The sequence below is a fragment of the Phyllostomus hastatus genome, unplaced genomic scaffold (genome assembly GCF_019186645.2).
Source record: "Phyllostomus hastatus isolate PE091 unplaced genomic scaffold, TTU_PhHast_1.1 phas_contig_36, whole genome shotgun sequence".
Classification (NCBI taxonomy): domain Eukaryota; kingdom Metazoa; phylum Chordata; class Mammalia; order Chiroptera; family Phyllostomidae; genus Phyllostomus; species Phyllostomus hastatus.
The window spans coordinates 5,202,718-5,272,351 of NW_025333862.1; the positions used below are offsets into that span (position 1 = coordinate 5,202,718).

Here is a 69,634-nt window from a genome sequence, read left to right on the forward strand (position 1 = left end):
ACTCAGCCACAATCTCCACTGGCTTTTACAGCCAGCAGTTATGGGGATTTCTCCTCCTGGCACTGGGACCCTGGGCTGGGGGACCCGGTATGGGGCTGGGACCCCTTGATCCTCAGGGGGGCATCTCTGAAGCTGACATATCCCTCTAGATTTTTATCTGCCACATGTGGGTTTGGGACCAGCCCATCTACTTCTCCACTCCTCCTACCAGTCTGTGTGGCTTCTTCTTTAAATCCTTAGTTTAAGACTTCCCTTCTAATAGATTTCAGGTGGTTCTGTAGTTTGGCGGTGGGAGGGTGCGAGTACCACATTTACCTACACCACCATCTTGATTGGAAGTCTGAATTTTATTTCTTCTTATGCATGCTACCTTGCTGTCCAGTCTGCAGCTTCCTGAAGGCTAAGATCTCAAAGTGTTGTACCAGAGAAACAGCAATTACCTTTGTCTTCCACAGAGCTCAGCATAAAAAGGGCTGGATTCCTGACTTGAATGAATAAAGGCGCACGGCCAACTCCACAGCTGACTCTATGCTTTTTGAGTGTAAAAACCTTCCTTTCTGTTTTCCAGGTGTCCACCCAGAGTCTGGCCCAGAGCTCCAGCCCTCAGTAGAACCTCCAGGATATCAGACAGAAATACTCCAGCTGCAGCCAGTTGTTTGCTGCAGCATCGTGAGCTGTAGTTGCGCGGATACCTCACCAGCTCCCCAGATGCAGGGAGTGGGAGGGAAGGTCCAGATGCTCCACTCCAGAAAGAGAACAGGTGTGCTGGGGAGCAGAGAGCTGGAGCTGGCTGGGCCTGGGTTTGTGTTGGAGCCCGTGAACGCCAGGAGCGGGTAAGGCATGGGGAGGGAGACTGCCTGAAGCTGCAGCCAGCAGCAACTTGTCTGCACTTTGTCCTCATTCTTTCATCCCAGCCCTCAGAGCCCAAGTTTCTCAAAGGACCAAGCCAGCGGGCTGGAAATGCTCTGCTGGGGGTTGAGAGGGACAGACTTCAAGGGGGGGCATTCCAAGCATTCTTTACTGCACTAGGGGTCAGATGGTGGGGACAGAGCTGGGCGCAGCTGCGCAACGCTGAGTAAAAGGGATTTCTTGGGAGAGAGAGAATAAAGGAGGTGGGGGCGTCTTCAAGCAGCAGGGGACAGAACTGTATGGGGGAGGGGTGGAAGAAGATGGAGAGCAGGTTGGGGGTGGGTCTGCACAATCTGCCAAGCCCAGCTTTCCGCTTAGTGCCAAAGGCAGGAGAGCAAACGGGGACATTCAGCCCAGGGCTCTCTCACCTGTGTGTTTACAGGGCCGATTTGCTGATGGGTGTATACTGGGGGAGCTTCTGGAACACAGGGCTGGGTACTTGTTTTGTTTTTATTAAGCAGGCTCTCCATTTCCCAGCAGGAGTGTGTGTTAAGAGAATGTTCAAAGATCTGTGCCCGACCTCCTCAAACAGAACAACGGAAGCCATTTTCAATCACCAGACTGGTTTTTAATGGAGTGGGTTTTTTTTCTGGCCACAGAGAAGGGAAGAGGGACCATCAGGTAGGCAGAACCAGGGCATGGATGAGGGGGCCACGTGTCCCTGGACAGGGCCAAGGAACACGTGGATTTATAAAAGGGCCCCCCTTCCCCATGAATCATTGCAAAAATATTACTTTGTACACAAAATTAGATGTATAGTGAACTTTCCAGAACATAATATTCACATTATTGAGGACAGCAAGATTCACTTTTGAAAGAACACATGGCTAAAAATATAAATAGGGCACTCCAGGGTCCTGGAAACCCAGAGAAATAGACACATTCATTCTCAGTAGCAGGAGCAGCCTGGAGTCTGGAGAAGTTCACAGAGCCTTTGAGGTTCAAGGTGGGGTCCAGAGTAATCTGGGTCCCTTGAGATGATGAAGTCCAATAGCAGCCTGAGCCTTTTCAAGTCTTTCAGATTTATAGCAGCAAGTCCAGGAGGCATGGGTGAGGTTTGAGGGACAGGAAAGTGGGGGTGGGGAACCTTTGAGGAAACAGAGGCGGGGGTTTCTTACTGCTGGGAGAAGTAAGGAAGGGCACACTCTAGGAAACCATTCCTAGGATGTTCCAGGCACTTGAGGAGTTTCCACATTCCAGTTTCAGTGCCCGGAGGGGATGGGAATGTGTGTTTGAAGAGTTCCTACCCTTCCCTTGGCAAGAAGGCACCATGCACAGAACTCACTCATTGCAGTAAAGGGGACGGGTACCGGTAAGAGTGCTCTTTCCAGATTTTGGTGGTCCCACTATGTGCACATAAAACAGAGAACCTGAACTTGGCCACAAACCTTCTCTACTCCTCTACTCTTCCCCTCTTCTGCCTTCTTGGTTCAACAGGGCTGAAGATGTTGAACCCTCAATGCATCTCACTTGCCCATTTTTCCTATATCTGGCCCTCCCCAGGGCTAAATCGCAAACCATCTCAGCCTTCTGGGCTGGGATGCTGGTCCTAGGAGGCAGGGGAAAGGCGGCTCCCCTCAGGGTGTTGCCAGGTGCATCTTAGAGCCTGTCCAGGCGGGGCAATGCCCTCCCCCCCTCAGCTGAGCTTTGAGCAGACCCCCAGCGCCTGTCGATAGGTCTCTGTCACCTCCTGGCAGTCCGTCAGGGAAAAGCAGCTCTCCCCCAGGGAGTCTTGCCTCCAGCGCCTCAGGCCCCTGCTCCCAGGGCCCTCCGAGGGGGGCTTCTCAAGCCCGGTGAGGTTGTCCACAGACACACAGCCCCGCAGCAGGGGCTCGGGGAGCCATTCAGGCAGGTCCAGCTGGTCAAAGGACTCAGAGGACAGGATGCTGTCCTCACTCACAGCCCCTGAGGGGCGGCTGGCCCGGGCTGGAGGGCAAGGCGAGGCCAGCTCATTCAAGGAGCCAAAGGCAGTGGGGTCTGTGAGCTCCAGGGCTGTGCGGGAGAACTTGCCGTTGTGCTTGAGGATGCCCTTGCGGTGGAGCAGCAGCCCTGAGGCCTGGGGGGGCTTTTGCTCTACAGTGTCCCCGCTCATAAACACCTCCCCTGCATCCAAGAGCTCCCCAGACTCGCTGGGTTCAGGAGAGGAGTAGTAGCCAGATTCCCGCTGCCGAGACTTCTTGAGGATGCCCTTCTTGGGGAGCGGCAGGGCAGCCTGCCCTCGGCTCCCAGGGGCCGGGCTGAGCTCAGAGTCCTCCCCTGACCACTCAGAGGAGGCGGAAACCTTCTTCTTCAGAATGCCTTTTGGCAGCTTGAGGTTGCCCTTGCTAGGATGAGAGGAGGTGTCCTCAGCAGGGTCCTCCTGCAGAGACTGGGCCATGTCATTCTCTTTGCGGGACTTCTTGAGCGAACGCTGGCGCTCCAGGCTGGGGGCCATGCTCCCACCTCCAGGTGCATGCTGCTTGAAGAAGCTGCATACCTTGGCCCCGTTCTCCAGGAGGGGGCGGGAGGACCGCCGGAGCCAGTCAGCCATGGAGGCCCGGCCAGAGTCACTGCCAGGGTGTCCTCCCTCGTGCAGGGCCTCCTGCTGCCCCACACGGGTGGCATAGCCCCAGTTGACCCACCAGTGACTGGCCACATCGTCCAGGGTAGCCCGGCGGGTGGGGTTCACCATTAACAGCCACCGGATCAGGCCACAGGCGTCTGGAAGACAAAGACAAGGGTCTTTGGATTGGCATCCATGTGAGCGGGCCCCCACAGTCCCCTCTTACTGGCTACCCCTATCTGTGCTAGGTCATCACTCCCGCCCAGGGCTCCGCACAAGCCCCAGATGGGCCAGCTCCCAGCCTCCAGCTGCCCTGGGTGGATTCTGGCAATTCCCTCTCCTGTGCCCTGTCCCTGGGACTCTGAGCCCTTCACTAGCCTTATTGTATGTGCATGTGCATCCTTGTTCTCCTCAGAAATGCAACCCTCCGAGGGTGTGGACTGTGCTCAAGGGTAAACCAAGGTTCTTACACCCTTCCTCTTGCCTCCATTGTAGGTGAAAGGACAAAAAGATCTCTAAGGATGAGGGAAAAGCAGTAGAAAGTGAGACAACTGTAGCATAGGATCTAAGTTAGACCTTAGGAAGCACTTCCCAAATATAATAAAGCATGCCCAGAAGCAAAGGAAGAGATGACCCCTCCTTTCCGGAGGTCACAGACACTGGGGGCAGAGAGATGACGGCAGAAATTGGGTGGAGGGTACTCTCATCTTCAATGGGTCATCCTCTTCACTCTACTGCCGCTGTTTAACCCCTGCCTCAGGAATTAGCTCGGGACCCCCGGGGCCTGGACGGGAACACCCGGACCTCTCACTCACCGGAGGGTTTAGGCGGCTCCCGGTAGGCCCCGTTGCTGATCTGCCTCACCAGCGTCTTGTGGTCCTGCCCGTCGAAGGGCATGGCGCCGTGCACCAGGATGTACAGGAGAACACCCAGGGACCAGCTATCCACCTGAGGGAGAGGGGTGGGGGTCAGTGAGGGTGCTGGAGGGCCTCTGGCCTCACTTCCGCACCTGAGGGGAAACGGGTGCATACTGGAGAACTCAGAGGCAGGGGCATCTAAGGGCCACGTCCCTCTGGAATCCAGGGGCAAAGCAGTGACACTGCAGAAGTGACTGAGGCTCAGGGGAGAGGTGCTGTCAATCTCCTCTCCTGGGCAGGGGCAGCCACAAACACAAGAGCAGTGGAGAGGGCATCCCTTCGGAGACAGGAGTGGGTGGCAGGCTGGGTGCTGGGAAAGGCGATGGGAACTGGGAAGGTGAGGGGCACAGGGCTAGACCAGGGGCCAGGAGGTTTACGTTCTCACTCCAGTTTTGCCACTCCTGACTGGAGACCTGGAAAGTGACTGCTTTGGGAGGTGAGGGGGCGCGGACTGAATTTTGTGCTCTGAGAAAAGGAACAACTAGAAAGCCGGCCCGCCTATCTCACAGGAGCTGATGCCACAGGAAACAGCAGAGGCAGGCCGGCGGTGGACACTCACCTCTGGGCCCGTGTAGGGCTTCCCATTGACGATCTCGGGCGAGGCGTACAGGGGGCTCCCACAGAACGTCTGCAGGAGCTTGCCGTGGTGGTAGAGGTTGGACAGGCCAAAGTCAGCAATCTGCAGGGGTGTGTAAACACGGTAGGGTCATGCCAAGGCCTGGGTGGTTCTGCCGCTTTCAGCCTGCTGCCACAAGATGCTGGGGAAACCCAGGCCCCGCAGGAGGAAAGGGTGCCTGTGACCCCCACTCACACTGGGCATTGTCAACACAGCTCAGGCCCCAGGAGAAAGAGCCCTGCAGAAACTCTCAGTGAGCCCTGAGCCAGAGGTGCAGGGGCCCCGGGCCCTCACTATCCTCCGGGCTCCTCTGTCCTGCTGCACTCCAACCCGGGCACGCACTCCCCTGTCTGTGCACATCCTCCTGGCCCAGCAAGCTCACCTCCCCCGGGAAGCCCTCCATTGCCCTGAGATCTCCATCTCCCATGGAGCCCTAGTTTCCAGTGGCCTGCTGCAGTCCTTGCTTATTGGTTCTGTCTCCTCATATTGTCACATCCCTATGTTCCTGTGCTGACCTCCTCCTGTCCCCATCCCTCCTGCAGCTCCCAGAATAGGTGTGAACCATGAATGGGACTCCATGGGGAGGTGGACCAGATGGAGGGGGACAGTCAACACCTCATGCCAGTGTCACTACTCTCAGAAGCATGCCATCCTGTCTCCGACTAACCACGGAGGTTAGGCTGGGCTGCCCTTCCTGGCAAAGGGCTTGTCTATGCCCACTCCTGGGCAGGAGCATGGGGTCAGCCCAGCAGGGCTGAGAAGCAGTGGTGAGGGCAGAACGAGATCATGGACGAGTTATAGCCCAGGAGAAGGCATCTTCTCCCAGGCTCCCTGAGCCCTCTGATACTGAGGCCTTGAGAGGCGCCCGGTCCATCTTCTTGTTCCCCAGAGAGACCCTTTCCCCAGCTGCCCTCGGGGACAGGCCGAGGCCGGTGCCCTGCTGCTCCTGACCTCTGCACCCCTGGCAGAGGGTCATGTGTGCCGAGGGTGGGGAGGGCCTTTCTGTGGAACTCTGGCTCCTTCGTTTATGGTTTTATTGGCCTCTTATCAAGCAGATAGTTGAAGCCCATAATGAAGCAGGTGATTGGTGCAGATGGGAGAGTTCGTGTCTGTCCGGGTTGTTTGTGTTTATTGGCTCTGCCTCCCCTCCCCCACACCACAGCATCAAAGAAAGCCCCACCTGCTCCGGGAATGGGCTGGAAAAGGGAAACGAACTCAGCACCAGGGCACCGCAAAGCACGGGTGAGGGGCTACCGGGGCAGGGACTATGTCCTGGGTTCAGGAGGGTTCTGAAGGGGGTCAGAGTGCAGGGCCAGTCCAGCTATCCCCCCCTTCTGACCCTGAGCCGTGAGTGTACCTATCCGTGTGCCCTTCTCATGCATAAACCGAACTGCATGGGAGGCATGGGAGGCCAGACGCTGCAGGAAGACAGGGCTGGAATGCTTGTCTTTGGGGAAAGGTGCCAAAGGGCCGCCTGACTGCAGCAGAGGAAAGTCTGCGTGAGCGTGTGCACACAGGCAGGAGGAACTCAGGCCGTGGCCCTGTCCCTGCCAGAGCCAAGGTTGAGTGCAAAAGAACCTAGATCTAGACTCCTGGACTCCCGGCAGTGTTGTGATGTCAAGAGCATTGGGAGGGGAGTCAGGAGACCTTGTTTCTAGCCCGTGTTCAGCCCCTCGCTAGCCATAGAACCTTGTGCAAGTCACCCCTTATTTTGAGGCCTCGATTTTCCATCTATAAAATGGAGTGGGAACCAACATATAAGTCGGATCTTTGCTGGAATCCTTCCAGAACCCCCTAGGGGCTTAGGGGTACTTGGCTAGGGGTGCAAAAAGGCTCAGGAGGAGCGGGAGAGCTGCTAGAAACCAGAAGGAGGGCCCACCTTGATATTTCCATTGGCATCTAGGAGGATGTTCTCCAGTTTGAGATCCCGGTGAACGACCCCGTTCTGAAAGAGGGAGGGAGGAGCGTCAGGGAGAGGTCACCAGGGAGGGAAGGGCATGAGGACCTGGTCTGCAGAGAAAGGCAAACACAAGGGGGGCTGGATGGGGGCACAAGTACTCCGGGAGTGCCCATCTTTATTGGTACAAAGCACAACAAATCACAGGCCCTTCCATCCCCCGCTGAGGGACTCAGGGCCAGAGGCACGGCATTCCTAGGCTGGGAGTTCAGAACCGAGTGTTGCCTCTGTCTCCCTGTGCGTGTGTTCCTTGTGTGGGCACGTCCCGGACTCTCTTTGGCCCAAACCGCACCAGGGCCCAAGGACCACCCCTCAGAACAGGGCTGGGCAGGCGGGGCTCGCCTACCTGATGGCAGTATTGCACGGCGGAGACGATCTGCCGGAAGAAGTGCCGGGCATCCCGCTCGCTGAGCCGCTGCCGCTCACTGATGTAGTCGTACAGGTCGCCACGGCCGGCGTACTCCATGACGATCACGATCTTGCTGCTGTTCTCGAACACTGGGGCAGAACATGGTAGGGAGCGGGTGGAACATCAGCCCCTCCAGAGTACACTGTGCCCCTGGGGGCCGTGCCTCTCCCTGGCTCTGGACCAGACACCTCCCTCCAGGGATGTTTGCTGATGGGGCAGGAGAAGGGTCTTTGAAGCTCTCAACATCGTCCAACAGCAGCAAGTTAAGGCCAAGGTACCTGGCCCACCCTAGAAGTTCTGGCTTTTGAGGATTCTCAAAACGACCCTGCCGTTTCTCAGGAGGGTGGAGACATCCCTGGATGAGAAGGAAAAGCCTGTGTGGTTCAGGGTTTAGTGCCTTTTTGCTTTGTGACCTAGGGTAGATCTCTTCCAGGTCTGTCACTGAGGTCCGTCTCTTCTAGGCCTCAGCACTTACTAGCTGGGTGACCTTGGCAAGTTATTCAACCAGTGTGCCTCAGTTTTCTCGTTTGAAGAACGAGGAGGGATGATAATGCCAGCCTCTTAGAGCTGGGGTGAGAACTAAGTACAAGTCAGTGAAAACTCGGGCGCTGGCTGAGCAAGCTGGCAAGGAGCTGACATAAGCAGGCACTCAATAAATGGTACCCACTGTCACATTCATCACCGGCGTCCTCATATACATAATAATATACAATAATGCCCATAAAATGCCTGCCTGGAGGATCAGAAGAGGGATGAAGCACATGCGAGGGCTTTGCACACGGTCAAGTACAATGGAGAGCTGAGATACTCATCTCTCAACACCTTTGACTTCCCGCCCAGAGCACTGCCAGGGCCTTGCCCACAGGAGTGATCAACAAATATTTCGTAACTGAATGACTGGCCGGGCCCCTGTCAGCAGCCTGCCCCACCTGGCTCATTGGCCTGTGTAGGAGGAGCCCGCGTGCCCCCTGCAGCCTTGTTCCGGCTCCAGCCCTCTGGAAAGGTAGGGAGTGACTGGGTCACCAAACTGGCCCTTCAGCTGAGTGTATGTCAGAACATGTATGTCCCTGACATTGCATCTCTGTGTCAAACAGGTCCTAGGAGTCTGGCTTGCTCAGCCAGCCCCAGAGCTACTGCTGTTTGGCCTGAGAGAGGGAGCTGAGAGAGGCGGCTCCTCAAGGAGGTGTCCCAGCTCCCGGGCAGTTGGATACATGGCCAGGAGGACTGAGCTTTTTCCCAGGGGAACAGGAGTGAGTGGCCCTGATGTGTGGTGGCCCAGCCCCACACCGTGTGCCTAGCTGCCTCTGTGGTTCTCCACATCGCTGCAGCCTTTGTGCCATGAAATTGGGCGTCAAGAGCCAGCATATTCTGGACAGCAGCTGAGTGAGAGATCATTCCCCTGCCCCCAGACCATACCTCCTGAAGGCTGTGGCAGGATGGGGACAGGTCTGGGGCAGCCCTGCATACATGCAGTAACTGCGATAGCCCTGTCTCTATGGGAGCTGAAGGTGAAGGACAAGCCCGAGCGTCCTTGAGCTTCAAAGCTCAGTCCCCAGACCTGGCTGGGGAAATGGGTGTGGGACATGCGCACGCACACACACACACCATTATGAAGCTCAGTCTGGCTAAACCAATACCCTGACATCTGCCCACTCTTCCCTGGGGGAATACATAGAGATACAAGTAGCTTTCTCAGCTACTTGCCCAGAGCCCTCGTGGGACAGGTTCAGGCCACAGGGCCATGTCAGTGGCTCTGCCCTTAGTCTTCTTATGCATAGAAGCCAAGAGAGAAGACTTCTTTTATATCGTACTTCCCACCAAAAATATTCAAAAACAGGGCACAGCCATAGGCTCCCTTCCTTCTCTCTGCTGCTACTCCTTATTTCTCCAACTAACTGACATTATGTAAAGGCTGGAAGCAGACAGGTGTGTGTGGGAGGGTGCCCCCCTTTCCCTGGTCACCTTTTCTTGCTTGCTTTGTTGTCTTGGTCACAGAGAACAGGGCAGTCAGAGTGGAAAGCCAGTGCTGATGTCAGAGCGAGAGAAGGCTGAGAAAGATAACAAGGAGAGGCAGGAGCCAGCCCCATGCAGGAATGACTCAGAGTACAGGGCGGACTCCAGGAGGCCCGGATCTTAGCACCCGTGCACCGGGGACAGGTGCAGGTCTCTGTGTGTGTCAGCCTCCCCCGTACTGCTGAGGATCTCATTGGGTTGGGGAGGTAGAGTTCAAGTTCAGAAAACCTAACAATAACAACAAAAAGCCTACAATTTGCTGAGTTCCTCCTGTGAGCCGAGCACTTGGTGACATTTAATTTGACCTTTGCAACTATGCTGTGACGTAGGTGGGATTATCCCGTTTTACAAATGAGGAACTGAGGCCCACCCAGGGACTAAATTGAATAGTTGCCCAAGTCATACAGCTGAATTGCAAATCCAGCTTTTGTCCAACTCCAAAGCCTGCATCTCTTTCATTTCTTTGTATCACCTGTTCTGACTCTTCCTACACACACACACCCCCTTGGGCCCAGAGTCAAACACCCGGCCTCTGTACCTTCATGGATGGCAATGATGTGGGGGTGGTTGAGTGATGACATGATCTCAATTTCTCGCCGAATGTGCATCAGATCTTGCTCGTCTTTGATTTTGTCTTTCCGGATTGACTTGATGGCCACCTGGGAACAGAGAATGCTGGAGAGTGAGGGGAAAGGTCTGGCGGGTCAAGGTGTCCTGGAGAACACTCTCCAAGCCCTGGATTGCCCAAAGGCAATTCTGGGTCCCCTGCAGCTGCTGCAGAGGCCAAGGAGGCACCCAGAGAAGCCACTCTGCCCTTCACCAGGGAGGGTGGCAGGGAAGCTGAAGAGCACCTCATCTGGAGAAGCTCACACCTGGGTTAGATGTAGTCCACACAGCAGGAAGGAGGAAGGACCAGTGGCCTTATCAGAGGCCACAGATGAGCAAGGGAGGTAACAACCATTTGGAATGCTGATGCTTTATGATTTACAAGGCAAATTTGCCACGCTACATCACAAGGACGAGGGTTCGCTCACCACCGGGCCCCTGCTGCCAAGCAGAGTGGCTGGCACACGGCAGGCACTAGGTAACCGTGTGCTGCTTTAGTACATGGATTGGCCCTCACAGCAGCCCTGGGAGGTAGGCAGAGAAATATCATCTTCCTATTTACAGGTGTGGGAACTGGTACCCAGCGAGGTCACATGACCTGCCCAAAGTCACACTGCCACTAACTGGCACCAACGAAGATACACCTTGACCACATTATATGAAGTGGCATAAGCCAGACATGCAAGGCCAAATGTCGTACAAGTCTACTTGCGTGAGGTGACCAGAGTAGGAAAATGCATGGGACGGAAAGTAGAAGTTATCAGGGGAAGGAGGGGGAGAGTGGGGATGGCCGGGAGGGCCTCACTTATTATTTCGTGGGTACCCAGAGCCTCTGGTGGAGCGATGAAACGATTCAAGAAATGCACAGTGGTGACGGCTGCGTGACCTGGTGACTGTACTTAATGCACTTAATGAACTGTAGCTTAAGATGATGAATTTTATGTTACATATATTTTACCACCAAAAAAAATTTGTGGCGGGGGGTGGGGTGGGGGGAAACAGTCCCTTTAGTATAGGTGAGAAATGTCCGTCTCCCGGGAACAAATGAAAACAACTAGACAGGTACATAGATTTCTCTGGGCTCTGCTATCTTGCCTGTAAAGGTGAAAATACCATAAAAGGACTAACCCACCCAGCTGGTTTGCATGGCTCAGCAAGGGCGGAATGAAGCAAGAGGAAATGAAGAAACAGCTGCCAAGATGCCCTTTAACAAAGCTCTTGGAGACACAGGGGTCTCCTCTGCTCCTTCCATTCAGGGCCAAGGTGACAGAAAGGGGAGAATGACAACAGTGCAGCACGTGTGTACGTGTGTGTGTGTGTGTGAGAGAGAGAGAGAGAGGTGTGTACAGAAGACCAGAAGACATTCCTACAGAGTCAGGAGACCTGGGTTCTCCTCCAGGCTCTGTCACTGTCCCCACGGGCAAGTCCCACCCCCTCTCAGGGCCTCACTTTTAAGTGAAACAAACAGGACGAAGGATGTGTGAGGTGCTTTCCTGCCCTGATTCTGGCAGACAAGCCCCGAAAATGCCAGGCCCTCGGAGGCCGCACTGCTGGCACTGGGTGCTGGGCAGGGGGTGTGTCCCGGGGTTGGTCAATTCCTGTCAAGTCTTGCCCAGGGACACCAGTGGTAAATACAAGACTTCCTCTTCTTGGGAGACAGGCAAGTTATGAAAAATCCGAGGGCCCGGACTGAGGTAAACAGCACCTCATTCAATTTCCCAGGAGGGTTTGCCTCCCCTCGAGGTTCAAAAGAAGACAGAAAAAAAGAAAGCACTTCTGGAAGGGAGGGGCCTTATTCCCCCTTTCACAGGGCTCTGGAGGCAGACAATGGCTTCCTGCTCACAGGGACAGTGGACAAGAATGCGGAACAGACATAATCCCATAAGGAGTCACTCACAGTGCCCAGGGCCTGGTCACCCTGGCAACGGGCCAGAGATGGCGTGCCCTCCGCCCCGTTCCTCCCCTGGAGCTGCCTCCATCAAAGAGCTGAGGCCCAGCTCTCTGCCCTCCCCAGGCAGGGCAGGGAGGACAATGGCGGCGGGAGCGAATATCGCCAAGGAGTCTCCCCCAGGATGCTGCTGAGGCCCACGCTGCTGCTGCAGCAGCAGGTGCAGTCTTCAGGCCCCGCCCCTTCTGCTCCAACCCCCCTCCCCCACCAGCTGGTCAGAAAAGTCCCTGATTCAGAATCGGACAGGGGGCGGGGCGGGGACAAAGGGGCTGGAATCCTCCTTCAACCCTGAGCCCGCAGGCCTCTCTCCCCGTTCTCCTTTTCTCTCCCCAAAGGCAAGATTTTATGGACTAGTCATTTTCTCTCTAAAATGCTTCATTTTAATAATCAGACAATCAATAAAGTACTATAAGCTCTTCAGATAAAGGGGCCATACAAACTATTAACAAAGAGTAAACCATCATATATAAATTACACATCTAGATAATAAAACAAAGCTGTCTGAGAGCTTAAGAGGCACACATATGCAAAATCTAAGCACATCTTGAACGGATAACTATGTCCACAGAGACACAGACAACACTGAGAGATGTCATCCTAGGCTTAGGAGGTAGAGCTCTAAAAAAGACAAGACCCAGAAGAAATGAGGTCCCCCCTAAAATAAAGGGGTCTGAAGTGCTAGAAAGAGTCCCTCCTTGGACAGAGGGCACACAAGTCAAACCTCGAGATCCATTTCTTTCAAATTTGGAAGCCTAATCTTCAATGAACAGTTCCATTCTCCTGTGAGCTTCTGCTCTGGCCTCAGGGGCTAGGTCGAAGGACCCTCGGTCAGCCACATTAGGTCCCAGGGTAGCACGTAGGGGCTTGCACTTCCCAGGAAAGAAACAAGTTATGTCATCTGGCCTCCGTCAGTTCCTAAGCAGGTGACAGGCAAGAAGAGTGATATGTCACAGCCCTGGTGACACCCTATCCCAGCCCCATGAGACAGGTCCCTAGCTACCTGCTGGCTGGCCTATCAAAGTAAACTAAAAATAGCAAAAGCTCAGGCCTAGACAGAGGTCAGCGCACACGAGCACTCAACAATTGTTTACATGAACACAAATCACAAAAGAAATATTTATTGGTTGTCAGTGGGTTGACGCCTGACTGACTGGGCCTGTGCCCAGATGAGACTTTTTGCTTTTCTTCCTACACATGGGCAGAGTCAGCCTCCGTTATAAGCATTACTTTTGAGGGACCTTTGTTCTCATCTGCAAGGCAGTTGAGCAACCATTCTCCAGGAAAAAAAAAATATACTGACTAGAGCCGAGGAGGAGGGTGGCAACTGCTGAGTGGGTCACCCAAAGGCGGGGAGGCCCTGTGCCTGGAGACAGTCCTGGTTCATCCCAGCGTCGTTACTCACAGTGACCTATTCTCTCCAAAGTACCCAGGTTTAGACAATGCATCGCAAGGCCGCCCTACCTAGTGGGAACAGGGGACCCAGACACAACAAACATCTGTGTGAATGTGGGCACCAGGTCCTTGGAGTGGGTGTCACAAGCCCAAGCATCTCATCCTCACTTGCCCCTACAGAACTATGCAACTCGAGACAAGTCACTTAAATGATCTGGTTAATTGGTCTCGTTGGTTTTAATGTCCTCATCTGAAAAATGAAGGTCATTTATTCTCCAAAGATCTGCTGAACACCTACTATGTGCCTGGTGCTATGTTAGGTGCTAGGGATTTGGACGAAAATTGGGCAGTCCCTGCACCAAGGTCCTCAGTCCAGTGGGAGGACCAGCAATTGAATCAACTCAGACCTAGTGTGAAGAATGTGACTGCTGAGGCCCCTGCCTACTGGGGGCTCCAGGAGTACTGGGGAGAGCTTTCTTTGCCTGGAGCAGCAGGGATGATCACCTCTGGGAGAAAACTTTGTTTTAGATCTTGAGGGATGAATGGGGTTTGCCCAGCCAAGGAGGGTAAGCTAGGGAGGGGCAACAGAGGCATTCCAGGCAGAGAGAAATGTTTGAGCAAAGTCCAGAAAGAAAGGAGCCATTCACAAATTTGCACATCAGGATCTCTAAGTGTCTTCAGAAATGGGTCACCTGCTACTATGCCAGGAAGGTGCTAGCCAAGGATCGTCATAATGAGCTTGTTCAGAGGCCCCGTGTATATCTATGTTAAAGTGCCCGAGCCAAATTCCTATGGATACCGGCCCAGTGGTTTTCTTGCCCCTGCAGCCCTGCACGTTGGAAAGGCAGCAGGGCTAACTCCCTACCCTGTTTTGCAAATGTCAAACACTCGAGTTCAGAAAGGTGCACTGACTCTTCCAAGGTTCCCTGATACATCAAGACAGAGTCAGGATCCAAGGGGGAGGGGTGTGGCCTAGAGAAGCTGCCATCTCAGAAGACAAAAAAGATACTTGCAGATGCCCTGCCCTGCCTCCAGTTCCCTGCCTCTCCACCCCAGAGAAGGGAGCGCCCCACACCCTGCCCTGGGCCAAGCTGCACAGTCCAAAAAGCCACCCACATCCCACTCATCCATACAACACACTAGAGAGATGGGTGCTGGGGCTCAACTGGTTAAACACTGCTCCTACCCTCCACGCCCCACCAACAGACACCCCAGATTGGGAGTGATCTGGATCCAGGAAAGGATGGCAGAAAGGTCTTAGAAAAGCAAAACCTAAAGGTGCTGGTCCTAGGAAAGAGGGTGCGAGCTGGGCATCCTGGTCACAGCTACTTCCAGGAGCTGAAGCCAAAGTCCTTGACTCCTCTCTGGCCTTTCAGAGAGCAGCTGCCATGTAGGAGGTGGGGCAAGGAGCTGGAGGATGACCATATAGATAGTGGAGCAGAGGTCGGGCTGGGCTTGCCTTGGTGGGCAGAGTGGGGAATGGGCCTAGGGGTGGGGGCTCACCATTCCACCAAGCCTTCCAGAGTCTGAGCTGCTTCCCCTAAACTCCATGCTATACCCACCCCTCCTTGCCACCCTCCCGTTCACTCTGCCAGGTTGCTGGGCAAGGCAATTCCCTGCCTAGCTCTCTTGTGTGGTTTGGCCAGAGTCCAAGGACAAGAGTCGCCTGCAGCCAGAGCCTCCCTTGCTGATGCTGAGCAGGCAGGTGCGGGAGGAGCAGGGAGGGCAGCGTCACGCAGAAGAGACCTTGGGCGGCTGGCCAGGTAGGAGCCCTCCTCTGGAGCAGGGGCTGAAGGAGAAAGTGGGACTTTGAATAAAGCAGAGACCAGAGTAGTCAGCTTAAGGAAGCTAAGCGTTTTCTTGCTCAGGCCAGAACAGGCCTCACAGGGATACCTCCTCGAGAACAGGGCCTCGCCAGGGCAGCCTTGCCGGGATGACACTGTGTCAGTTACTGTGCTCAGCACTTTACATATATTACCTGATTTAACCCTATGAGAATAGCACAAGGTAGGAATTATTATAATCCCCACTTTATAGATGAGGAAACTGAGATACAGAGCAGTCACAGGAGCAATAGAGGCAGGATTTGAATGCTTGCAGGTTCTGAGCTAGGCAGCCTTCCGGACAAGGTGAAAACCAGGAATGCCTGTGTCTAGGGACCCTCGACACAGGCAGTGTGTGAGGAGTTGGGGGTCGGTTCTCAGTGTCTCCTCTGACCCTCTGCTCTGCTGAGGCTCTGAGAAGGTGGCTGGAGCTGACTGCTGGAATGACGAAGCGCAATGTGACAAGCCCGGGAGGGCCAACTCCCAGACCAAGACTCAGTCCTGGACATGCGGGACCTGGGGTGGTCAAATCAGGGGCCTATGTTGTAGGCATGCCACTAACCAGCCATGGCACAAGCCACAATCCCTCTCTGGGCCTCAGTCTCCTCATCTGTCAGTGAAGGAATAGGACCATCTCAGTCATTTTCAAATCCAAGAAGCCATCTCATATATAAGACAGAAGCACCCCTGCATAGGTCACTATCCACTCCCCCGCCATGCTCCTCATGGAACCCCTTGGGGACAAGACTTCCGTGCAGTTCACTCCAAAGCCTTTGGTGGATTCTAACAGCAGCGGCTTTTTTTTCTTTGGGGGGAGGGGCAGCCAGGGAGCTGGGAGAGTCACAGGAGGAAATGTCATTTGGATACCAGGAATGTACTTGGAGACTAGAAGATCCAGAGCAAATATTTGTTTTTCCTTTGATGTCCTCCTCGAGTAGCCATTAGTCTTGCCCACCTGCCCCTCCCTCTGGACAGTCCTGCCTAGCCCCTGATGTTCTCATCGAGGCAGGTTGGGACTGGGAATGTTCTGAAAAAAGCAGAGAGAGATCGGCATGGAAGTCACTCAGCAGGCCTTCCTCTGAATCTAGCCCCCGCCAACAATCTCAGGTCATCTTGAGGGGGCTTCTTGGGTGGCTCCCACATCCCTCTCTCCCACTGAAGTTCCTGAGGCACCAGGCTGATCTCCCTTCAGGGAGAACAGTGAAGAGGCAAGAATGAGGGTGTGGAGGGGAAGACGACTCCTTTCCAGAGCTGAGAAACCATTAGCACAGCAGGCAGCTGCTCTTCAAGGAGGAAGAAGACTCTGAGCAAGTCCCCAGCAGACGCACAGGTTGGTCTATGGATTGGGGGGGTTCAGAACAGGTTCCACTCCCACTGATCTTGCCTCCCTGCATGCGACGAAAGGCATAAGGCCAGGGAGCACCTTCTGAATTCTGTATTCTGATGCAATAGGAGCTGGAATCCCTGCTTGCAGCTGCTGAGATTTGAAAACTGAAAGCTGGTTTATCTCATTCCAGAATCAATGAGATCTCTCTCTCCCTTTCTCCCTCCCTCTCTTTCCTGCACGCAGTGACCTAGGTCAAGAGCCTGATGGGACCTCTAAAGTTAAACCTCAGTTACCCAGTTTCTGGGCCCTCCAGGCCCCCCCCCCCCCCGCCAATCCAATCTGCCCCACTGCACCCCACCCCAAGCAGCTGTGTTCCAGCTAAGCCCCTGACAAAGCCTAGGCCCAGGAGTCTGAAGCCTGGAGCCTCACCAGGCCCTCACACTTTATAGAAAGAGAAAGGAAGAGAAAGCCAGGAAGTACATAATTGCCCAATAGCTGTAACCTGGCAGCAGGCAACTGGGGACCATGCCAGGCATTAGCAGGAAAAACACACTTGGTCCTATTGATGGGGACATAAATCCATCCCCTTTTGCCAGCATCCAGTCTCGTCACTAATGAAATGATTTCTTGAATTTCAAACCAGCTACTGGCTGCTGAAGCAAACAATTTGGGGAGGCAACTGCAGCTATAGGCGACAGGGCGAACCATGGCCACACACACACATGCGCGTTTGCTTCCACACGTCTCTTAACCAGACTCAACTGCACCTGGCCAAACAATCCCTAGACCTCTTGCCCCAAAAGGCTTGTTGAAATACTAATTAGCCCTGGCTGGTGTGGCTCAGTGGACTGAGAGCCAGCTTCGAGCCAAAGTGTCACCAGTTCAATTCCTGGTCAGGGCATGTGCCTGGGTTGCAGGCCAGGGCCCGGCTGGGGGCGATCGAGAGGAAACGGATCAGTGTATCTCTTGCACATTGCTGTTTCTCTCCCTCTCTTTCTTCTTCCCTCCCCATCTCTCTAAAAGTAAATACATACAAATAAAATCTTAATAAAATAAAAGAAAATACAGATTATTTGGTTCCATCCTACACCTTCAGAATACAATCCTTTGGGTGAGGAGCCAGAGAATAGGTATTTTGAACAAGTATCCCAGGTGATTCCAGTGCATACGAAACTCCAGTTTGACAATCACTGTTAACTAACTTTTGGCAAATTTGCCATCTATTCAGGGCTGGCCTTTCCAGATATAAATATCAGTTCTCACTGTGGGTTCTTCGTGTCAGGAAAAATCTAGATTCACATTTGCATCTCATTCAATCCTCATGGCAGCTTGTGAGGGAGGCTGTGCTTTCTTGATGTTTGCAGAAAGGGAAATTGAGAGCACAGAGACAAATTAACTGCTCAGGTCCCACAGACTGCTGCTGCTACTACTATTACCAAATTAAACCTTCCTGAACGGCCTCAGACCAAGCGTCTTGAGGCACTGTTGCCCTTGCGCCAGAGCCTGATTTCACATTTCCCAGGATAAAAACCCATCATACTGAAACTTCGACTCACTCTAAGAACTGAAAGGACTTAAGTGTCCAACCCATCTCCACCCCACCCCTGTGTGGATCTCCATAGAGTGCTAGGCTGCCACACTAGTAGAACTGAGTTGGGAACTGGACACCTCATTCATTCATTCATTCATTCATTCAAGCACACAGGCATTTACTAAACCCCTGCTATGATCAGGTGTATTCTACTTCCCCTCCCCATTCCCCCATTTGGAAGTCTGTTCCAAGCAAAATCCAACTTAAGTTTCACTTTCTTTAGGGAGCTCTCTCATCCCAAGACAGAACGCTATTGGCCTCCTAGGCACCCTACACTAATTGTGCACCTCACTTATTGGCCATCACATGCTGTGCGCTGTTGGGGTTCTCAGGTCCACGAACATTGTCCCTACAATCATGGACAGACATACCTGCAATAAATACCCCCATCGCCCCCACCCCCACCCCCAATCCCGCAACTTCAGTTTGGTAAAGACTGAATGGGGCCACACTCCGGAGCAAGCCACTAGCCCACGGCCCAGCCCTGAGCCTCCCGACAGGCCTGTGCTGCGAGAGGGAGCAGCACTCACCAGGCGCCCCGAGTTCTCCCTCGCCTTCTTCACTTTGCCGTAGGTGCCCTTGCCTAGGGTCTCCAGGAACTCGTAGCGGTGCCGCAGGTTGTGCTTGTGGTGGTGTCGCTTCACTGCCTGCTTCTTCATCAGCGGCTTGGGCGACTTGAGTCCGCCGGCCAGGGCGGCGGCGGCCGCTGAAGGAGCCGGACCGGGACGCCGGGGTAAAGCCAGCGACTCCATGGCGAGCAGGAGCTGAGAGAGGGCTGAGTGGGTTGAGTGGGGACCGGCTGCAGGGGTAAAACTAGCGGCACACGTCCCTCAGCCCACACGGGAACCCACAGCCGCCCCAAAGCGCGCGCCCAAGCACCGCATTCCAACTTCTTATAAATGCCCAGAGCCAGAGGCCCTGGCCACACCCTCCCGCGCCCATTGGCCTGCTCCCCGGCTGCAAGTGACTGAAACCTCCTGCATTGGCTCGCCCAGGCCTTCGGCCCGCCTCCTCTAGCGAGCGGCTGCGAAAGGTGTCAGTGGGGCTCCGCCCACCCCAAACCCCAACCCTCCAGGGCCGCGCGAGGGGACTAAAGGACCAGTGGAGGCTGCTTGGTGGGTTGTCTGGAACCTTTGAGGGGCACTGGAACTGCTCTTGCCTCTGAGTGGCGCTTGGTACTGGATAGTGCCACCTGTTGGCTTTCTATTTGCTGTGCTCTCAGTGAGCAAGGGGCGATCTGAGAGTACAAGAAGTCACCAAAGTATTTCTCCGTCCTTTCTCAAGCCAAAATCTACAAAGTCGCTTCACCACTCCTTTAAGACCACAGGGGAAAAGGAGATGGCACGGGATGGAGGTGTCCTAACCAGGAACCACCCTCTCCAGCTGACTGGGAGGGCTGGTGGAGAGCTGTCCCAGGGTTCCAAGTCCATCTGCCTTCAGTTAAACCGACCTTAATTGATCCCAGAAATGCGGCTCTGGAAAGTTCTTACCTCTTCATCAGAGAAGGCTTCTAGGGTTGAGTGGGTCCCTAAGAAGTGGTGGAATTTATAAGTGTCTGAAGGAGGTGGAGAGAACCAAAGGGAAACGTTCACTAAAAAAAAAATAAAATTACACTCCCATTATTTCACTTGTATCCTTAAATTCATAAGTGTTGGCCACCCAAGGTTTTCCTCTCTGTGATTTTGGAGTCAAGAGGATGGGTCCTGAGGTTTGGCTTGGTTTTGAGTGCCTGAGCACTGGGTTCAGAATCCCCATTCTGAGTGTCATTTAGAGTGAAATGAGACTATTCATCGGCTCCCTACCCCCCAATGTAGAGTGTAATGGGGAGAAAGGAACATTTTCCTTAAGTCTTTATGATAACCCAATCCTGTGAATGGGTACTATTCTGCCCAAAGCCACACAACTGGTGAGAAATTGGGGGCAGAGCTGGGATCCAGACCCCTAAAAGGATGGTGCCTTCAGCTCTGTCTTCAGAGCATGCTGAGGGTCAAGAAGGACTAGGTCCCCACAGCTTGTACTTAGTATCTGCCCACTTTCCTACTTCCACTGATGCTTTTGTCCTTTCTACTGTGAGTTAGGGGTGGAAAATGGGGCCGTTTGCCCCGGAGGCTGGAGAAGGCCCACCTGTGCAGTAAACCAGCCTTCTCCCCAAATCTAGAGGGCCATGGGAGGTGGCAGCCATTTGGGCACTCTTCCCTCTACTGGCCTCCCCTCTTGCTCTGGGTTGTCTATGAAAATAGAATGAGGGCCAGGTGACAGTTCCCCTGACCTCCTGTTTCCTTTCTCCCTTGAGATCTATATCCATTCCCAGGGGCCCACTAGCTGGGATCGTCCAGACATGGAAGAGCTCTCAAGAGAAAAAATGGGTAATATAAGAGCAAGCACAGGGCACAGTGGTGGGAGACCTGAGTTCTAGTCCTGACTGATACCAACCAGTCCTGTGGCCTTTCACCAATTACTTAATCATTCTACAGATACTGGTGCCCACTAGGTGCTAGGCCTATGACTATGATGGTGACAAGGCAGACACAGTTTCTGTGCTCAGAAAATCCTCAGTCTAGTGAGAAATAAACAAGCAAACCTTAGACAGAGGAAGATGACTCCATAACGGGAGAAGACGGAATGCCCTTGGGGTATATAACAAGAGGGAGCTCTGAGCCCAGATGGGAGGTTGGTCAGGATGTGAGACGGTGAGCCACGGGAATCAACATTTCCTCTTAAGTAAGATGAAAGAATTATACAGATAGGCCTAAAATCCCCTTTCATGCTTAATCTAGACTCCTATGAATGCTTCCAGGTGTCCCCAACACCAAAGGGCACTCAACAGAAAGAAGGTTATGAACCAAAGGAATGCAAGTGCAATGGGATTCAAAGGCTAAAGTTAAAGCAACTCTTTCCTTCCCTCCATCATCAGCTAAACTGGTAATGGCAGCGGGGGGTAGCTCTTCTGTTCCTCTTGCACCTTCCCCATCCCCACTTCAGCTTCCTTTCACCAGAACGTGAATCCCCATTTAGGGGGCAAACTGTGGATGACCAAACAGCCCAGAGAAAAGAGATCTCCACATCTTCCCAGTTCCAACCAAGGCGCACCCGGACAACTCCTGGGGGGCTACAGGGCAGGGCTTCAGGGGCGAGTGGATCTGACTGATGTTTGTCCACAGCGAACCAGCAACAGCAGCAGACAAACACGCAACCTGGAAACGATCTTAACGGCTGAAACTCAGCTCTTAAATTCCTTAGAGTGAGACTGGAATGCCTGATAGGGAATCTAATTACATCAGGTGACTTGGCTGCGGGCAGATCCTGGGGAATTCCTGGGTCATGTGCTCCGCTGTGCCACTGTGCCGGGAATCTGGGCTGAGCTATGTCCAGCCTGCCCGCCCCACTGTCCAGTCCGAGGAGTGGGAAGCCTACCCCCACCACCATGCCCCATTGCTGATTGATGCCCGAAGGGCTCTGGGGATAACTGTTCACTGGGACTACTAGGTGCCACACTTGGAAGACAGTGAGGAACAAGTGTCTGTCCCAGTCTCCACACATGTGGCAATCGGTGTGTCTGCGTGGGTCCGGACTGGTAAAGGGAATGTTAAAATTTGGTTCAGAGTAAGGACTGAGGTGATGTGTGGTGTGCAGGGTGTTTGCAGGAGGGCAGGCGAGGGGACCACGGCCAGGCTTTGGGGGTGGAGTGGGGAGTGGGGTGTAAAGCAGGTCTCCTGAAAAAGAAATACTTCTGAGATGAGCCTGGGGTGCCTAAGAACTAGCTCCCTGCTCTCAGGAAGTTTACGGTCTAGTAAGGGAAGAAGATAAACACACAAATTACTGTATAATCCAAGGCAGAAAGTGGGAAGACTCTCAAGAAAGATTCAAGTGCCCCGTGGGTCTTTACAGGGTTGCCAATTGGCCTTGGAGAGGGAGGGAGGGTGGGATTTGGTAAACAGTGAAGAAAGGCCTTCAGAGATGGGGGACGAAGGGGCCGGAGCGAGGGCAGGAGATGTGGAGAGCGGAGAGGAGAGTGGTGAGGATAGGAGAGAGTAGAGAAGGGCCAGCAGAATGCTCTCTGCATCCGCTGTGCTAACACCCCCCTAGGAATTTGCCTTAGTACAGACGCCTGAGCTCTGCTTCCCTTTTCTCTGGAAAAAGGGCTGCTGCAGGCTGGAGGGCCCAGCTTACCATCCACTTTGAGTTTGAGACTCCAACCATTAAATTTCCTTTCCCCAGAACTTTGACGGTGAGTTACAGCCCTTGGTCACCCGGGATGGTGGACAATACAGCCTTTAAGATGCTGATCTCCCCCTCTCAGGGCCCGGTGGAACTGCCTAGATAGGAACCTGCACAAGAGAAATGGTTGTCCAAGACTGGGAGGTGGGAGTCAAAAGAGAGGACTGTAAATCTTGAACACTTTGGCAACTTGGGATTTATAGTTCAATGCTGCTCTCTACTGACCAAACTAAGTCTAGCAAGTTTTATGAAATGCCCCTAGCTGTAACCACAAGTTCAGTGGGGTCTGCTTAGGCCATTTGTTCCTTCAAGAATTCAGTTGTTTGTTGTTTGTTTGTTCGTTTGTTCATTCATTCACTCATCATAAATATGTACTGAGCAACTACAATAATAGGTATAATAATAAATCTAACACTTATTGAGCCAGCCCTGGTTCTGAGAGAGCATTTTGGATACAGTGCCATGTCCCAGACCACCAGTCCCTGGCTGGGGGTAACACAGCTGGGAGATAAACCCCCCAGTCTGATGTCACAGCTTGGCTCTAAAGATTGCATTGCCTTGTGATGCCCAACTGGGCTTGAGAAATATAAGATGGAACTAGTGAGCTGCTTACAATCTAAACTCTAGTAAGGCTTACCAGGAATTTAGGGGAATTCTGTGTTGCAAATACGAAAACAGTCCCCGAGCTCTTGATTACAATGGGAAGTGAACGTTACCCACCGGCCAGGCCTGGCAGCAGCGGGGAGATCATACACTGACGGGCAGCAGTCGTGTCCCTGGATTCCAGCTCCTTCTAACCACCAGCCCACACTGTAGTCGTGGCCAAGGACTTCCTCCCTGTGGGGCAGTTTCCTCATCTACGAAAAAGTATTTGGGTAAATCAACTCTGAGTTCCATTTCCACTCTGCGGTAACGTCTCTGCAATATCTAAGCAGGGACAAATTAGAAATCGCAGGCATTTCAGTTCTTTTGTTCCCTTGGTAACTGACCCTCTCATCACAGTAAGTTCAGGAGCCCCATTCCCTCTCCCACCCCCAGACCGGCACCAGGGGGGTGCTTCGCTCTGCCACCAATCGACTGTGACTCCCTCTCCTCTCTCGGCAGCTCTGGAGATAGGAACGATTCCCCTTTACACAGCTAACACACTGCGTCCTGGCCACGGTATGAGTGAGTTCAGTCCTCACAGCTCTATGAGTTGGTGATTATCCCATCGCACGGAGGAAGGAACTGAGGCACTGAGAAAGCTGGCAAGTGGTGGAGCCAGACGGGAGCCCAGGAAACCTGAATCCAGAAACAGTGCTCTTAGCCATCGATCTTTGGCTTGGAGAGGACTTTTGATTTGCCCGTCTCAAGTAGACTGGGCTTCTTGACGTCATCGTTTACCCCCCTCCGATGTGCCGCATGCCTGCCTGTGGCTTGCTGTGGGATGAAAGTGGATGTGAAGGTGTCAGATTGAAGGTTTCCTATGGCCTGCCTGGGGTTTCTGCAGGGCTCTTGTCCTCCCAAGTCCCCTCCTCCAGTCCTGGCAGAGACCCAAGTGGGGTGTGTGTGTGTGTGTGTGTGTGTGTGTGTGTAGGGGGAAGCTATGACAGCAAGGGGCTTATCAGACTCCTTAAGCTCCAGCTGATCTGGCTGGGGACAGGGGACAGATCAGAGGAAGTGATCCTGAGAACCACCTGAGGATGGAGCTCTGTGCTGGGGGCGGGGCAGGGGGTGGGGTTGGAAGCAGCCTGACCTGGGGGAGGAGAGGAAGAGCCTTTAAACTGCTCTCAGGGCTGGTTTTTAAAAGCTAGAACAAGGGGATTCTGAGACTTGGGAGGTGAGGTGGATGGATACTTGCATAGATTTAGTCTAGGGCTTCTCTGGTCAGTGTTTTGGAAAGTGTCTCCTTATCTCACTGTTAATGGCAAAACCAAAAGACCTTTCTCTTTTCCTGCCCCTCACTCCTGTGTCCTTTTCTTCGTCTGTGAGGTTGTGTAACTCCTTGCTATAGGGTGGAGCAGTGGAGGGGGCACCTGTGCTCACGACTGGGCACCCGGGGTCACCAAGTACTTTCCACTGGCTGACTCTGCTGTGCGGTTGCTGTAAGTCATGTAAGATCCTCGGTGGGCTGAGATGGGATAAAAATAAATATAAGTAAATCCCCCCCCACCCCACCCCCGCTTTACTGGGGTCAACACTTTCACATCCACTAGTTTACTGAGTGTTCACTGGCCCTGGGAAGTAAGGGCCTCGGGTCAGATCCTGAGCGCAGGATCTGTTGACACAGATGTGGCGGGGTGCCTGAGTCTCAGAGCAGAGTCAGAGGACCAGAGGACGGGGCTGCACGCCCAGTGCTGCCCCTTGCCGGCCACAAGACAGGGTGCAGCTGGAAAAGTCGGCCTTCATGCTGCCTGTCGCTACCAGAAGCGGTAAGCAGAGACCAAGATTGAATCTTTATGGGTGTTTTATTCAGATGCCGGCAATCTGAGAAGACTGCGGATTATGTACCCTCAAAAACTGTCTTAACATCTCATCTCAAACTGACCTTTTTATAAGGAGAAGAAAAGGTAGGTGAGGGGTTTGGGGAAAATGTTAGTTGGGCAAGAGTCGCAGTTGCAGCACTTCTATCTGTGGATCACGATTCCTGGTCTGCGTCACCGTCCCTCCCCTGGAGCACAATGGCTCAGGCCCGGGCTCCATTGCTTACAGACCCCTGGAGAACAAAGGTGGTTGACCTCCTGGAGTCACTCGGTCATGCATCCCAGTCCCTGGAATAACAGCTTTCCGCCTGCATTAATCACTTAAGTCTATCAACTACGACTGAAGCTAAAGTCTTTGACTCTTGAGTTCCCTTACCAAGGGGGCATGTGACTCAGCATCCCCAGTCCTTGTTCCTAAAGGAGCAAGGGAGCCCCGAACAGGGAGGCTCTCTGCAAACTGTGAAAGGCTCCCAGGAGCCCCGGGTTTATGGTGGCAGGTTTCATGGCTCAGAGCCCAGTGCTTCTTCATTTAAACACTTCCCCCTTGAAGGGGCTGAGTGTCTTCTGCCTCCTGGCTCCGCTCCCATGGCTGCCGCCCTGCCCCTGCATTGGGGAAGTCCTGGGAGGGCTGGGCAAGGCAGGGCAAGGGCCGTGTGCCCAGGAAGGAGTGGGGAGGAAGGTCTGCCCAGTGCTGCCTCCCTGTCCCTTACCTGGCTCCCACTGGCAACCTTGGCCTCCCAAGCCAATCCGTACTGAAAGCCCCAAGCAGAGTGCGTTCCTGATCCAGGTCACCAGCTCCTGGCCCTTGGTAAGCGAGGCGGGAGCTGGCGTCTTCTTGGCCCTGAATGACACTTGCACAGTCCGGCGCTGGGGGCTATTATCCCGAGCCTGGATTAATAGGCTGGTTCTCAACCCCCACAGTTTATAAAAAGCCCAGTCCTGACCCACATCACTCCCGTCAGAGCACAAGGCAAAGACACAGGGAAGCCAGTTGCTAAGCAGGGGAATTTGAAATACGTCTGATTTCCTTGACTTGATCGTGGTGCCAGCCACAGGCCATGGGTGGACTCAGAGGAAGTGCGGACATTGCAAAGATTACTCTCAAAGCGGATGCTGTCTCCAGGCTCTTTGATTCTTGACGTTCATTCAGTTCTGTCTTTTGCTACACTTTTACTCCATTCAGTGATTTATTATACATTTCGACCCTGCATGTCCAGTATAGTGGTGCTCTGGGTCCACAAGGGTTAATGATGTTGTCATGGTCCTGAGGGGTCCCCAGACATCTCTGTTTGTATGGGGGCGAGGTGGAGAGACCACTGCTTGCATTCACCAGGTACACAGGGGAAGGGCCCTCTGGGCAGGGGGCACAGGTTGGGCGGGACAGGGAGGCCAGCAGCGTGGGAACTGCTCACTCCCCATGGTCTCCCTGAGGGGACACTGGACAGAGATGAGGAGGGGAGGCTGGGAGAGTGGGACCTTTGTGGGGCCCTTAGGGGCCAAGACAGAGGCTGGGAACAGTCTGGAGGGCTGGGGGAGCTGAGGGAGGGCGTTAAGCTGGGACCAGGTAGTCAGACGGTGGGTGAGAAAGGTTTCCGGGAGGCCAGGAAAAAGCTAGCAGCGAGGTGGGGGGCGGGGAGCCGCAGTGGGGAGGCTGTGAAGGTGTCCTCAGGCCAGACCACGAGGGGCAGAAGGAAGGAGGTAGCCCTGGGACCAGAGAAGAGGCCAGCCTGAGAGGTGTGAGAAGAGCGAAGATGAAGCGGCCACCGGTGACCAGGATGGAGCCAGTTTCCTGGGGGTGGTGGAGGCAGAGGTCTGCGGTGAGTGAGAGCTGGAAGGGCCGCCCCAAACCCGCTCCCTGCATTCACAGATGGGGACACTGATCACCGAGGGGAGGGCCTGAGAAAGGCATTTGTACACTACTATTCCCTTATAAATGTTTGTTTTAGAGATTTTATTTATTTACTTTTTTTAGAGAGAGGGGAAGGGAAGGAGAAAGGGAAACATCAACATGTGAGAGATTGATTGCCTTTTACATGCCCCCAACTGGGGGCCAGGCCTGCAACCCAGGCGTGTGCTCTGACCAGGAATCCAGTCGGCGAGGTTTTGGGTTGCAGGCCGGCGCTCAGCCCAGCAAGCCACATCAGCCAGGGCTAAAAGTTTCTTTTTTAAATAATGTAAATGGCTAAACTGAGATTAGGACCAAGACCCATTCTCTGCTGAATGGTAATTTGGGTGCCGATAAGTCCTCCTTCTCATCCACCTGAGAGGCAGGGCAGGGCAGGCCACCCTCCAGGGACAGTGAGTGGGACTTTAGAGGTGCCTGGCCCTGAGGCTGTAGCCACATCCCCCTTCCCAAGGCCGACCAGAGGAGGAGCCTGGACAGCCCCGTCGGCGTCCAGGCAGTGGCATCCAGTGGCAAGCCTGGAGCCCCTCACCTGCCCCAGTCTCCACGGCGCAGCACTGTGGAGGGCAAGGGAGGCCCACGGGGACTCCAGGGGCCCAAGGGAGACTTCTCTCTGAGCCACCCAGAAAAACCATCAGCTCTACAGTGGAACCCAGGCATCTAGTCACTGAACACTTCCCAGGCCTCCAGTCCATCCCCCGCCCTCTGAGCCAGTTGTCTGCCAACTATTTCCCTCTATGGAGTGGGTAGTGGGATGTGAGGTTTTGCATGAAGGGGAGGGGAGGGGAAAGGAGGGGAGGGGGCCCTGTCTCAGGAGCCAGGAGAGTCACTCAGGTGAAATGAAGAAATGGGTGGGGCACTGGGGTCTTTTCCCTTTTTCCCTCTAAAGCAGTGATTTCCCACCGTTGCCATCCCACGGCACATATAAACTAAGTACTAGAATTCTGTGGCACAACAAAAATGTATTTTTTGCTCATCTGACAAAAAAACAGGTATAATTTTGATTCATTGATACTGGACAGCTATCGTTGTGTTGACCATTGTCATTGTTTCACTTGACAGTCTCAGGGAAAAGAGGTCTGTGCCCCTGACTAGACAGTCAGACACTGCATGTTTTAGAAACTCTTGGGGCGCACCGGTGCGGCGCTCCACTTGGAAGTCACTGCTCTGAGGAACCGCCCACTGGTTCCCTCAACACACCTGCTTACTCAGTGCTGGCTCTGTGCCAGCCAAGAGCCAGCCAGGCACTGAGTGTGTGAGGGCATTTGAAAGAGAGTGGATGGCTCCATTTACAAGGCTTGTGATGCGTGGGAGTCACAGGGCTCCTTTGGGTCCCAGTTTCCTCCTCCGTAAAGCAGATCCATCCCAGGCTTTCCCAAGCTCACAGGGGTCCGAGGGCCCACGAGGTCCCTCTGGCCATTGTGACGAACTGTGGCACCGGGGCTGGAGGGGGAGAGCTGCAGGGTAAATTCAAGAGAGCAACGGTGAACAATCCGTGTGGGTGAGGACTGCGTAACCTGAAGCAGCTCACCTTCCACATTAAAAGGGTTCTGAGCCTGGGCACCTGCTCTCGGTCAGTGTGTGTGATGTGGATATGCGTGCGTGTGGGGGAGGCTGTCCCAGAGCATGCTGGCAGCAGCTGCAGGAAGCTCATCTGGTATGAAATTCCACCAGCTGCACTCCATCTGCAAAAAGCTCCCTTGCTCTCGGGAAGAGGGTTGTCACTTTGGCCTCTGGGCTGCGGATGGCCATTTCTTGGTGCTCTGCTTCATATCCTCAGGACCATGGGCTATGGGGGTTGTTTGAACCAGGCACGTACCTGCATAGGGAGCTCAAATGAACTGGGATATTTGGAAAAACAGCCCATAATTTAAACCGCTGAAACAAGGGTCACATCACAAGGGAAAATGCAAACTCTCCAGGAAGTTAACCCAGGACACTCTAACAGTCTAGAGGCATTTTGTCCTTGCAGTCAGCGGACCTGCCACCCTTTTCCCAGAAATCATCCCTCTCTCCTCTGCCACTCCTTGCACAGGGGCGGGGGTGGTGGTGGTGGTAGGTGCTAGGTGTGAGGAGGTGGGCGGGGGCCTGCAAGATGAGGTGAGAACAATCACATCACACTTATGTTGACCTTCCCCCAACTCTTCCTCTCCAGGCATCAACCCACTCACTATTCAAGGGCTGCACAGACACCAGCCCGCTTCATAACCACTTTTCAAAGCACTCCCCACTCCTGTATGCACTTGGCACACCAGTCTCCCTTCCTTTGAGGCCCAGTTATATGATGGCAGGCTCTTCCAGGAAGCCTTCCCAGATTAACTCAGCCCTCAGGGGACTCTTCCTGTCACACTCATCATTCCCTTAATGGTGCTGAGTTGTGTCCCTCCAGAAGACGCATTGAAGTCCCAACCCCTGTACTTGTGAATGTGTCTCTGTCTTGGAAATAGGGTCCATGCCAGTGTAATTAAGGTGAGGTCATACCGGATTACGATGGCCCTGATTCTTACAAGGAGAGAAATTTGGACACAGACACACAAGAAAGAAGGCCATGTGAAGAACCAGCAGAGGTTGGAGTTGTGCTGCCTTAAACCAAGGAACACCAAGGATTGCTGGGAGCCATCAGGAGACAGGAAGAGGCAAGGAAGTGCCCCCCTCCCCCCCGCCGCCCCCTTGACTTCAGACCTCTAGAGCTGTGGGACACCAGACTTCCAAAACTGTGACAATAAACTGCTGTTGCTTAAAGCCACCAGTTTGCAGTATTTTGTTACAGCAGCCCTAGGAAAAGAATTCACTTGGAAAATTACCTGCGCAACCAGCCTGGTCCTTTTCTGTGCCGGCCTCTTCAGCTCTTGCCCGTCTTGTGCCATCACTCAATTCTAACACGGAGCTTCTGCCTACACAACTGTTCGATCTCACCAAACAGGTGACTGCAGTTCTCTCTAGGCTTTGTCCTATTCTGTGGCCACCCGAGCACGTGGATGGCTGACAGACCTCCTTGCGTTCCCCTCCCCCTGAGCTCACATCAGCGGTGGAGTGTTTTGCACTCTTCCGAGATGAGTTAGGATTTCCTTCCCACCCTATGGCAGCTATGCCGCCTAGGTTAGTTCTAGTCTCCAGTTCGCAGTTTCTTCTTCTGTAAAATGGGCGTTGGAAAAGGCCAACCATACCTTACCTCCCATGCGGGATCTCTGTGGGTCAGAAACCCCAATGCAAATGCAAGAGGTTATTAGAAAAGTTGTTCTGGAGGAAATGAGGTGATGGAGGCGGGGATTTGTCCACTCTCTGTGATCCCACCCCCTCCCCAGTACTGTGATTGCCCAGCAGATGGCGCTCCTCCAAAGATGCCTCGAAACCTTGGCCTTTGCGTTTTTCCAGGGATTCCAAACTCAGCTGCGGTTATTCCTAATCGTAGATGGTGTCCTTGGTGGTGTCACTTAGGACTTCATTTTCCTCAGAAGAGGAACTCCGAATATTCCATGTTCCAGTGGTACTAATCTGATCACAATGCTCCTCCACCTTAAAACCCTCAATTTGCTCCCAATTTCCCATGTGGATGAAGTCTAGACTCCTAAGCAGGACGAGAAAAGCCAACATTGATCTGCCTGTTTGCACTGCCAGCCCCATCTCCAGAGAATCTCCATGTGCTGCTGTTCCCCCAGCAAACCGAACCCTTCCCCCAGTGGCTTGTGAACCCCTTTACCGCTCCATCAACAACAGAAATAACATTGTAGCCATTCACCTGATGCAGGTGAATAATTCTATGTAAAGTAACCTCACAGTGAGGCCCTGTTCTGCCCAGCTGTCAAGGAAGGGAACTGAGACTCGGAGGTTAACAACAGCCCAGGAGCAATTAGCACGTGACAGCCCTGGTTCTGTCCATCTCTCTTGCCTGGGAGCCTGGCTGGTCTCCCTCTTCTTTCAAAGTGCAGTGTAAGGTTTATTTTCTGGAGCCCCGCCCTGACATCCTCAGTTCATCCGGGCTCTCTGCAGCCACCACAGGCGGGTACGGTGCCTACGGTGCCTTGGGGCTGCACCAGCAAAGGCTGACAGCTGTCTCATCCAATAGCGACTGCAGCTTTATCCCCTCTCCCTCTCGAGACCGCAGCTGCTGGACGGCAGGAATCTGGAGTCGAGTCCTGAGCCGGGCACATGGCGAGTGTCCAGGGTGAAACGGAGCTTTGGAGTAGCCGAAGGAACAGAACAGCCAGAAGGGGACTCTCCCGGGATACGAGTCCAGGAAGATTCCATGCTCAGTTCACGTTAGCCCTTCCCAATCTTTCCTGGCTAATTCCTTGGGACACAGTGTCCACCCTTCGAGGTTTGGCATTTGGGACCCCTTACCTAGCACCGTGCAGCAGATCGTCTTGACTTTCCTAAGTGCTATTTCATCTGAGGCGATGCCGTGCGGTGGTCCTGGGTTTTAGTTTCAGACCTAGTTCGGTCACTTGGACACATTACATAACCTCTTCAAGCTTTCATGTTCTAGCCTGCAAAATGGGACGATGCTGCCTACCTCATAGTGTTGACCTGGGGAGACACAGGGGTTCTATCGCCTTGTGAGATGGCATCATGGTGGCTTTAATAGGTTGGGAAATGAAGATGGGGTGGGGGGCTTCAGAGTAGATGGAGACAGGAAAGTCTGTTGGGGTGGGTATGAGGCCTGAGGCCACTACAGCCAGCCCTAGGTCCTGAGCTACCTCCATGAGGTGTGGCCCCATGAGGTGTGCTCACGAGATTTGCCACTGCATTTCCTGTTTCCCCCGCACCCCCAAAGTCTCCCAAGAATGGGCCTCCATGGGGTAAATCCTTAGCAGGCACCAGCTTTGGCTCTGAGTGGCCCTCACAGGTTCCAGTGGCTAATCCCCCATCTCATAACGGGAAGAAACTTGGAAGGCTGGCTGTACCCCTAAGGTTTCAACCATTTTATTTTTTTAATTTTTCTTTTTTTTATAAATATTTTATTTATTTATTTTTAGAGAGGGGAAGGGAGGGAGAAAGAGGGAGAAAGAGAGAGAGAGAATGTGTGGTTGCCTCTCACATGCCCCCACTGGGGACCTGGCCTACAACCCAGGCATGTGCCCTGACTGGGAATCAAACCTGTGATACTTTGGTTCACAGCCCGCACTCAATCCATTGAGCTACGCCAGCCAGGGCTTATTTTTTTAATTTTTCAAAAAATATGTTTGATTTTAGAGAGAGAGGAGGGAAAAGGGAAGCATCAGTTGGTTGTCTTCCATATGTGCCCAAACCAGGGATTGAACCCACAACCTTTCAGTGTTTGGCATGATGCTCAAAGCGAGCCGTGCCGGCCAGACGGTCTCGGCCAATTTAAAACTCCTCGGTCTCACCTGCATGTCTGGTAGCATTTCGTGCACGTGGGAATCACCCATGCACACGGTAGGCTTGGCTTCCTCCAGGAGGGAGTGGGGGACCTCTGTGTCTAAACAACTTTCTTGGGGAGGGCGACGGGGGCAGCACAGGGACGGAGGTGGAATGGGGGGGCCAGACCAGCGCTGGACTGTGAACAGCCCCTTTAACATATCACCCCGCCCTCAGAGCGCCTGCAGCCCCGTTTTCTAGCAGTGTTTTCAGGGGCTGAACTGAAACGGGGGTCCAGAATCCCTAGAAAAGGCCTCTCTGCAGCTGGCTGGTGCGGGGGGGGGGGGGCGGGGGGGAGGCCGTGGCCACAGGGTGCCTCCAGCTAGGTGGGAGGGCAAGGCTGGGTCAGCAGGTGGCAGTGCCTTTGTAGGGCCCAAGTAAGGACAAAGGCCAGGTGTCCCAGACCAGGAGAAAAGCCCCCCGCTTGTGCAGTCTCGGTCCATTTGTGCAGCTCAGCGGGGGAGTTGCCGCCCCCCACCCCCGGGGCCCCCCACCCTCAGCCCCAGACAGGCGGTGGTTCTTCCTCTGTTCCTGCCTCACCAGGAACAGCCAACCTGCCCCCCCACCCCCCCACCGTCCCCCACACAACAGTCGCCTGACTCCCCTGCAACCCCCAGGAGCAGGTCTTGTTTTAGATTTGTGTCCCCGGTGCTAGGTCAGTGTTTAAAAATCCGCTGGGAGTCAGAGAGAGGTGCTATATAAGCTTGAAGGAGGTGTGTTCTTCAAGATTTGGGGGCCAGACAGAAATGCACTGAAGCTGAACCAGTTGAGGCTAGGTGTGAGCAGTAACCTGAAGTCAGTTACTGCATGCAACGTTTTCCCAGCACGGACACAGTCTCAGTGTGTTCCAGGAGGGAACTACGCCATTTTACTGTAAGTGAGGTGGCTGGTGGGGGGCACAGTGGTGTGGAAGCGAAACCTCCTCAGAAGGGGCAGCCAAGAACAGGTGGTCTCCTGGGGCCCTATTTAGCCTGAGACTGTCCGAGGGACTGTTTCGTGGGGTCCCCTCCACGCATCAAGACACCTGTCCGCCCTGCCCCTGCACCAAGAGGCCAGAGAAGATAGGAATATAGATTTTAATTCTTGTGCTGCTGCTGTTAACCAGAGTGCAATTAATCCATCCTTTGTGGATTTTGGTGCCACAGTGTAAATGAGCGTTCACACAGAAACGCTCGGGGGCTAGTGGGGCGAGGGGGGCCGGAGGGGAAACAGTGAGCTGAGAGTGGGCTGAGAGGCTGTTCCTGCCCCAGCTTCACAGGCCCACGGAGGACCTGGAGAGGCGTGCACCCTTCTGGTTCGGCTGCCTCTAGCTCTGAGACCCATTCTTGCTGAGTAGATGGGGTCCAGGGCAGAACTGACCACCACATGGGGAAGGGATGTAGACCAAGGGAGCGCAGGGGCATTTGGGAAGCCGCAGCCCTTCTCCACTTTCCTCCTGAGAGACCCTCAAAGTAGCTGAGCCCTGGGGGAAGGACAGCAGCAGCAGCAGCTTGCCCTCTGGGTCAGAACTATGCTGGAGACGAGAGATGGGCCTCACTGAGAGGCAAGCAGCAGATGGTTGTGCATTGCTCTGCTTGGGCAGCAAGTGAGACTCTCCCCAGAGGTCCGCTGAGCTCCAACCCAGGGCTGGCAGTCATCGGGACTTCTTACAGTTTCCTGGTACTGGTAGGGTGAGGAGCTGGAAGGAGGCCACTTAAGTCCCAGAGCCTGGCCCCACTGGCTGCGGACAGGAGCTGGCATCTGGAAGCAGCCCAGACCGTCTGGACACCAGCATTCCTCTCGTCAGGAGTCAGGTGATCGGGTCCAGGGCAAAGGCACTGGGCCCAGTACACCTAGGAGTCCGAGACACACAGGGCTTCCACCGCATCACTTAGACCCTGGTTGACACCCCCCACAGCCAGGAGGCAGTTCTTGACCACGATGCTGGAGCAGGCGCAGCGGGGTGTGGGCATGGCCGGGAGCACCTCCCACTTGTTCTTCCCCGGGTGGAACGCCTCCGCGGTCTCCAGGACAGTGGGTTGGTTCCCTGAAAGGGAACCGGAACTTACGAAGGAGTCCAGCCACCAATCTATGCACTCACCTCACCTCCCCTGCTCCCACCTGCAGAAGCCAAGCGACATCCACCCAGCTCCTCCCTACCCGGGGCCAGCAGCTTTGGTCCTACAGCCACATTGCCCCTCCCACCTTCCGTCTTCTCGCCTCTTCACCAGGAAGCTTTCTTTCCCCAACCCCTGCTCTTACCAGAAGTTTCTGGACACTATTGCCTCCCTCCTGCCCTGTGTGAAAAAGCGGCCCATGCAGTCTAGCTCACACTGTGCCCCTTTCACAGGCTGGTGGAGTGGAGTCTGTCCACACGAGGGTCTGGAGGCCCGTTGCCCGCATCTCCTTCCCCGTCAACATCGGGGTTCTGCTCTCAAACTACCACTAACTGCTGGAAGGGTGACTCAGCAAGACCTGGATTCATCACACTAACATATTTGATTGAACTGCTTTTGTATTCCACGACAGGACTGGGTATCCTAGGGGAAGAGATGGTCAGAGAAAGGACCAAGGCCAGTCCCCGCCACAGGTCTGTCTCTGTCATTCCTGGCTGGGGCTCCCAGGGGTTTGTGCTGAGCACCCCTGCTTAACATGGTCATCAGTATGTTGCTTATGCTCTCTGGGCCTCAGTGTCCCCGTGTGAGAGGGCAGATAGACAACATCTGGGGCCCATGTGTGGACATGTGACATCCAGGCTAGGAGAAGGGGATGTTTTGAATTCTCTGGAATGAAGGGTTAGGCAGGCGGTGTGCAAGGAGCCAGCACATGCTCCTTCTCAAGCAGAGTGCCCATGATCCACCAAGCACCAGGACCACGGTACCAGCCCGGAAGCTCTACCCTTACCAAGGCCGCCGGCCACTATGACCCGTCCACTCAGAGAGCCGGCCACAAAGTCTGCACGCCGCTTCTTGAGGAAGAAGGAACGTTCCATCTTCAACCACCCTCCTACAGGCATGGATGACAGCAAGATATAGAGAGAATTAGACGCTACTCCAGGACCCCCAGTACACGCTGAGTCCCAGCCAGCTGTCCCTGTGGGTACAGTCCCCACTCCACCTGCCCCTCGTGCTCAGGACCTACACGAGGTCCTGCTGTCACCCTCCGTGGCTTCCGTCCTCTCCCACATTTGCAGCAGTCTTGGAACGACAGTCCCCACAACAAGTGACCTGTTCCCTCTCTGTTCTTGCAGGCTTGAAGCCGGAGAAAATCTAACTAGAGGCCGTGAGCACAGGGGCAGGATCCTGCTGTTTCCCCATGAGTGAAGGCAGAGGGCCCTTCTCCCTTGCCTGGCCTGCCTGGATGGTGTAGGAAGAGAGAAAAGGTGGAAGAGGCTTTGACAAAAACTACCAACCCCCAAGGGGAGCCCTGGACAGATGAAAGGATTTGGTCCAAGAGCATCCCTGAATGGAGAGGGGTGTTTACACTTCTGAAAGGCTCACCCAGCTGGGTAAGTGGCCCTGGGGGGCTGGGCAGACGTGCAGTGGGGTGAGGCTGCTAGAGGCAAGCGGCACCCAGCTCACCCTGTTCCATGTCAAACACGTCCATGGTCCGGAGGAACTTGGGCTGCCGGTACAGCCGGCCCTGCCGCAGGCCTCCCAGGCTGTACAGACGGTCGTCCAGGGTCACAAAGCTGGAGAAGGCCCGCTTACAGGGCATGCTGGGGAACTTGGTCCAGGAGCGAGTCTCAGTGTCAAAGACCTCAAAGGCGTTGACTGCATACTTGGACTGTCGTCCTCCTGGAGAGCAGAGCAGGGTGGGGCTTGGGTAGAAGAGTAAGCCCCTGAGGGCAGGGACTGGGCTTCCCTTCTGACTGTTACTGATCCCACAGAAGCCCCCTGAGGAACGGGGCCGCATGCTCACCCTCCAGTGCCCAGGTGTCACACACAGGCATCGCTTCCCACGGGAAACGGTCCAGGGGAGGGAAGGAGGGACCGGTGTGAGACAGACAACCCATCCTTACCCAGCACATAGATCTTGGAACCTCGAAGGAAAGAGGTGGCAGCATATCTCGGGGTGGGCATGGGTGCTAGCGACACCCACATGTCCTTGAGCATGTCATAGTGCTGAAGGTGGTTGTGCGGACGGAGGTCCAGGCCCATCCCACCTGCTGCGTACACTCGGTAATCTGAGGAGAAAGGTCACACACAACCCCTGGCTCAGCTCACGGCCACCACGAGACAGGCCCATCAGTACGCACCACCTACCACTGGCACTGCAGCCAGGGCGGGGTCCCCACCACTGTGCTGCCAGAGTGAGCCATATATACGCCAGTGGGGTTGAGGCAACAGTTTGAGCCCCTGCTGTAGCTGAGCCTGGGACTTCCTGAAGCCATGACAGGCCTGCACGCCTCAGCCCTCCTGGGTGCCCAGCCCTTGGCTGAGTCCGAAATACTAAGCCTCGAGCAGGAGCAAACTGCAGTGGAGTCTAGACCTGGACAATCCTTTGCAGGCCTTGCTCCCCCCATTTCCCTCCCTCCCAGGCAGCCAGAGGGGATGTGAACGAGGAGAGGCACTGCTCTTATTTCCCCCCCCAGAAGTGGCATGGCCCAGGCACTCCGAGACTGGACCTTTGTAGATCCAGTAAGAGCCCATGGAAAAGAGGTCGACCCTGCTGTCATTGGCCTTGTGGGACACTGGACTGCGGCTGCTTCCTTTGCTTTCTGCCCTCTCCATGGGGGAATGCCACCCTCCTCCACCTACTGGGAAGCCTGTGGGCTCCAGGAGGCACCTACACTAAATGGGGGAGGGGGAGGGGGACCGAGGGGGAGGCTTGGAGGAGAGAAAAGTGGCCTCTGCAAGAAATCCTGCCCAGGCAGCGAGCCAAGCACTCTGGGAAGACCAGCGGTCCCTCGTGCTCTACTGTTGTCGGCTGCAGGTGGCTTTTCAAGGATGGGCAAGGCATCGAGGTGTCCCTGGGCCTCACCCCAGTCCCTCCCACAGTCTGCCTGGGACATGGCCCCCCACAGGGCTCTCTCTGTCCCAGGGACCTGCTCCCACCTCTCAGCTCCCAACCTCCTAGTGGCCAGCCCTCACCACTCTGACTCTGAGGGGCCTTTGTTCTTCAAGACTAGTCAGGAATGAATACAGTTTCCTTCTACTTTCCAATCTCACTAAAAAAAAGGAAAGAAAGAAAAAATCCCACTCCTTACCTGAGGCTGTGAGATGGGACCTGCTAATAAATTTACCTTATACAGGACTTCTGGCCAAGATGTAGGCATAGGTAGACACACTGTGCCTACTTGCACAACCAGAAGAAGGACAACAACAATTTAGAAACAAAAAACAACCAGTACCAACAGAAAATTGAATTGTATGGAAGTCCAACAACCACAGAGTTAAAGTAGACACATTCATCCAGACCAGTAGGAGGGGCAGAGTTGGGCAGCCAGGTGGAGAGGGGTTGTGGCAAAGTGGTGCCTGGCGGGCCCCCAGTGCTCAAGGCAGCAGCGGGCGGACCCAGCGAGGGGGCAAATTGTGCAGGGGCACTGGTGCACAAGGCGGCTGGTGGACCACACGGTTCCATATTTGCACACAGATAAACCAGGAGAAACTGGGGAGTGAGACAGACCAAGCAACCCAGGGTCCCAGCGCCGGGAAATAAAGCCTCAAAACACTGACTGAAAACACCGGTGGGGGTTGAGGTGATGGGAGAAACTCCCAGCCTCACAGGATAGTTTGTTGGAGAGACCCACAGGGTCCTAGAACATACACAAACCCACCTACCCGGGAATCAGCACCAGAAGGGCCCAGTTTGCTTGGGGGAAGTGGCAGAAGAGACTGAAATCTGGCAGAGAGCGGAGCAAGTGCCACTGTTCCCTCTTGGACCCTTCCCCCACATAAAGTGTCACAACCCAGCCGTGTAAGTTGGCCCACCCTGGTGAACACCTAAAGCTCCACCCTTCACTACAAAACCAGTGCACTGAGACCAAAAAAATGGCCCAAATGAAAGAACAAATCAAAGCTCCAGAAAAAATACAACTAAGCAACAAAGAGATAGCCAACCTATCAAATGCACAGTTCAAAACACTGGTAATAAGCATGCTCACAGATTTGGTTGAATTAGGTCACAAATCAGATGAAAAAATGAAGGCTATGCTAAGTGAAATAAAGGAAAATGTACAGAGAACCAATAGTGATGGGAATGAAACTGGAACTCAAATCAATGGAGTGGACCAGAAGGAAAAAAGAAACATCCAATCAGAAAAGAATGAAGAAATGAGAATTCAAAAAAATGAGGAGAGGGTTAGGAACCTCCAGGACATCTTTAAATGTTCCAACATCCAAATTATAGGGATGCCAGAAGGAGAAGAGTAACAGCAACAAGTGGGAAAGTTATTTGAACAAATAATAAAGGAGAACTTCCCCAATCTGGCAAAGGAAATAGATTTCTAGGAAGTCCAGGAAGCTCAGAGAGTCCCAAAGAAGTTGGACCCAAGGAGGAACACACCAAGGCACATCATAATTACATTAGCCAAGATTAAAATGGAGGAGAGAATCCTAGAAGCAGCAAGAGATAAGGAGACAGTTACCTACAAAGGAGTTCCCATAAGACTGACAGCTGATTTCTCAAAAGAGACCTTGCAGGCAAGAAGGGGCTGGAAAGAAGGTATTCTGACTCATGAAAGGCAAGGACCTACATCCAAGATTGGTCTATCCAGCAAAGCTTTCATTTAGAAAGGAAGGGCAGATAAAGTGCTTCTCAGATAAGGTCAAGTTAAAGGAGTTCATCATCACCAAGCCCTTATTATATAAAATGTTGAAGGGACTTATCTAAGAAAAAGAAGATAAAAAACATGTACAGTAAAATGACAGCAAACTCACAATCACTAACAACCACACCTAAAACAAAAACAAAAACAAACTACTAGAACAGGAACAGAACCACAGAAATGGAGATCACATGGAGGGTTAGCAACAGGGGAGTGGGAGGAGGAGAGAGGGTAAAAGTACAGAGAATAAGTAGCATAGATGGTAGGTAGAATATAGACGGGGAGGGCAAGAATAGTATGGGAAATGTAGAAGCTAAAGAACTTATGACACATGGACATGAACTAAAGGGGGGGAATGTGGGTGGGAGGGGGTGCAGGGTGGAGGGGAGTGAAGGGGGGAAATGGGACAATAGCATAATCAATAAAATATATTTAAAAAAATTTACCTTATATAATCTCCACCTCTCCCAGCCTGTGCCACTGAAACACCCCTGCAGCAGGGAATCCTCTAGGCCCCTCCATCCTTTCGTATGCACCTAGTGTCCCTGAATGTCAAGGCTGGACGAGGGCAACGGTGCAGTGCTGGCCATGACACCTGCCTTACTTACTCTAGTCACCACACATTACTGAAATAACCTGTTTTTTCCAATGGACTGTAGGTCATTGAGCATTTGTTATGACCTGGCATCTGGTACAATGCCTGCCGTGCAGGCATATACATGCTTATTAAAGCCATTGATGGACCCCTTCAATGCCATAGTTAAGGGCACAGACTCAGTCATCACTTACTGTGCAACCGTGGGCAAGCTTTCTAACTTCTCTGGGCCTCCCATGCTTCTCTCTAAATTAGGATCATAATCTCACCTCATCAGACAGGTTGTGGGGATCAAAAAGGTTAAGACATATAAAACACATATGGTAAGGACTCAGTAAATGTTAGCTCTCACTCCTTCAGCACCATTCACTGAGACCTGGGGATAGAGGAGTACTCTCCCCCCATTTCCCCATGGGCCTTCGTCCCTTCCATCCTTCTTACTGGGAGTTTGTAGAGGCTCCACTGACCATCCTGCCCTGAAGGATTCTGGGCTAAAGCTGCTCTCTGGTCCCCTTCCTTGGTCAGACCTGGGCTTGTGAAGGCAGAGTCTAGACCTTCTGCCTCTTTTGCTCCTCCCTGGAACCTGGACCTGTGCCAGGGCCAGAGCAGGCACTATACTGGCTCCTGCTCTATGGCAGACCCCAGCAGGCAGCTGGATGACTTCGCAAGATGACTTCGCAAGGTTGCATCCATTAAGCTTGCCTGGATTTGGGGGTCTCCTAATTCCTACTGGACCACTTCCCATAAAACCCTTTGTGTTTTAGCAAAAGAACTTTTGGAGCCCTGACTGTGCTCTGGGCTGTTCCAGGCCACAGGAGAAGGAAAGTAGGGGCTTGGAGAAAGCGCAATGAGCATCATAAAACCACACGCTCAGCACACGCCGGCCCTGAGAACTCAAGGTGGGCAGGATGCCTCATCAGGATCTCAGATTAGGAGACAGAGGGAGAGCTTGAGGGAGAGGGCCTGGAATCAGGTCCCAAAGCATCCTCAGTGGGGCCTGGTGATGAGGCAATGTGGTAGGAACATCCCCAGGGCCCCAAATATGTGTCTGGAGAGGTGGCAGGTGCAAGGCAGTTTCAGGGGATGGGGTGTTGTGGGTGGTAGGCTCCATCATTCCATTGAGTGAGAGGGTCTGCAGAGCCATTGCATGGACTTCCAGCTCTCCCCTCTGGCCCAGGCTGCCCAGTTTGTCAGGGGGAGCCTGGTGGAGCAGAGATCTGGCATCATATGGAATTACTAGACACTTGGCTTGATGAGACTCAGTTTTCCCACCTGTAAAATAAAGCCACTGGGTCTCTACTTTCAGTGTCTATTTTAAAGATCAAATGTGATAGCGGGTCCAGACTCGGCAATGGCTCCTATCCCTTTCCCCATAGTCTCCCCAATTCCTTCTCTCCACCCACCCTCAGCCCTTGCCCCACTTGCCTTTGGCCGTGACAGAAATGCCCATGGCGGCCTCGCGCAGCACGCTCCTCTTCTTCCACTTGCCCTCATCGATGTTGTACATCTCCACAACCTTCACGGGCAGCTGATTAATGCCCACACCCCCAATCACCATGATCCTCTTCCCCAGAGCTGTGATGGCCACCCCAGCCCGGGCTGTGGGCAGCGGGGGCAGGGCGGTCCACTGGTCGGCCTCGGGGGAGTAGACCTCAAAGCAGTCCCTGGGGACACCATTGTCATCACATCCCCCGATGGCATAGACCTGCCCTCCAGTCTCCAGCAGGGCGCAGTAGACCCGGCGGCTGGGCAGTGGCGCCAGGCGCTTCCACTGGAAGTCCTTGACGTCGGGCACCTCCATGGCAGCCCCAGAGGCCCCTCCCACCGCGCCCCCTCGCTGCGGAGTGCCAGGGCCGTGGCAGAGGTGTGAGCCACTGGTGGTGGGCAGATGAAGGCGCCGGCTACTCCGCGTCCCCTCTCGCCGCCTCCATCCCACTCCCGTGGTCCAGCAAGGGCCCCGACGCCGGCCAGCGCTTCACGGTCTGTCAAGACTCAGCAGTCCCGTGACGTCCACGCTGGGCCCTGAGGGAGAAACGCTGCGAGTCAAGGGCGGTCATGCCACGCGCCCTCGCCTCCTAGCACCCGCGGCGGGGCGCCAGGCGAGCTCCCAGCCCCCGGCCAACTTTAAAGGGAGGACTCCGCGGCCAAGGGCGCCACCCAGCGGCGGCATCACGCCCTGTAACGCTTTGTCCTCCATCCCTACCAGACTGCTTATTGGAAACCTACCGGGGCTCGTGGAGTGCGGGGTACGTGGGGCTTGCTGGGTGGGGCAGGGGCTTTCTCAGTTCCGAGTTCTTGGCTTCGACCAGCTAAGCAAGGAGTTAACACCTTTGGGCGTCCACACCTCCCACCTTTACCTGTCTCCCCCTCCCAGCAGTCTCCCGTCCCCGCCCCCACGTCACTTACCCAGCCTGGCGGAGCAGCTTGGCGAGGCGCAGACAGCGCATCACCGGAGAGCCGGGAGCCCCAGCCCAACCGCGCAGGGAACAAGGCACAGGCGCTCTATCCTCCCCCAGTCCGCACCCCGCTGTCAGATATGCAGAGGAAAAGCATAAATGAGCAGCAGGAAGGAGAAGAGGGGCTGCCGCGGGGGAGGAGGCCGGCCAGCCAGCCTGGTCCACGGATTCCCCACCCGCAGCCGCCGCCACACCTGTGCAGGAGTCAGCGTGCGCCCCGCGGCGGAACAGCTGTGACCTCTTTACATAAGCCCTGGCGGCTCTAGGCCTGCGGGGGAGGGCAAGGGCCTGGAGCAGCTCACCTTGTCTGCAGGGTCAGGGTTATCAGGGCAATAAGTACCCAGATGTCAGGGCTAGACTCCCTCCAGTGTGGGGGTGGGAGATTTGTGAATGTTTGTTTTGGATGGAGAGGCGGAGAGAGTCCAATTACCCAGATTATCTACAGTACACAGACTCAGCTCCTGGCAGGCTGGCTCCATAGTCAGCTTTGCTTAGGGGGAGCTATTATCAAATGGTTTAACCTAACAGAATCAAGTGATGTGGGTGTGATCTACGCAGACCTGACCCAGGTGCATCCAAACAACGTAAGCACCAACCAGCATACATATGTGTACTTAACACATCACCTTCTCCCACCCCCATAAATAGACATGGCCACGGAGGAATTGACAAATGCACTGATATGTGGACACACAGCCAGAGACACCAACACAGACACACTCATGGACTGTCCCTCCCCCACCCTCTTCTTCACACACTTTGGGGAGGGGAAACCTGGGTATCTAATCGTGGCCCTCAGCACAGGCCCACAGGGCTTGCCAAATAACTCTTTGAAGCCCCTCCCTAGTAGCCTTTTCAAGGACAGCAGTCGGCAGTGACAAAGCTGCCTGTGACTCCAGCAGCCACCTGGTCAGATGGACTGCAAGGCCCGTGGGGTCCTTGTCCTACCTGACCATAGCCAGGTCTTGAGATGCTCAGGGTTGGGAATCTGAGACACCTAGGTTTGAATTCTGGCTCTGAAATTAATTAATGACTCTGAGCCCCAGTTTTCTTCTATTATTTTAATTAACCTTTTTATTTTGAGATGAATTGTAGATTCGCATGCAGTTGTAAGAAATAACACCATTTACTCAGTTTCCTTGATGGTAATATTTTGCAAAATTTAAAGTGCAGTATCACAGCCAGGGTGTGGAAATGGACCCGTGAAGATACAGGGCATTCCCATCACCACGAGGATTCTGCACGTTGCCCTTTTACCGCCACACCTCCTTCTCTTCCGCTGCTTTCCCCCAGGCCCTGGCAAACACTCATCTGTTCTCCATTTCCACAGTTTTCTCATTTCAAACATGTTATATAAGTGGAATCATACAGTATGCATAGCCTTTTGGGATTGGCTTCTCCTCCCCCAGCAGAATTCTGTGGAGATTCATTCGAGTTGTGGCCTGTACCAATAGTTCATTCCGTTTTATTTCTGAGTAGCTTTCCATGTGTAGATATATCCCTGTAGGCTTTTGTGAAGATTAAATGAGATATTATTTGCAAAGTGTTCAGTCTCGCTGCTGAGGCACAGCAAGGGCCTGGCACACGGCTTTAACTGAGTACAAGCACACACATCTGCCCCTCACTTAGAAATGACTTCCCGTGAGAGACTGAAGTCACCGCTCACCACAGGCCCACTTCCATGTCTTGAGCCCTTAGCTTAGAAAGTCCACTGTTTTCAGTTTGAATTCTCTCTACTTACAGAGTGAGCAGCTCTAGGACCTTTGCAGAGGAATGTTGTGTTCTGTTTTCTCTATTCATTAAGAACTCATAAATTCCAAAAGAATGTGTTCTGAATTAATGAAGTTTCACAGGAAACATTTCTCTTTTTCCTAGGGATCACAATCTGCTCAGAGGAATAGAGAACAAACCCTCAACTCTCGACTTGAACTGTGTTCACAAAATCAGGAAGATTTAAAGTCAGAGACTGTCCTCAAAGAAGCTAGTTTCAGTCCTTCTTCAGCCCCTCTTGCCCACTGAGCCTCCTACCAGAGCAGTGAGCCGAGGCTTCTTGTGCCCCGCCCCCTGCCCGCTGGGGGAGCTTTATAAGCATCTACACAGAGTTCCATACTACTTTACGTTTGCATAGCTCATTGAGTTAAACTAAGCCCTTGCACATCCTATTCTTGCCATCTTTTTTTTTTCAAGCCTCACCTGAAGGTATATCCATTGATTTGGGATGTACAAGCCCTGACTAGGAATTGAATCCATGACCTTTTGTTTTATGGGGTGACACTGTAACCAACTGAGCCACACCAGCCAGAGCCATTTTGTCATAATCTTAAAACAATCCTGGGAAAGGTCGCAAGGACAGGTGTCTATCTGCTTTTTAATAGACAAGGAGCTGAGACTTAGTGAAATGAAATAGCTGACCTCTGGCTTCCGCTCAGGGTGGGTCTGGTGTGTGACTTCCACACCCCGTGCTCTTTGACTTGATCACAATGAAATCCCAAATGAAAGAATTGTACATTATTAAGGACACCAAGCTTACTGGCTCTCACCTGGCTTTTTGTCCAGTTACAGTGAAGGAAGGAGCCCAGACCCCAAAGTGTCCCCCCATCCTGTTTGTGCTGGGCAGCATAGCTGGAAAAGGACCAGACTCCTGCCCCAGAATAGGCCCATTTCCCACCTAATGCTCATGTCTCACAGTCACTGTCCTCCATGAGGACCATGGGACGCAGGGACTCAGACCTGTGGGAAATTCGGAGAACAGGATGCCTTCCAGGCCTTGGCCTAATTGCTTGTTCTGGAAGTCCCAGCTTCTCTTCATCTTCCCCACTCCTTCCCCTAAGGCGCTTCCTCCCTCCAGGTGACATCCTTTAGTCTTTGCTGTGAGTGCACTTTGAGGAAGCTTGTAACCTAGCAACCACCACTTAAGATTCTCTGCGTCACCTGCAGTTTCCATGCCTGGGCTGCATGCAACTAGCTGGGGCTTCAAGGAGTGCCAAGCAGAGGCGGGGGCCAGGGACCCACCATGCCATTCCGGTGTGCAACCGCCGTGCCTGTGAGGAATTTCTTGTCAATCCACACCCTTCCTGCTCTAAGACCTTGCATTGCATGGGGCCTGGGCTTCTCTCTCAAAAAAGTGTTTGACTTTTCGCCTGGGTTACAAGGTGGTATTGGGAGGGTAGGGAAGTGAGGAAGGAAAGAAAGCTTGTGAGTCTCTAAAGATAAAGCCTCTGGTACCTTGGAGTCTTTATTATTATGACGCTGATACATCAGTTAAACTCGTTGAGGGGTGCTCAGCCCTAGAAAAAGTCACAGCTGGGGTTTAGTCAGGTCTACCTTACATGCAGGAAAATGCACAAATTGACTCTTTGGGCTTATTAGGCATTCAGCAAGGGCCTGACCTCACCGAACAAGTAGGTTTTGGGGAAACTGAGGCTGGTGGTAGGAAGGCAGTCTCTTCCCTTAAACCAGGCAGATTCCTAGTGTGGCAAGCCATGGACTTGAAGGGACAGGTGAAATCCCAAGTGCGGGGCACATCGGGGGATGGGGGAGGAGGAGCTGTTAGCTCCCACGCAGCTCCTTCTCCCTCCGCAGTAATACCAGACTGCCGTCCTGGCAGCGGGCGTAGCCAGAACACCCTAGGTGGGTCCTTGTGCTGGCTGGCAGACCCACCTGGAGCTCCGAAAGCTGAGATCCCCTCCTCTCCTTAGGTCTCTTTCTGCAGTGCCCCACAGATCACAGGTAGCAGGGAAGTGTGTGCACTCTGGAGTCAGAGAGACCGGGCCTGACCCCTGGTGTGGCCACCCCCTGGCTGTGTGACTGTGACTAAGTCACTGAGCCCCGGAATCTGAGCTCCTCCTCTGTGAAGAGGGAAGAAGGAAACCTGCTTCCTAGAGTTGAGGGGGAACTAGATGCCAGGTGTAATCCCTGGGCAGGTACTGAGTACTCTGTCAAGATCTCTCCTCCGTGTCATGACAAGTGTTCGTACCTCTGACCATCTGTGACTTCAGGCCAGTGTGCCCCAACAGCAGGTGCCGATTTCACAAGACAGGCACCTTACTGGGCCTCACAGCCTCCCCAGCTGCAGTCATTTCTGGGCCTCCGTGTTGGATGGAATATCTTTTGTCCTGGAGAGAAAAAATCTTTTCGTCTGCAGCCTAACGCCACTCTGGTCTGGAGAGCAGCCGATGCCCTTCCACCAGAGAATCACCTCCTTACCTCTCACCAGGAGCTCAGGGCTGTATTCTGGGGGGGCAGTGAGAAGACTCACCCAGTGAGACACAGGCTGCCTGCAGATCAGTGCAAGGGGAAAGGCCCCCAACATGGGGGAGGGTCTCATCCTGACCTCCTCCTGCCGCCCTGCCCGTCCTAACCTCAGGCCAGAGGAAGGATTTAGGGCTGAAGGAGATTTGGTCTGAGTGGGTGGGACACAGGTGCCAGCAGTCGGAACCATCACTGCACCTGCTCACAGGGCACAGGGGTGAGACACTCACATGGGGTCCTACAAACTGGCCCCAGACCTGCGGTTTCCTGTGCTGACCTCACAGCCTGGATGAGAGTTCAGTCGCCATATTTTTTCAACTACCTGCCCTGCTCCCTGGTCCTCCAGAGCCTAGCTTTGTGCCTGCAGCCCAGAGGGACTCAAGGGGTATCAGAGAGCAAAGCATCTGTCCACTTGTGAGCGACCTCCTGCCTGTTTAGGTAAAATTGGGACACTGGAAAGTGGGTCTCAGTGGTGGGATTGCGGGGTGGGGAGAGAGGTCATCTTGGCTTTCAGATCCAGGGGTTGCATGGTTTAGGGAGAAAAGAGTTTGGAGGTTTAGTTCAGTATTTCTGAGGTGGAGAGAGGAGCTGCCTCAGAATCTAAACCACCCCGTGCTGCTGAGTGTGTGAGTGTGAGCCGGCCTTGCAGGCAGGAAGCCGAACACTCTCTAAGTGCCCTTGGCCGCTGCCCTGCGTTTACTGAGGAAGTTGTAAAAGAAAATGGGGTTTAGAATAAAGCCCAAGGATCTGGGTTAAAAACAAGGAAGAACTTCCTGCCCGGCAGCATCAGAAAACTCACACGCCAGCATGAGGGAGGTGAGAGGCCATGGCCTCAGGTCCCCCCGGGAGGCACTCCCAACAGGACAGAAGCAGGACTGAGAGTCAGGAGACCTCTGTCCCCGCCCACGTGTAGCCCTCCCTGGGGCTCCACTGGGGCAAGTCAGAGCCAGGCTCGTGCCTGTGAAGCTAGAAGGGAAAAGGAAGAAGACAGCTGTCTGAGGTCTCTCCCAGCTGGAGAATCCTCACTCCTGGGGCATCCAGGGCAGGACATGCTAAAGAAAGAATCGTTTTGCCATAGTGACAAAGCAGCACATTCCAGAAAGGACAGCCTCACATTCCTGGGTGGCACAAACGCACGGTGGTCTGCCCCCACCTGCTCTCAGAGGCACTGCCCGCTGCCCAAGGTCCAGTCGCCAGAGGGTTTCACTGGGGGCCTTCCCCTCCCTGTGTTGCTGCTGCCACCTTCGTGTCACACCAGTCAGGCCAGGACCGGGGGCCTTGTGACAGCTGTAGGTGTTGCTGTGGGGCTGGCACCTTGTAGACCGTGGGCCCCCACCTGGAAACCTAATCACACTTCCTGTTAGGTCTGACATTTCTGGGGTGCCTGTTGCCTTCCCACCGGCTGCCAGGACAGGAGGCAGAGGATTCCAGGGCTCAGGTCATCCTGATTCTGGCCCTTCCTCTACAAGCAAAAACGTATCCATTTGTCCGGGGTCACCAGGCTGGGGAAGTCCTCTGCCTCTTCTAATGGAGAGGATAGCAGAGTCTTTGTGGGGACCTGGGCAGCCCTGCAGAGGAGCACAGGGCACAGGCTGGGGAAGGCAGCCACTGACCACTCACACATGGCTTTTTAAATGCTCATTAGTAAGTTAATGTCACCATTTCCAGAGTCAGCAGCACCTCCATTCTTCTTAATTAAAGGAGCTCCGTGTCCTGGCAGAGCGGAGAGAGGGCTCTGAGTGATTGACACACTAGCCTGCTGCTCCAGCGGGGAAATCGGCGCTGAAGGTTGATTGGCAGATGGTCAGCCTGCCTGTCATGGATGGTGTGTGCCTGCACTGGGGGGCGAGGTAAAGGGGGGCTGGCTCTCCAGCCAGCAGGCTCTGAAGGAGGGGGCCACAGCTGGTCTCATCGAGCTCTGCAGGCCCAGTGGTAAGGCCTTCCTGGAACAAAAGGCTGAACAAAGGCTCTCCTGTGTACCTCCTACCGAGTCCCTCATCCCAGCAAAGCTATCTGATCTGGAGGACAAAAGCTCAGGCTGTGAGGCTATTGTCTCGTCTCCACCCTGGAGAGAAAGAGGCCACTCCCCACAGATTCCCCTCATTTCCAGGTGAGTATCTCTCACCTGAGAAAAGACATTTACTGGGCTTCTACTGGATCGCTGCAGCTCACTGCAGGGGAGGGTTTCTTGTGGCCTGACTTCCCCTCCTTTGTACCTCCCCCGCCAGCGCCAGCACTAGAGCACAGTCTTGTCTGAATCTGACGTGAGCGGTATCTAAGGCTCTGGGCCCTTTGTGGGGTGTGGAAGGCTCCCGAGTTTGACTGGTGTGAGATGATCCTCAGTGGGTGCAGGTCCTCTAGGGAACCAGGAAGTGAGAGCCATCACCCTCAGAGGGCAGAGGTCCCAGCCTGCTTCCACCTCTCTTCTCACCAGGCCTTGGGGCAGCTTCTAAGGGAAAGCAGCCTTGTTCTCCGCCCTGGGTCTCTGCTCCCCTCCAGAACCTGCCATCCTGCATGCAGGGGAGAAGCAGGGTCCAGCTCATCCTCCAGCTTGAAAGAGGTGCCTGTCCACCCTGGGCAGGACGTCCACAGAGCTATGGAGTAGCTCCCACCTGGCAGTGTCTCCCTTCCCTCTTCCCCTCGTCCTCTCCTCTGGTGTTTCACACACACATACACACATACACACACTCACACACACAATTCATGCTTGAGCGCTCACAGACACACACACACATACACATGCATGCACGCATGCGCTCCTCTCCAGAGGTCTGGGGAAGGGGCCGGCAGGGGCGTATTCAAGAGGAGGGCGTGGGCACTGCAGAGCAGGCCTCCTCGTCCAGGGCCTTGCTTCAGCCCTCTCCTCCCGCGGGAGTCCCGGCAACCTGGCTCAGCGGCAAGGCTGCCATCTGGTGTGGCGACCTGTGTCCTCTCTGTGCTAGAGACAGAGAAGCAGGAGGTGGAATGGCTGCAAGTGGGCTGTGTGTGTGTGTGTTGGAATAAAGGTAAGAGAGCCCAGGAAAAGGGAGAAACAGGCCAAGCCTTGGGTGAACCGGGGGGCCTGCCGTGGGCACCGGCAGGCCCTCACTCCCTGGGCGGGCAGGTGTGCCGCAGAAGGGAGCTGCCTGCTTTCCCAGCTGAGGAGGGAGCAGCAGGGCGCCCTCCCCTTGAGCACCGTCCCCCAGGTCCCCCAGCCGGGTGCCAGAGGAATGTGGCTGCCTGCTTACTGCCCAGGAGCCACCGTCCTTCCCTGCACATCACCAGGCAGGAAGTGGAGTGACACCTCTGCTCTGGCCCCTACCTAATGGCTGGCCCCCGGGCAGGGACGGCCACCGGGGATCCTGTGTGTCCTTCTGCCCCCAGCAGGCCTGGCCCAAGGAGTGCTGTTCGTTTCCTTGGATGACACCCCTCCCCTGGGTCCCAGCCCCAGGAATTATGTTCTGAGAAGGTCCTCGGTACAGACACCCCCAAATCACAGGCAAAGGCCTCGCTAACAGCCTAGGTCAGGGGTTTGCCAAGGGCGACTGGGGCCCATGCCAGCCTGTTCCCTGTGTTTGTATGGCCTGTGATCTCAGAACAGTTTTTACATTTTTAAATGATTGGAGAAAAAACCCAAAGAAAAATATTTCATGATGTGTGAAAATGATATGAATTTTACATTTCAGTGTCTATGAATAGTTATACTGAAACGCAGCCCTGCTCATCCATTTACATGCGGCTGCTTTCCGGGGACGACGGTGGAGCAGTGTAGTGGCAACAGACAGTGTATAGCCCTCGAAGTGTGAAATATTTACTATGTGGCCCTTTGCAGAAAGTGTCTGCCTCCACCCCCATCTTAGGCTTTTTTAAGGGACAGACAGACGGATACCACCTTTTTCTTCATGTTTAGTTGGCACAGAGACAGCTTGCAACAGTGGAAGGAGAGTAATGTTTGTTGGGCACCTACTGTATACCAGGCACAGTTTCTCTGTTTATCACATAGTCTTTACAGCAATCTGAGAGGAGCCAGCACTAGCAGCTGCTTGCACTATGAAGTCACAGAGCCTGAGAGAGGTTAGGAAACTCACCCGGATTGTTACAGCTCATCCAAGAGCCTGAATTCAAACCTGGGTCTGTCTGATGCCAAAGCTCATAACCTCTCCAGGCCACCATGCTTCCAAGATGACCTCCAGCAGCCTAGGAGGGACTGGGCCCAAAGGCCACAGGTTTGGGCATTCCCATCAGTAGGTGGGGGAACCGAGACTCAGGCTTCAGGGACCCATCCCCTGCCGCCTCGGCTCCCTCAGCCTCAGAGCCCAGTCTTCAGGTGAGGGGAGTGTGGGCCACAGGCAGAAGTCACTGACATGGCAACAGCGACAACTCAGTGACGACTTCACATCAGCACTACCTCCCTCCTCCTGCCTGCTTCTTTATCTCTTGCTATCTATTTTCATCACTTGTTAGCTTTCCTTTGGGAAGATTCAATTTGCATTTAAATAGGATACCTCTGGAATGGCTCTGATATAACGTTAAGGCACTAATTACAAATTCATTTCTCTTTAAATATTAAGGCACTTCAGTTCATCTCAGGGGTGATGGAAAGCAGCAGGAATGCTTGGTACTTATGAGTAATGAATACTGATCTGTTTACTGCACGGCTTTTATAGCTCCCCACCAGCAGAGGGCAGAGAGGAGGTGTTCATCAGGCCCGTGGAAGGGGGCGGTGGTCTTGGGAGCCTTAAATCAACTAAAAATAAACGTGCAGCAACAATAATGCTTGGAAAAAGCCGGAGACAGCCAGAGGGATAGAAGCTGCTGGCCTGGGGCACAGGGATGTCCTCAGGCTGCCAGTTGCCCAAGTTGCTTGTAAGTGTCTCAGGGCAGGGTCCCTGCCCCTCTTACTCATCACTCTTCCCATCACCAGGCCTAACGCCTGGCAGGCCGTGAGGGCTCCAGACATATTTGCTGAATGAATGAGTCAACCAATCAATCAATTACGGGAGAGCTCATTCATTCAACTATACTATGAGTCAGGTGTTGTACTAGATGATTTTCTTGTCTCCTTGTTAAATAATTTATTCCTCTGCTTTTCCCTCGGAGCTGTGCAGATGATACACTAATCCTCCTTTATCTCGAAGAATAGCAGTTTGCATTCTACATGCTGATCTATAATTTCACCTTCATATGCCATGGTTAATAATTATATTAAATTGCGAGGTAAGTCCAGTTTTATTACTCCCACTTCACAGGTGAGAGAACAGACCAAAGCAGGTGAAGAGATTAGCCTCAGAGCGCCTCATTCAATTGGAGGCTGTGAACCTGAACCTTGAACCCTGATCTCGGTGCTCCCAGCCTGGGTCTCTTTCAGGTGTCACCCCTCTGCCACCCCAGTGCTGGTCCCTCTGCTATTCAACAGTGTCACACCCCAAATTTGTCCTCAGGATGCTGGGAACCAGGAAGTGCAGAAGACTGAAGTCCAGCCCAGCCTCCGGGAGGCGCCCTGCAGGCCTCTCCTGTCCTGCCGCCACCTTGGCGTGGCGCTCTCCGCAGCACGCTCTCCTCCCTCCCTCCCGGCTGGAGTCCCGTGTGTTCGTCAGCGTCCAGCCTCAGTGTCCTCCAGGAGCCGCGCACTATCCCTGCTGATAGGGCAGTCTTTCTCATGTTTCCGAAAAGCTTTATCTGTACCTGTGTTAGCACGTAGGACGGCCTTGCATGATAACCAGCACCAATACTTACAGCACTATGCCTAATTCTTTACATAGTTTATATAACTTGGACCTCATGTGAACTTAACAATAACAATAGTGATAATAGGTAGTAAGTATATAAGGATTATTGAACTGGACTAAGTTTATGTGTATGTGTATAATGTCACTTATAATGTAGGCACTATTTTTATCCCCATTTTGCAGATAAAGAAACTGAGACTTAGAGAGGTTGGGTGATCTTCCCAAGGTCACATAGCCAGAAGCTGCTGTGAAATCCAGCTTGCCTGGCCCCATGCCCATCTGTGTAGACAGATGTTCTTTCCTGCTCAGCATTCTGAAGGCAGGACCTATGCTGCATGCCGTTCCTGCAGCCCCCTTGGGGCCAAGCACAGCAGCTTGTACATAGCTGATATCCAGCCAGTTGAGCTGAATTCAGATCAGAAGCTAAAAGTTCCGGATGTTGGCTGCCCGTTGGTCAGCCTGCGCCTCAGAGAGTCATCTTCGAAGTTAAGGATCTAGGTTAAAACCAGCTGGGAAGGAACCTTGCCTGCAAAGCCAGAGAGACCCAGCTGGGGAAATAAGGCACTTAGAGACCCTCGTGCCCCCCTGAATCCCAGGCCAGCCCGTGTGGGCTAAGCAGTCCTCCCCTCCTGTCACCACTGCGGTCTCCCCAGCAGCAGGCACTAGGAATGCCAAGATGACACTGTGCATAGATAATTTGAAAAACCTTACCTGACCAGGGAAAAAGGGCGTCAGGTGATCTTCGGCCAAAAACAAAGAAGGGGAGGGGGCTGAAGAGGGTCTGGCGGGGTTGGCTGGAGGCTCCTCCCAGGAGCAGGCTGAGGGCAGGGTTGGCAGGCTCCCCAGGGACCCCAGGGCTTCCTCCGCAGCAGCTGACCGGCCGCTGCTGCTGTCTCTGACAGACAAGCTGGGAGAGAGCCAGGCCCTGGGCAGAAGGCCCCACCCAGAACGCCTGGAAGCAGTGGCTCCACTGAGCTCCAGGAGGCGTGCCCCCCACCAGGAGGACCTCAGTCAGCTCGCCAGAGCCCCGGCATCTTTGCCGCTTCAGCTGCGAGGCTGCCTGCTCGGTGAGGAGAGAGGGTGAGGAGGCGGCATGCTCACACACACAGACAATAACTGCCATGGAAACTAACCAACAAAAAGAAGATTTAGGGAGCAGACTTGTCTGCCAGATGGGAGGGAATGAAGGGAGAGAGAAAGGGTTGTCCTTTGAGAGGTTGCCCGGGCATTCATGCAAAGGGCAAATGTCCAATCAGCCCTAACCAATAATTGCAGGTTTTCCCCTTGGGGAGGTTGGGCGGGGGGGCTCTGTGAGTAAAAGGCAGGGGGTGGGTTGACCTTTTTGTATTAAAGTCCCAAATAGCTACCCCATGCGTTTGTCTTGGTGTGCACAGCCAGGGCATCAGTTCAGAGAGGGTGAGCAGCTCCCTCGAGGACGCACAGCACTGCTGGCAAAGCCAGACACGCTCCCCAGCCAAGCCGACTTTGCAGAGTGATCTGGTTCACTCCGCTTGAGGAGATGGCTTACGGAAGTTTCTTAGATCAAAAGCCCAGTGTTTCAAGGGGCCACAGAACAAGGCTGCTTTTCAGCCCCAACCTCTCCTGTCCATGAGGAAGAGCAGCCTGCGCAGAGCTTGAAGAAAGCAAGGGGCGGGGGGGTGCTCACAGAGATGAGGTACATACGGCTTCTTCTTCCTATGGCTCTGAGTTTTTCTTCCGGGGGCGGATGTTGTTTCTCTAAAGTAAAAGGAAAGCTATCTAGGGGGAACTTTTTAATTCTCTGAGAAGGGACTGCTGTGGTGAAAATAAACTGAGTACCAGAAATCCCATCTAACTGTGCAGCTGTGAGGCCCACGGCAAGTTTCGTCATCTGTGAAATGGGACTCGATGGGGTTACGGGAAGGATTACATGAGATAATATGTGTAAAGTACTTAGAACAGTCTCCAGCCCATAGTGTTTGCTGTTATTATTGCTATTATTATTCATCTTTGTGGTCCTTCTTTTCCTCAGCTACAAAATTGAGTCAATAACACCAACTTATCTCACGAAGACTCAGTGTGGGGATGAATTAGGAGATCACATTCGATGGGTGGTGGTCATAGAGGGCGTACATTTGTCAGAACCCTCCCATCAAACTGCGGGTTTTATTGTATGTAAGTTATACCCTGATTTAAAAAAAAATCCTCACCTGAGGACATGTTTATTGATGTTTTAGAGAGAGAGGAAGCGGGGAGAGAGAGAGAAACATTGATGTGAGACAGAAACATCAATCAGCCACCTCCTGTATGCACCCCAGCCTGGGATCAAACCTGGAACCTAGGTACGTGCCCTGACCAGGAATCGAACCCACAACCTTTCGGTGCACAGGATGATGCTCCAGACAACTGAGCCACCCAGCTCAGGCTTACCCTGATTTTCAGATAAGTTTATATAACCAGGCACTTCACTCATGGGTGTCTAGGACATAGAAAATATTCCTTTCCTTCTTATCCCCTGGCCCTCTCTCCAGGAAGACAGGAAAGAGAGAGTGAATGCTAGGGTAAAAGAGTAGGATTTCATAGAGAAGAGGTGTTTGTAGCCAGGCCATATTGATTTTGTAGGTAATGGGCCACCGATGGAAACTCAGATTCTGGATGTCTCCCGAGGCTTGAACATCAGTCTCTCAGCTGCAGAGGCAACACCTGGGTGACCGAGCGGCCTTTATTGACCCAGCTCCTAATGCCATAACCTGGTGTAAGAAGGTGAACTGCACTCAGGTTGGCTTCGGACATTTGTTCCAGGAGCCATTTCATTAGTACTGCCACTCTGCCATAGTCGTCCCTTTGTCTCCCAGACACCCCCTCTGCAGCCCCGAGCTGCACTTTGGCCCCTGAACAGGGTAGCGTGGTAACTATTGGCTACGGGACGTCACAGCCAATGGAGTGCCCTGGGGAGACAGCTGTCCATCAGAACAGACAGAGAATGAACTGTGTGCGCATTAGAAACGCCTGAGAGAGATTGCTGCAGCCCAATTAAAGAGGAATTGTGTGTGTGTGCGTGTGTGTAAAGGGACTGGAGGGGTGGAAAGTAGAATGTAATTAAGAATCAAGTAAAACCGATCCCTGGAGACAGATCAGAGACCACAAGCAAACAGCCTGCCTAAATGATAGCTGCTTGGGTGATGCTGGAGATTGGCACCGTGCTGTCAAATGGCCCCAAACTGAAGGGAAGCTCGCTTGTCCCTGTTTGTCCTATGGGGCGATAACCATAAATAAATGAATTCTCTAATCCATAATCTGAGAATAATTTTGAATTCAGCCTGTGACTGTCCATTCTAAATGAATGTTTGGGGATGCTGGCTCTTCTTTCTTTTTTGTTTTGTTTGGGTTACAAGGCTAAGAGACCAATGCAGACATGGCAGTAAGGTGAAGATGCTTCAAGTGCAATATTTTCCAGGGTTACTTCCCTCATCTCTTTAAAGATGTTCGTATCCAGGAACACGGCAGGAAAGGGGGTGAGTTGAGATTGTAACCACTGAAATAGCCAGTGAGTTTGATGGTGGCCCTGCAGTGCAGCTCGGAATGTGAAATCCTGGTGATGAGAAGGTCTAATTTCAGCTCAGAACTTCCCCAGCGAGGAGAATGAGCACCAGCTCATTTGGCAATGGTCTGACATTAGGCAAAAATAAAGCAAGTGTGTTCCAGTTGAAATTAGAAGGCTGGGGTCCAGGTTAAAAAGCAAACAAAAGAAGGCAGCCCAGAGTCAGCTGGGGTTTGGGATATAGATGAGTCACAAAGCTGGGTTTATCTGCAGTTATCAGGATTGGTCAGCCCAGGGCTTATTTCTGGGGCTCTTCTCTACTCAGTGATGCACCCCCCTCCCCATAAAGAGTCCAAGCAGAAATATAAAAAGGTGCTGGATCTGAAATCCTGCCTAATTTAAGCTCTGTTCACAAAGGAGGACAGAGAGCACAGAGAGGGGTGGAAATCAAGTAAGTAAATGTCAGCCCTGCAGTTGGGTAGAAGCCATTAGCCAGGCAGAGCATCCAATTAGAAGCCATTGAATTAGAGCAGTAAAAGAGGGGGCCTGACATCGGAGGGCACTGCAGGGAGGGACAGCCTAAGTGGGCAGGACGGAGCTCCAGGCTGCTGTAGATGGAGGATTACTGTAAGATGTGCAAATGGCAGGAGCAGATGCCTTCCAAATGACAGGCCCCCACCCAGACATCCTGATAAAATGCCCACATGACTTCTTTGTCCTCCCCTGAATCCTGTCTCAGAGAACCCAGCCACCTCATGGGCAATTTTGGAAAAGATTTCCCCCTACTGTTTGAACCCAGACACAAAATGGGCAGCTCTCAGCTGCTCAGACAAAGGAGGGGAGCAAATCCCTTGGCAAACACTGCCCAGGAGACTTATTTTTCCGTTCTTCAGTACAAACCCACTCAAACAGATGCTGAAACACACATCTGTTTGCTTGTGCATGCCAGAAAAGAGAACTTTGTTCACATGGAGACATTTTCATTTAATGCTATAATAATTATTTTGTAACCGGTGGTTGCTAATGCTGAGTCTCCTGTCTCTCTGTCTCTCTCTCTCTCTGTCTCTGTCTCTGTCTCTCTCTCTCTTTTCCCCCATAAACTCATTTCCTTGTCTAAACAAGGAAAAGATGAGCATTACTCCCTTTCTCCTACACTGGAAGATTTTAGATTAAGTCTCTGAAAAGCCACATATGTCAGTGACGCCCATGTGCTACTGATTTCAGGACTTCCGGGGAAAATCCACTCTGAACACGAAAATAGAAAGTAGCTCTGATTTAGGACAACCGAGTCTCATTTTTTCATTTAAATTGCCAATGGGCCTGTCCTGCGTGGTGTACCAGATATGGTCTGTGGGCTCAGGAAGCCTCCAGGCGGCATTGGGCATGGGACAGACACCTCCAGGGCGAAAGGAAGCAAGTGTTGAGCGACACGTGATCAGTTGGCTCTTCGCCCTTCGGGAGTGTCTGAGGCTGCTGGAGAAGGCCTGTGAGAGAGGACATCTTTGAGCCTCGCCTTCAAAGGGGTGTCAGATTTTGGCAAAGTAGAGTAAAGGGCATTTGGGGAGAGACAAAGGAGACCCCTGTTTGCAGACGGGGTGTCATTGACTGTAGGGCTGCCAAATAAAATATAGGGTGCCCAGTTAAATGAGAATATTTAGGGTATACTTATACTTTAACATTTAACATTTTTGTCATTTATCTGAAATGCTGATTTATCTGGGCGTCCTTTTTTTTCTTTTTTTCTTTTTCTTTTTTTTTTTTTTTTTACTAAATCTGTAAATGCATGATGGGAGCAAATAATCACTCTCATACTTCAAGTTCTTGCAAAGTTCTAGATACTTAAACACGTTATTTGTAACCCTCTGCAGCTCCCTTGGCAAAGTGGGTGTCAGCGTGCCTGTGTCACAGGTGAGACAACTGAGGCGTTTATGATTTAAGCAACTTGTGGCTCCAAAGATGCTTGTGAGGACTGCTAGGTGAGGGGGGTGGGCAATGGTGGGCCATGGGTGGCCCTTGCTTGAATGCCAGGCTAAGGAGCTAGGCTTCTCAGAAGGCGATGGAGAGTCCTTGAAGGTTTTGAGCAAGGGAGTGAAATGTGATCGATGTGACAAGTGTTTGGAATATTAATCTGGCTGCAGACTGTAAAATGGGTTTGGTCCAGGTGAAGGGTTTACGGATCAGGAGACCATACAGCCCTCCTTTCCACAATATTTGTGGAACACCTGCTGGGTGCCAGGCACCGTGCAGGGCACTGAGGGCACAATGGCGAAAAGGAAAGGCATAGTCTGTTCTATATAGCCTAAATTAACAGGCAACTGATTTCAATGAAGGGTGATGAGTTGTATGAGAGGAACTTGTCCTATTTAGAAGATTGTCGAAATAGCCTGCCAGTGAGGAGATGAGGACCTAAATTAGGATCATGGAAACGGAAATGAGCAATGCTCTGTAAACCAAGATTTTAAAATACAGGGTTTGGCAGAAGTAACGCCTGCTAGAGTGTGGTTGGTAGGGCAGTGATATTGGTGTAATAGTTTATAGTTTTAATTTGAATATTTCACCTAAAATGTCACTTGTGCTTGAGTGTGATATTGTTTTTAAGTATATTTTATTGATTATGTTAGTATAGTTGTTCCACTTTTTTTCCTCCTTTATCCCCTTCTGCTCTATACCCCCCTCCCCTCCAGCATTCTCCCCTCCTTAGTTCCTGTCCATGGATTGTACATGTAAATTCTTTGGCTTCTCTGTTTCCTATACTATTCTTAACCTCCCCTATCTATTTTCTACCTATCAATTATGCTTCTTATTCCCTATATCTTTTCCCCCATTCTGCCCCCTCCCCTCCCTACTGATAACCCTCCATGTGATCTCCATTGATATAGGAGATCATTGATATGATTCTGCTCCTGTTCTAGATGTTTGCTTTTGTTTTTGTTTTAGGTTTGGTTGTTGATAGTTGTAAGTTTGTTGTCCTTTTACTGTTCATAGCTTTTTAAAAAAGATTTATTTATTTTTAGAGAGGAGAAGGGAGCAAGAAAGAGGGAGAGACACACCAATGTGTGGTTGACTCTAGAGCGCCCCCTGCTGGGGTCCTGGCCTATAACCCAGGCATGTGCCCTAGACTGGGAATTGAACCAGTAACCCTTTGGGTCACAAGCCAGCACTCAATCCACTGAGCCACACCACCAGGGCTATTCATAGTTTTGATCTTCTTCTTCTTAGATAAGTGCCTTTAACATTTTATATAATAAGGGCTTGGTGATGATGAACTCCTTTAACTTGACCTTATTTGGGAAGCACTTTATCTGCCCTTCCATTCTAAATGAAAGCTTTGCTGGATAGAGTAATCTTGGTTGTAGGTCCTTGCCTTTCATGACTTGGAATACTTCTTTCCAGCCCCTTCTTGCCTGCAGTTTCTTTTGAGAAATCAGCTGATAGACTTGTGGGAACTCCTTTGTAGGTAACTGTCTCCTTTTCTCTTGCTGCTTTTAGGATTTTCTCCTTATCTTTAATCATGGCTAATTTAATTACGATGTGCCTTGGTGTGTTCCTCTTTGAGTCCAACTTGTTTGGGACTCTCTGAGCTTCCTGGACTTGCAAGTTTATTTCCTTTACCAGATTGGGGAAGTTTTCTTTTGTTATTCTTTCAAGTAAGTTTTCAACTTCTTGCTCTTCTTCTTTTCCTTCTGGCACCCCTATGATTTGGATGTTGGAACATTTAAAGTTGTCTCAGAGGTTCCTAAGCCTCTCCTCATATTTTTGAATTCTTGTTTCTTCATTTTTTTCTGATTGGATGTTTATTTCTTCCTTCGGCTCCAATTCATTGATTTGAGTATCTGTTTCCTTCCCTTCACTGTTGATTCCCTGTATATTTTTCTTTATTTCACTTTGTATAACCTTCACTTCTTCCTTTATTTGTGGCTGTACTCAATCACTTTTGTGAGCATCCTGATTACCAGTGCTTTGAACTCTGCATTTGATAGATTGGCTATCTCCTTCTTGCTTAGTTCTTTTTTTTTAAATTTTGATCTGTTATTTCATTTGGGCCATATTTCTTTGTCTCGGCACACCTATTATGTTGTAAGGGGTGAAGCCTTAGGTATTTGCCAGGGCAGGGCAACCCACTTCACTGCATCCTGTCTGTTCCAGCTGCCCATCTCTGCCCCTCCTACTGGTCTGGATGAATGTTTCTTAACTCCTTGGTTGCCAGACTTCCATACAGTTTGATTTTCTGGTAGTTCTGTTTCCCCCCCCCCCCACTTAAATTTGTTGTTATCCTGCTTTTGGTTGTGCAAGGAAGCATAGAGTATCTACCTATGTCTCCATCCCAGCCAGAAGCTGGTATTGTTATATTATAGAATTCCATGCTCATGATTTTATAATAAAGATTTTGTAAGGGGCATTATTTGTGCCAGACCCTGTGAACTGAGGACCTGACCAAGTGATTCTTTTTTTTTTTAAGATTTTATTTACTTATTTTTAGAGAGCTGGGAAAAGAGGGAAAAAGAGAAGGAGAGAAACATCACTGTGTCAGAGATACATTGACTGGTTGCCTCTCATAAGCCCCCAACCAGGGACCTAGCCCTCAACTCAGGCGTGTGACCTGACCAGGAACTGAACCAGAGACCTTTTGGGAAGCCACACCAGCCAGGTCTCAATTCTTAGTTATAAGTATAGTTGAGTGGGAGAAACACAGATCATTAAAACCAGAGAGAATTTCAAATTCTACTTATTCAGGTGTCTCACACTCCCCCTTCTCCATGGTTTTTTAATGTATTTGTGTCTATTCACATACAAAACAGTGACACTTCAAAGACCTAAATGTAAGAGCTAAAACTACATAATCCTAGAAGAAAACTTAGGTGTAAATCTTTGTGATCTTGGATTAGGCAATGGTTTCTTTGTTTTAGCTTTATTGAGATATAAGATATAATGTATAACATATGAAGATTGAAGGTATAGATCAATGATTTGATATATGTGTTTATTGCAAAATGTTTGTCACAATAGTTTAGTTAAGACCTCCATCACCTCACGTAATTATGGTAATTTTTTTTGTGGTGATAACATTTAAGATCTCTCTTAGCAACTTTCACATATATAATACAATATTGTTAACTACAGTCAGGCAATAGTTTTTTTTTTCAGCTATGACATCAAAAACAGAAGTAACAAAAGAAAAAAATGTTTTATATCAGCTCTCTCTCTTTCTCCCCCCCTTTTTGCCTAATAATATTCCATTGTATGATTATGATACACTTTTAATACATTCATCAGTAGATAGGGTTTCTTTTGGCATGATAAAAATGTTCAAAAATTGATTCTAGTGATGAGTGCACAGCTCTGGTGAAAGCCATGGAATCATATGTATCAATATGTTAATTACAGCTCAATAAAACTGGGGTGTTTTTTTTTTTTTGAACAAAGGCTTTAGCATCAAACAGATATGGGGTTGTATCCCACCAAATTCCCTACTTAATCATGCATAAATCAACTTTCTGACTCTCAAGTTTCTCATCTGTAAAATCAGGACCGTTGTAGTACTCATTTCACAGGGCTGCTGAGAGGATGAAATGAAATAATGCATGGAAAATCCTTAGCACAGTTTCAGGCAATAATAAGCTTTTAATTAAGGTTACTTAGGTCACTAAGTCTGGATGAGTACCAAGTAGAGTACAAACCACATTCAATTCCAGCACCTTCCCTTACATAAAGTATCCTCTGAAAACTCCATGGGGCCATGTATGAGTTACAATTGTATTTCAAATAGAATTTCAAAACTAGGAAATATACCTCTCAATTGTTGAAACATAATCCTCAGGATTAAAAAACAAAACTAGAAGACACCCACAGTTAAACTAAAATTTGATTAAAGGCTTCACAGCAGACTTAGCAGACGGTATGGCTTTACTCTGTATTTATCCTTTGAGTGGAATTCTCTGAGATATCTTTGGCAAGTGTGTGATTGACTGAGAGAGGGTGTAACCAGGACCAGACAGCAAGGAAAAGTTCGACCACAGTTTCTATAGTCTCCGCATGCTTATTTCCTGTCTTTTAAATGTGAACTGTGAGAATGAAACACTTCTATTGAGACACACAAGCTGGGCCGTGAAAGCCTAATTGCCTGTGAACATGTGAAAGGACTGGTATGACAGTGTGATTTGAAAATAATGTGAACACGTATGTAGCAATAAAAGAAATTGTCTAGAGTAGCAACATTAACAGTTCAAATTTCTTCTAATCCTCCTGTCCAACTTAAATGGGGAAGGCTTACAAGTGTAGAGAAGAAAACCAACCGAAAGTGTCTCGATAATCTCAATTATGGACTGCCTGCATTAATTGCTGCTTTTGAATACCTGGTATGTACAAGGCACACATTAGCTACCACAGAAAAGCCACGCAGGGGATATTTTGGCTTACACTGTATAGACGAGGAGCTAGAAGCCCAGAGTTCGTTTCCCAAGGTGGCGAAGGCAGTAGGTGGCAGCACCAGAGCCCGGCTGGGTGAGTCTAACACCGAATACACAGAAGGTTCTGCTGTGTCAGTGGGGCCTGGCTGAGTCTTGGCCTGGCTTTCTGGTGAAGACGAACCTCAGCTTCCCCCTCTCTCCTCTTCTCTGAGAGCACTCTGAAATCTTCTAACCTTCTCGACAGCGGCCTTTACCCACGGCAGTTCGTTTCCGACCCGGTGGCTCTGGTGCCTGTGTCTGCCCCTCGGAGACTCTGGTGTGATTGCTCAGAGAGCACTTCCCGTGTCCCCAAGCAGTTCTAGCGGCCAGCCAGGTTCGGGCCCACCAGATCTGGGGCCTCTACTTCTGAGGTTTCAATCCAAACCTGTATCCTAAAGGACTCGGGCGATGTTCCCATCTCCACTCAGCTTCGGCCAGATCAGATTAGCCCAGAAGCTGCTGGGCCTTTAAGATAAAGAAGAAAAACGCTCCCATACCAGGCCTGTTGGCAACCCAGCAAAGACTCTTGTTAGACAGATAAGAAGGCCTAACCGGGCTCTGGGCTCCAGGCCAGCAGTCCTGGGGTCGGGCAGTTGTTTAACCAGTTTAGTTGTTGTGAGAACAAAGATACCACGGCAGCGGTCTGTGGAGTTTGGTCTCAGAGGGACCAGCTCTCCTCCCGCCTCTGCCTGGTGGCCTGAACAGGAGAGGCAGCTGATTAAGCAGCCTGGCTCTCTCTCTCATCTGGCTTCTGTCCAACTGACCCCCCAGGAGCCAGGGAGGACTGGGCCCCAAAACAGGCTGGGAGAACCTGCGTGGTTTCGGGAAACAGACAGGAAAGACATCGGTGGAGAGTAACAGAGGGTGATCAGGAGCTACGGGAGACAAACACCCATGTGGCTTTTCCCTGGGGCTTCTCTCTGTCGTTGGCAAAACTCATAATATTAAGACATGCTGCCTGTCATGGAGATCACAGAAAAGAAAAGCAGAATTTTAATCTTCTCATGTTTAATCCTCATCATAACCTGAAACCTAAAATTCTTACTCCCCTTTCCTCTTTCAGTGTCTGCGTCCATATTAGCACCTATTTTAATTTCAAAATCATTTACCTAGAAGCCTCAGCCATCCAGGAAGAAAACTTACTGACTTCACTTATGTAGCAGAGGTTTATGTCTTCATTTTGAGACTCCTTCCCTACATTTCACTTTTAATCCTTATTAAAACTGTGTCCCAACTAGCATTTGTTGCATCCCTGCCCTGCTAGCACCGGGCTGGGCATCAGAGACTGATCGATGAGTAAAACAGGGCTTTGTGCTCTGAGAGGGCATAACCTAGTCAAAAGCTACCTCCCTCCAGCTTACATCATGCAACTAGTTAGGCTGGGCCAAGAGACATCATCATCATCATCATCATCATCATCATCATCATCAATAACGATACCCAATCATTCTAAGAAGTCTGGTTAGACGGTTTCTCCAACCTACAGCAGATCAGAGTAAAAAAATTCAATTGCTAAGATAGTTGATGGCCTGAAAGCAGAGGAGAAAACAAACAGCACCAATGACTCAGAAAGCACAGCAGTCTGGGACCATTTAGTGCAGGGCAAGCTGTCTGAGAGGACTTTTTAGGTGTCCCTATTTTAATACGGAGGTTATAATCACAGCTGTGCTTCATTGCTGGGTGCTGCATCATGTGCTTCACTGTAGGTGATTTCATTTAGCCCTCGCAACAACCCTGAGACTGATATCTCTTCCCCAGTGAGGGGAAGGAACTGCGGCTGGCAAGGCCAAGCAGCCTGCCGGGACCCTCAGCTGTTATCCGAGCCCAGGGCTGTCTCTCTCCACCGTGTCCCCAGAGAGATGCTCGTGGCTGTGAAGTCTGAGACACAGAAGAGCTGGCAGAGAGAGCATCTCGTTCTGTGTCTTCGTTTTACTGAGGAGGAAACCAAAGGGGAAGTCATTCCAAATTATTCAAAATTACGTGTTCTTTTTCATTAAGGTATAACTGACACATATTATAGTAGTTTCAGGTGTACAACGTAATGAGTCGGTATTTACATATATTGTGAAATGATCACAAGAAGTCTAGTTAACATGTGATAGCACACTTATAAAAACCAGTCTGTTCTTTGTATCAATAAATTTGGTTTTTCTGTTTTGTTTTAAATTCCACATGTAAGTGAGATCATACAGTATTTGTCTTTCTCTATATGAGTTACTTTACTTAGCAAAATACCCTCAAGTTCTGGCCATGTTATTGCAAATGGCAAGATTTCCTTCATTTTTATGGCAGAGTAGTATTCCATTGTATAAATGTACCACATCTTCTTAATCCATTAACCCATCGATGGACACTTAGGTTGTTTCCATATCTCAGCTATTGTAAACAATGCTGCAAGAAACATAGGTGTGCATATGTCTTTTTGAATTAGTGGGGGTTTTTCCTTTGGACAAATACCCAGAAGTGGAATTGCTGGACCATACAGTAGTTCTATTTTTAATTTTTTGAGGACTCTTTATATTGATTTCCATGGTGGCTGCACTGATTCACAATCCCACCAACAGTGCCCAAGTCTCCTTTTCTCTGCATCCTCGCCTGTACATGTTATTTTTTTTTTTTGATGACAGCCATCCTAACAGATCTGAGGTGATACCTCACTGTGGTTCTGATTTGCATTTCCCTGACAGTTAGCGATATTGAGCATCTTTTCATGCACCTGTTGGCCATCTGGATGTCCTCTTGGAAAAAATGTCTATTCTGATCCTCCATCCATTTTTATTCAGATTGTTTGCTTTATTTTTTGTTATTGAGTTTTATGAGTGTTTTATATCTTTTGGGTATTAACCCCTTATCAGATATATGGTTTACAAATATTTTATCCTAACAAAATTATATTTAGGATTCTTTGCTTTAAACGGCAAAGAAGGGCCCGACATTTCAGGAAGATTTCTGTCAAATACCATCCCCGAAACAGGGTCACAGGCTGGGCTCCCTGGAGGCAGAGCCCGAGGCAGGCACTTGGGACACGTGGCTCGTTACAGAAGTGCTCTTCAGAGAGACCTGCAGAGATCTGGAGCAGGATAAGGGAACGGGGCCACATAGAACGGTGGTCCCAGGTACAGTCTCATCCTGGCCTGAATCGTGGTGAATGGGTGGGAGGGTAGGGTGCTCAGGAACATAAATAACACTGCAGAGTTGCCCCTCCCCACCTTTTGTTTTTCCACATCAGTTAGTCCTTGGCTGTGGCTGCCCGGGATGGGTTTAACTGACCAGGAGAAGCAGCTCCCGTCAGATGAGGGTGACTCTCAGGAGAAGGGCGCCCATAACCGTAAGCAGTCAACCCACAGAGCAGGGGTGGGTACCCTGGGCCAGGGAGGGGGACCTGGGCAGAGCACCAGAACCGCACCCACTTACACACTCTGTTTATGCCTCTGCTTCCCCCAGCGGTTCATGAACTTCATTCTATTCTAGCTCCTAGCACAAGACCTGGCATATAGTAGGCCCTCCATAAATGTCAGCAGAATGATACATAGATAGGAGAGAAATTGCCATGCTCTCAAAGAGACAAACACTAGCTATCTGGGAAAAAATTGCCAGCTGAATGTGGAAGCTCGGGCGTAAGGCCACACTGGACCACAGGCGTGGACAGACTCAGTAATACAGGGCCACGACCTTCCCATCACCACCAGAGTTTGCTGAGAGTGCAGATCTGGTCCTCCAAGCAATCCTTTTGCTTCCCCACTTTGGGAGAACATGTTACATTGAAAAGAAGCTTTTGATGGCCTCTCACAAGCAGGAGACATCGGTGTTGTCTTTGAGAGTTAATTGTAGAAAGCCTGGCTTACGGAAGTGCCCAGACATCTTTCTGCCACCAGATTTGGTCTGAGCAAGGAGCAGCCTGGCAGGTGATCAGTGATGTGCTCTCTATACCTCCCCAGATGGCCTACTTTCGCCAACACCGTCCCACCTTTAAGTAAAGCTGTGAGCACACGCAGAAAGCTGTCTATTGTTCTTTTTCCAAGTTGCAGTATGGGGCTTATAAGAGAAACACAGCATAGGCGACCTCTAGAATCTGTGTGGTTATTAATACCCAGATCAAATAAAAGCCCTGTACCCTGAGATCTTGAGTACTGGGCTGTATTTTCCACATTTGTCAAAAGTCCAGAGCAATGCATGCTATTACCTGGCTTCCAAGTACAGTGATGAGAATGGACAGCAGGTAGAGTGAGTTGATTGGTTTTAAAACAAGAGATGGACAGCATCAAGTGTGATGGGAGAGTTAAGGGCTATTTCATTAGGTTGCTGTTAAGAAAACAAAACAAAACAAAACAAAACAGTGATAAGAAATGGAGTTGGGGGCCAGAAAATGCACATTAGGACCCTCACACCTTGGTGGGCTCAGCTAGAACCACCACAACGTTGATGCCCCGGCCCCTGTTACCGGGGGGCTCACATATGCCACCTGTTCTAGCACGCTTGCTTGGGTTTTCCTGGGCACACAGTGCGGAAAGGTGAGGGGCTTGTCCAGGGGCAGTGTGTCCCGGCCACACCTGCCGTTGAGGGAGAGGTGTGGGGCATGGTTCTGACAAAGGAAGAAGACGGGGACCCGAGGACACAGGTGGGCTGTCCGCACTGCGGGGCAGCCAGCGGCCTGCACACAGACTCTAGAGAGCAGATGTCCTTCGGCCCGAGGTTGTTCCTGTTTTTTTAAATTGCGAATTACTCATCAATCTGAAGAATTCAGAACTTCCACACAAATATGCAGAATTTTCACTTTTCTTGAAAAACCTACCCATAGTCCTGCCTGGCAAGTCCTGGCTGGGCTGGGGAGCCACTGTCCCCTCTGAGATAATGCCACTCTGCCAGTCACTGGGTTCACAGTCATTTGCACAGCTTGCCTGGCCCCTGTGGATGTTGAGACCCCTGATGTTGTGAGCTGATGCTATGGTAATTGCTTTGTTTGTTTTTTTATTTTTTTAAAAATTGTGGTAAAATAAGCCCTGGCTGGCGTAGCTCAGTGGATTGAGCATGGGCTGCGAACCAAAACATCACAGGTTCGATTCCCAGTCAGGGCACATGCCTGGGTTGCAGGCCACACGCCCCAGCAACCGCACATTGATGTTTCTCTCTCTTTCTCCCTCCCTACCCTCTCTAAAAATAAATAAAATAAAATAAATCATGGTAAAATATACATAACAAAATTCACCATTTTAACACTACAGGTCAGTGACACTAAGCACACTCATATGGCTGTGTGACCCCCACTGCCAGCCACCTCCAGAGCCTCTTCCATCCTCCCAAACGGAAACCCATTAAACGACAAACCTCCATCCCCTTCCCCCCCTCCCCACCCCCAGCAACCACCCTTCCACTTCCCATTTCCATGAATCTGACCACTCTGGGTCTCCCATGTAAGTCGGGTCACACAGTGTTTGTCCTTTTGTGACTGGCTTATCTCACTGAGCACACTGTCTTTGGTTCTGACTCAGAATTCTGTTGCTCATTTTATTTATTATTATTATTTTAAAAAAATATTTGTTTATTATTTTCAGAGCAAGGGGAAGGAGGGAGAAAGAGAGAAAGAGAAACACAGATGTGAGAGAGAAACATTGATTGGCTGCAATCCAGGCATGTGCCCTGACCAGGAATCAAACCGGCAACTTTCCACTTTGCAGGACAGCACCCAACCGAGCCACACGGCCAGGGCTGGTGTTCATTTTACGAAGGAAACGGAAGCCCCAGGAAAGCCCCTCACTCCCACATGCAGCCAGGGGCAGACTGGGGATTACAAGCCGGATCCTGATTCCCATCTTAGACTAGGCTTCCACTTCCCAATAGCGTTAAGTAGGAAAGATGTGCTCTTCATAGCAGCAGAGTGGTCCTCATTCACGCAGGTTTTGAACATGCCCTTCTGTTTGCACATTTGATGGACTGCCCAACATTAGTCTTGTGAAGGGGAAAGACTTGCCTTTAGGTTAGAAATGGGTGTTGATAACCCCTTCTCCTCTGAAAGTGCCCCCCCCCAAAAAAAGACAAACTCATCCTGTCCCCTCCACATATTATTAGCTATTCCTTGCACTCCAAAGAAGCTTTTAAACATGGCCGATGTAGCTCAGTGGGTTGGGTGTCATCCTGCAAAACAAAAGGCCGTCGGTTCAATTACTAGTCAGGGCAGATGCCTGGGTTGTGGACCAGGTCCGTGGTTGGGGGCGCACAGGAGGCTCTCCCTATCCGTCTTTCTCTCCCTGTCTTTCTCTCTCCCTTTCCCAATCCCTCTTTAAAAAAAAAAAAAAAAAAAAAAAGAGGCTCTCTAGGAACTGCAGTTGTCACACTGTTCTCCCGTTGCCAGGAAATAAGGAGAGCCATCTTCATCCGCAGTGGCCTTAGAACAGCCCCCTTCCGGCTCACCGGAGACTGACTCATTAGGCAGCGTCGTGTTTAGGTTACACCCAGAGAGGAGTACGTTTGCGGGAGCCCTCCTTTTTCAGTGACTGTGGCCTCGTAAATCGGGGAGCATGTTGTAACTGTGCTGATCAGCTCTCAGCACTAATGCCTCTGCCTATTTTCCCCTCACTCACCAGCTTTGCCAAAGTGAATGGAAAGGAAGCGTGACCAGGCTGTGCAGCCAAGGCAGCAAGCAGGTCCTGGACGTCAGGCACGCCTGCCTCCGTGTGCCCTCTCGCTGGGTTCGTTGCACTCTGAGAAAGCTTGTTAAAATCTAGCTCTCTTGACACACTAATTAGCTTCCCTTTCATTTTTCTGCCATCCAGGTTTCTGTGGGGAATCTTCCGCAGAATTAAATGCTGAGTTGGTTAGGCACTTTCTTATTTTAGTCCTGAGATCATTTCTTGCTTCAGGAAAGAGTGAAGGTTTATTTTACTTCAAAGATCAGCCTTTCTTGTTATTCTAACCAACAAGACTTTTTAAAAAATATTTTTAAAAACTATATTTAAAATTTATTTTTAGAGACAGTAAGGGAGGGAGAAAGAGAGAGAGAGAGAGAAACATCATTGTGTGGTTGCCTCTCACATGGCCCCACTGGGGACCTGGCCAGCAACCCAGGCATGTTCCCTGACTGGGAGTTGAACCTGCGATGCTTTGGTTGCAACCCAAACTCAATCCACTGAGCTACACCAGCCAGGGCTAATCAACAAGACTTTTCATGGCTGGGGGGTGGGGGTGGGGTTTGGTGAGAGAAGGAAGGGAAAAAAGCAAGACAACCTCCCAAACATGGATACTCCTTTTCTTCCCTGCCCCCCACCTGCATGTGTGAATTCTTGTCAACTACTATAGAGATGAATAATGTGGTCTGGCACTTCTTTATTTGTGACTGTGGCAATAAAAATAACTTGGTACTTAACCAATTATTTCTAAGAGGTGGTAGCACAGTGTTTCTTTGAATGTCGAAAACCAGAAATAGAGCTTTTAAGAATTTCTTCCATCTGCTAGACTGAACGTTGGCCGGGTAGAGATTTAAACAGCACACATGTGATGGAAAAGGCCTCATTGCCCCATATGTAGAACATAAGCCCATGAAATCCACCGCTCCACGTGACATGCAGCTAGCTGAATTCTGTTCTGCCAGCCAGCGCTCCACTTAACTGGTTGGCAACCAGAGGGGGAACACCCTTTTTGGGTGGCAGGTCTTGCCCCGAGGTAACAGTGACATTTACAGGAATGCACACTACCCAGCCCGAGGAATGACAGCCTGTTACAAGGATAAACACTGCATATGAGCTTGATTGGGAATGCCTTTCAACAGCAGTTTGCTCATTTTATGAACTTCTCACAGGAATAATTAGGAGGCAAAATCTGGGGTATCAGTTTTGCGGTTTCAAATGTCTGGGTTGTGACTTGAAAAGGTAGTGGGCTCCTTCCAGACAAAGTGAGATGGTTGA

The 69,634-nt window shown here is 51.8% G+C and overlaps 2 protein-coding genes across 6 annotated transcripts; both read right to left on the reverse strand.

Annotated features, from left to right (window-relative positions):
• Window positions 1–1,455: 1,455 nt before the first annotated feature.
• On the reverse strand, window positions 1,456–18,925 carry NUAK2 (NUAK family kinase 2). The gene is made up of 7 exons (XM_045841567.1): window positions 18,581–18,925; window positions 9,902–10,022; window positions 7,288–7,439; window positions 6,864–6,929; window positions 4,928–5,047; window positions 4,267–4,399; window positions 1,456–3,609 (listed from the first exon to the last, which is right to left on the reverse strand). Exons 1-7 carry the CDS (start codon window positions 18,800–18,802, stop codon window positions 2,546–2,548), a joined length of 1,878 nt encoding a protein of 625 aa, XP_045697523.1. The 5' UTR covers window positions 18,803–18,925; the 3' UTR covers window positions 1,456–2,545.
• Window positions 18,926–33,074: 14,149 nt separating this feature from the next.
• KLHDC8A (kelch domain containing 8A) lies at window positions 33,075–52,684 on the reverse strand. Of its 5 annotated transcripts, none has more exons than XM_045841485.1 (7): window positions 52,482–52,684; window positions 41,762–41,882; window positions 40,781–41,377; window positions 36,013–36,177; window positions 35,573–35,788; window positions 34,896–34,997; window positions 33,075–34,038 (listed from the first exon to the last, which is right to left on the reverse strand). In XM_045841485.1, exons 3-7 carry the CDS (start codon window positions 41,154–41,156, stop codon window positions 33,845–33,847), a joined length of 1,053 nt encoding a protein of 350 aa, XP_045697441.1. In that variant the 5' UTR covers window positions 41,157–41,377; window positions 41,762–41,882; window positions 52,482–52,684; the 3' UTR covers window positions 33,075–33,844. The 5 variants fall into 5 exon arrangements, with proteins under 5 accessions (XP_045697441.1, XP_045697445.1, XP_045697443.1 ...); XM_045841489.1 differs by having other exon boundaries at window positions 33,075–34,055; XM_045841487.1 differs by lacking the exon at window positions 52,482–52,684 and adding an exon at window positions 41,582–41,664 and having other exon boundaries at window positions 41,762–42,003.
• Window positions 52,685–69,634: the final 16,950 nt, after the last annotated feature.

Excerpts from the sequence above, each read along its gene's own strand:
- NUAK2 (XM_045841567.1), bottom strand. The coding sequence starts at position 18,802 with ATGGAGTCGCTGGCTTTACCCCGGCGTCCCGGTCCGGCTCCTTCAGCG. Across the intron at positions 7,440-9,901 it reads CATCATTGCCATCCATGAAG|TGTTCGAGAACAGCAGCAAG; the intron begins GTACAGAGGCCG and ends GTTCTGCCCCAG. Across the intron at positions 5,048-6,863 it reads ATGCCAATGGAAATATCAAG|ATTGCTGACTTTGGCCTGTC; the intron begins GTGGGCCCTCCT and ends ACACCCCTGCAG.
- KLHDC8A (XM_045841488.1), bottom strand. The coding sequence starts at position 41,156 with ATGGAGGTGCCCGACGTCAAGGACTTCCAGTGGAAGCGCCTGGCGCCA. Across the intron at positions 34,998-35,572 it reads CGTGTTTGACATGGAACAGG|GAGGGTGGTTGAAGATGGAA; the intron begins GTGAGCTGGGTG and ends CCATGCCTGTAG. Across the intron at positions 34,039-34,895 it reads CATAGTGGCCGGCGGCCTTG|GGAACCAACCCACTGTCCTG; the intron begins GTAAGGGTAGAG and ends GTTCCCTTTCAG.